The sequence below is a fragment of the Ochotona curzoniae genome, unplaced genomic scaffold (genome assembly GCF_017591425.1).
Source record: "Ochotona curzoniae isolate NIBS_2020 unplaced genomic scaffold, NIBS_Ocur_1.0 scaffold_274, whole genome shotgun sequence".
In the NCBI taxonomy this organism is placed as follows: domain Eukaryota; kingdom Metazoa; phylum Chordata; class Mammalia; order Lagomorpha; family Ochotonidae; genus Ochotona; species Ochotona curzoniae.
Window position 1 is genome coordinate 7,218,131 of NW_024467101.1, and position 69,418 is coordinate 7,287,548.

General features: G+C 53.0%; 2 protein-coding genes across 5 annotated transcripts; one reads left to right on the top strand and one right to left on the bottom strand.

Annotated features, from left to right (window-relative positions):
- Positions 1-852: 852 nt before the first annotated feature.
- On the top strand, positions 853-3,312 carry SELENOM (selenoprotein M). Its single transcript, XM_041003777.1, has 5 exons — positions 853-1,065; positions 2,217-2,252; positions 2,438-2,472; positions 2,783-2,861; positions 2,950-3,312. Exons 1-5 carry the CDS (start codon positions 913-915, stop codon positions 3,118-3,120), a joined length of 474 nt encoding a protein of 157 aa, XP_040859711.1. The 5' UTR covers positions 853-912; the 3' UTR covers positions 3,121-3,312.
- Positions 3,313-3,396: 84 nt separating this feature from the next.
- Positions 3,397-24,242, bottom strand: SMTN (smoothelin). 4 transcript variants are annotated; one of them, XM_041003775.1, is made up of 21 exons: positions 24,108-24,242; positions 22,363-22,492; positions 18,421-18,569; positions 17,627-17,720; positions 17,440-17,518; positions 17,256-17,353; positions 16,254-16,574; positions 16,082-16,154; positions 15,433-15,504; positions 14,815-15,330; positions 14,446-14,621; positions 12,461-12,553; positions 11,363-11,515; positions 11,181-11,256; positions 9,990-10,154; positions 9,817-9,879; positions 9,553-9,625; positions 8,446-8,619; positions 8,152-8,269; positions 7,650-7,801; positions 3,397-3,727 (listed from the first exon to the last, which is right to left on the bottom strand). In XM_041003775.1, the coding sequence occupies exons 2-21, from the start codon at positions 22,411-22,413 to the stop codon at positions 3,577-3,579; spliced, it is 2,847 nt and encodes a 948-aa protein (XP_040859709.1). In that variant the 5' UTR covers positions 22,414-22,492; positions 24,108-24,242; the 3' UTR covers positions 3,397-3,576. The 4 variants fall into 4 exon arrangements, with proteins under 4 accessions (XP_040859709.1, XP_040859707.1, XP_040859708.1 ...); XM_041003776.1 differs by lacking the exon at positions 12,461-12,553 and adding an exon at positions 6,394-6,558 and having other exon boundaries at positions 3,639-3,727; XM_041003773.1 differs by lacking the exons at positions 12,461-12,553; positions 24,108-24,242 and adding an exon at positions 6,490-6,558 and having other exon boundaries at positions 22,363-22,488.
- Positions 24,243-69,418: the final 45,176 nt, after the last annotated feature.

The following is a 69,418-nucleotide window of genomic DNA, read 5'->3' on the forward strand; positions in this document are numbered from 1 at the left end:
GGGGAGTGAATCATCGGACGGAAGATCTTCCTCTCTGTCTCTCCTCCTCTGTGAATATCTGACTGTCCAATAAAAATAAAATAAAATAAAAAAAACTTCTCAATTTTGTGAGGAAGAGCTCATTGGTTGCATCTTTTTTGGGTGCAGGTGAGGAATGGACTCCAGGATACTCCACCCCCACCATGCTCGAGTCCCTTCATATAAAGCGACATCATATTTGCACAGAACATGTGCCCATCCTCTTGTACACTTTAAACGATCTCTGGCGGCTTCACCCGGCGCATCACAAGGCCTGCGCCTTTCTGAATGTTTTGCATCCAAGGTTGGTGGAATTGACAGATGGGGTCTGCTGATGAAGTGACATCCTGCTGCGGTCATCTCTGGTCTGGAGAAATGGGATGGCTCAGGGTCCGAGTCCTCCCTTTTGCATGTCTGAGTCTGCACAGTGGAGTCCACCGGGGCCTTGATGAGCAAGTGGCTGCCGAGGAGGGCCGACCCGGCACCAGGTACTGTTCTCCAGAGCGTGAACCCAGTCCTCACGGTGTGCGTAAAGCGTCCATCCCCGAGAAGGCGCGCGTCCCGCCAGCACCCTCTGGCGGCCTGACATCCGGCTGCATCCTGCGGGAGCGTCCCCGCTTTCTCGCTGGGCAGAAGAAAGTGTGGACACTCTGTGCCCAGAGGGCATCCAAGGCCCGAGGACCACACAGCAGCCAGGAGGACCCCCTCCAAGGGTGATCGCGCCAGGCCCGAGGCTGTGACCCGGTGCCCGGTTGAGGGGGGCGATCGGAGGCGTGGTCTCCGGCCGGGCGGGGTCCCCAGCGGAGGCGGGGCCAGCCTGCGGGTCCAGACGTGGCGCAGCGGCTGGGTGGTGGTGCGCTTCCAGCTTGTGGAGCAGCTTCCGCCGGGTCCCCGATGCACCCCCGGCCTTCTCTGCCCCCGCCGCCGCCGCCGCTGCCGCTGCTGCTGCTGCTGCTGCTTGCAGCGCTGGTGGCCCCGGCCACCACCACCAGGACCTACTGGCCGAATTGGGACCGTTTGCGTGGCCTGGCCCGGGCGCGGGTAGAGGTGAGTGCGCCGACGCCAGCTCCAAGCATCACGGCGGCGTGGCCTCCGGGAGAGCCGCCCGCCTGCTGCCGCCCCAAGATCACGCACCCAGCCCTTCTCCCCCCAGGCCCGGCCCCCTCCCTCCTCTCCCTGTGGCTTTCCACGTCCCCAGCCCCAGGAGCCCCTAGTGCAAAGCCTGGATACCCAGCCTTGCGGCCTGGAACTCTAGCCTGCTCTAGCTCCCTATCCAGCCCAGACACGTCAGCCCCTTTTCCGGGACTAGGACGCTCCGCTATCGCTCCCACTTTCACCAGGGAATTTCTACCCTTGCCCTCACCCCAGCCCCAGGCCCACTCCAGGACTTGGGGATCCCGACAGGCTCTCTCTTTACCCTAAGAGAGAAAAGAATTTCTGGGAGCCCCCTACCAGCACCCCACACAGGAGCCATGGAAGAAAGCTGAGAACTAGGGGTACCAACGCTCCACCCCCCAAACCGTCGCATTTCAGGAAATTCACTTACAGAGTGCCTTGAGGGTCCCTTGGCTTTGAGCCATCACTGCCTTCCTGAGAGCCTGAGGTGTTATTTGGGGGGGGGGGGCGCGACTAAAGTGGGTTGGTCAGCCAAGGAAGTCTGGACTGGGTATTTCCGCGGTCTGGCCTTCTCGAAGGGAATATGCATGGAAGGGGTGGGGCCTTCCATTCTCCCACGTCAAGGAAGTAACCATCTGGTCAGTGGAGCTGGGCTGCAGGTGGCTGGCAGGGCCAACAATGCATGGAGTGGGGTGGGGTAGGGTGGGGCGGGGTGGGGCGGCGCGGGGACCAGATGGCCTCGGGTGGAGGCCCCACGGCTGTTCAGAGCTACTTCTGTCTGTCTTCAGCTAGAAGTTCTACAGGCCAAAGGTCAGGCCCAGGACTGGACTGCACAGCAGAAGTTGGGTGACCCCATCTCCTGTGCATGGGGCGGGGATGGGGGGGGGGTTGCAGGCAAGACCCCAGCCACTTCCCTCTGGCCTGAATCCTCCCAACCTGCCCTGAGTTCACCCTTCTGCACACGAGGACCCTTCATCCATCCCCCCCCCGCCCCCACTTTGAGACCATGCACACGGCTGGCCTCTATTGTGCCTGGGCGGGGGGAGGGAGACATACAGCCTTTCTCATGTTGCACTCTGCAGACCTGTGGAGGATGACAGCTGAACCGCCTCAAGGAGGTGAGTTGGAAGGAGGGCGCCCCTTGCCCCTACCCCCTTTGTCCCTCCTAGCCCCTTGGGGGAGCAGGCACCACTCCTGCAAGCACTTGGGGGTTGGTGGGAGGGAGAAGCCCTGGGCTTCAGCTTTCCCACCTGTCCCTGGAGGTGAGGGGCTTGTCCCCTGACGCTCTGGCTTCCTCCTCCAGGTGAAGGCCTTCGTCTACCAGGACATCCCATACTAGTATCCTTGTCCATTTTCAGGGATGGGCAAGTGGGGGGGGGGGCTCCTGGGAGACCCCCCCTTCCCCTCTGTATCACAGGGAGGCTGATGGGTAGGATTCTGAGGTTTCCAACCTGGGTTGGTAGCAGAGACTGAGGGAAGAGTGACACTGGCTGGAGGAAAGGCATACACCTTGCAAACCCTAATTTCCACGCCCCAAGCCGGGCCCCACCTCCTGCTGGGCAAGCGCCCAGCAAAAGAGGCAGCCAGACCCTGGCGCCCCCTCCCCACTGCTATGTCCCCCGTTCTCCTGCCTGAACACGCTGTGCAGTCACAACCTGGTGATGAAGCACCTCCCCGGGGCCGACCCCGAGCTCGTGCTGCTGAGCCATCGCTACCGAGAACTGGAGGTGAGGCCTCGGCGGGGAGGGAGGGGGCTGGGGGACGGGAGGCGTGACCAGGCGCGCTGACCTCGCCCCGTCGGCCGCCCCCTCCCAGCGCATCCCGCTCAGTGAGATGACCCGCGAGGAGATCAACGCGCTGCTGCAGGAGCTCGGCTTCTACCGCAAGGAAGAGCCCGACGCACAGGTGCCCGACGAGTACCTGTGGGCACCTGCTAAGGCCCCCGAGGCACCGCCAAGGGCTCCAAGAGACCGCGCTGACCTCTAGAGGGCCGCCCTGCCTGGACCCCGGTGACACAATGAAGCGCTCAGCATCCCGGGAGCCCCCCTCCCTTGCTGAGGGCCGACACCCTGTCCCCGGACCGGCAGGAATGGAGTTAGGGGATTCGTCCCCTCTGTTCCACTAAACCTTTGTTTTTGACCGCGTTTCAAGACTCTTTCCTTGCAGCGGCCGGTGAGGTGGTGAGCTGGGGCTCACCGAGCTGCCCGATGTTCAAACCCTGCCCGACTCCTCCCCCCAAGAGAGTCGAGAGAAACGTCGGGCTCGTTGAAAACCAATAATTTATCAAAACGCTGCTGCGTGTGTTTGCGGGGGAGGGTGTCGCGACAGACAGGGCAGCGGTGGGCGAAGCTGGCGGAGGGCGGGGACGGTGCCAGGAGGGTGGGGGCGGCAGCTGGCCCCGAACACGCGTCAGGGGGTGTGGGGGAACCGAACCGGGCCGGTCTAGACATTCTTGCCGCGCATGCGCAGCTCGTGGCGCCGCAGGTGGTTGTAGAGCGACTGCACGTAGGTGAAGACGCACTTGGGGTCGGGCTTCTTGCCCATGATCATCATGTCCTCCACCTCCACCAGGGGCACGCAGTCCACCAGCATCCTGCGGGAGGGGCGCGGGCACGCGGCTATCAGCGCCCGCGCGGTCGCTCGCAGCGCCCCTCTGCCCCGGGATCTTTTTTTTTAAGATGTCGCAGCCTCTCTCTTCAGTCAATGGGGGAAAAGCCTTGGAGGCGGAGGGGGGGGGGGGAGGCCAGAAACTCTAGTCCTCACCCCACCCCCACCGAGCCCGCCCGGTGGTGGGGAGGCAGCTTTGTAGGGAGCCAGGCTAGGCAGGGTGGCCTTGCAGCCAGCTATGCCCTATGCCTGGCAGGCTGACAGGCGGGCAGCTTCCAAATCTGTCTCTCCTTTGCGGAGACCTTGGCTCCAAACCCACGGTTTCCCTAGAGGGCCTCCTCCTGCCTAGTGACACCCGGGCATGCTGCAGGGCAGGGCAGCTCAGCTGGGGGCTTCATCATTGCCAAATCTTTTCTCCCCTGATGCTATCTGCCAGTTCCGGGCCCCAGAGAACACCCCCTACTGCTGGGGATGGAAGCCAGGGGGTGTGTGTGTGTGTGTGTGTGTTGGGGGGGGGGAATGGATCTTTTAACCCTTACCAGTACCTGGCTGGGGCAGAGAGCATAGTGGGAGCCAGATGAGGGTCCCAGTGTACCAGACTAGCTCCCCTGTGCCACGCTCAGTTTCCAGATAGGGAAACTGAGTCAAAGAGCAGAATAGTCAATTGTTTCAGGAGGTGTAGGGCTGGGGCCTAAAAAGCCCAGCTTTGGAACCCCCCTCTGCATGTTGGGATAAGTGGGAAGTGGCTAACAAACTGTTGCCAGCCCCAGTGCTGGCTCCATCTCCCCTTCTCCCATGGAACCAAATCTCTCTTGGGGTTCTCTCCCACCTGCTGTGCCAGGCACAGAGGGTGCACACCTTCCCCTCCTCAGCATTGCCAAATGTTTTCTTTGACAGGAAACTGCTCCTGTCCCAACCTCCCCCGCTGCCCCAACCCCCACCCTGGAGATCACATCCCATCTTGCACTGTGCCAGAGGCCAGGACCGCTCCCAGATCCGGGGGGTGGGAGGATCTTCTTGCCTTTAAGGAAGAAGCCTGGGCCTCCGTGAAGCTGTTGTAGTTCGGGCTGTAAACCCTGAACAGCTGTGGATGGGAAGCCCGCAGCCTGTGCTATGTGAGTCAGTTTGTTTCTCTTTACAACAGCGGTATCATCCTGTGCTTTATGACCCTGGAGCCACTCAGGATGAGTGAGAGGTTCCTGGCTCTGTTGCTGCTGTGTGCTGGGTCCCCTCGGGGTCACCCCTGCCCTGGAATGGGCCCGTTGCCCCGGCTGACCACAGAGCAGAGGCATCTCTTTCTGAAGCCTCTTCCCACTGTGGCTATCTTCCCGGGAATCCCGGCCTCCCTCCCCTCCCCCGGACCTGGTACTCCCTCCCCATCCCAGCTGCGTACCTTCCCTGGAGACCTTATAAAGCCATTGTTTACACTGGGGCTCACGGCTCAGGGCTTAGGGCTCAGGCTGCCCCAGTGACAGGCCAAACACCGGGCAACTCAGGGGTTGAGTCACACTTTCCAGAGAGATGGGAGCTTGGGCCCCCTCTTCCCACAGGCCAGCCTGCTCAGGCAAGCAGCTCCTAAGTCCATATATGACCTGCAGAGAGTACCCAGCCCATTCTACTCTCACCTGCACCACTTTTCTGGGTCTATGGGTATACATGACGGGTGTTATCTGCCTTGCAATGGCTCCAGGCCCCGAGGGACATCTACGTTATACCCCTCCTTACTAGTTCTGTCACCCCACTGTCTTGACTCTCTGTGCTCCCCTCTGGACCTTCATTTTTAATGCCTTTGGTGATAAGGGAGGGGGAAAGAGATGAAGCAAGGAAAAGAGCCATGGGGCTCATGTAGTCATGGGGGCACGTGTAGTCCTAGGGTCTGGCTCCAGCTCTGACCCAACCCGCCCACGTTGCTGTGTGTCCAGAAGCAGCTCAGGGTCTACATGCTCCACCCTGGTCCTGAGATGAGTGGATCACAGAGGAGATGCCATAGGCAGCCTGGGGATCCAGGACCACTCCATCTTCCCCCCAGCCAGAAGAAATGTCTTCCAGTTGCAGTGACTCCGCTCCTGAGCTCCCCATTTGGGACAGTGGGCATCAACAACTCCCAGTACCTGAGCTGGAAATTTGGGGTGGCATCTCCAGCCTCCCCCTCTCTTTGTCCAAAATCATGTTTGTCAGGAAGCCTGTCCTTGAACCTCTTAAACTGCTGCAACTGCCCATGTTGTCCTAGGTCTCATCCAAGGAATATTCTAGAATGTTCACCTGACCTATCCCTCCCATTAGGAAAACAGAAGGAGGAACTGAAATTCCTGACAGGGACCCCTTCTTGTATACTCAACATTCAGGCTGCAGTCTTTTCCTGCCTGGTTGGCCACAGACTCCATCTTGTGTGCTTAATTTGGTCTTGCACTTTTTTTTTTTAAAGTAGCCTGGTTCCCACAGCTTCTGACATGTCCCTCCGTGGTGGTCCTGCTCACCTGGGTCATCCCTGCCTGTTTGGGGGAGGGAGACCTCACCTCCCTGGCACCACTGGCTTCTCTAAGGCTCTCCACCTTCTACTCCCAACTGCTGCCCAGGTCCGCTGTCTAAACCCTGCTCAGCAGATTCTGGGTGAAATGGGGGTGGGGGAAGGCAAGCGGGGGCATTCCTCACCGTGGGGTCCCAGCAGGGGGTTAGGACTTTTTGGTTTTTACCAGCCCTTTCTGGACCAGACAGCGGTAGAACTCCTGGATGTACGTGTACACGCACTTCCAGTCGGGCTCTCGCAGCCGCACCATGTCCTCCGTGTCCAGGAGCTGCGGGCAGTCCGCATGGGTCCTGGGGAGGGGTGGGGGGACCGGGAGGGAAGGGGCAAGAGGGGGGCAGGGCCCAGTTGGGGTAGGGGGAAGAGGGGAAAAAAGGCAGAGAAGAGAGTGGGGAAAAGGAGGAGGAGGAGAGAGAGAGACACACACACACACACGCACACACACACACACAGACATAAGTTCAGTTACATTCCAGTGCTGCAGTCTGCCAGTCCCCCGCATGCCCCGCCCCGCCCCCACCCACCCTCCCACAGACGTGCCGCTCACTACCCATCACTAATGGTGTGCAATGCAGACAGGGGTGGGGGCCAAACCAGTCGCAGGTGCAGAGAACTCTTGGGGCAAGCGGGGTCGCGGGGTGGGGGCGGCCATGGCGTTGGCGCCAAGGTTGGAGGGAAGGGCTGTGCCCCGGGGAGGAGGGGGTAGGGATGGGTGAGGGAGGCGTGAGAGGAGGTGGGGGAGGAAGGGAAGGAGGAAGAGGAGGAGGAAGAGAGCTGGTAAAGTCGGGGAGAAAAACCAGAGAAAGGCAGTAGGGACAGATGGAGAAGGGTGCTGAGGGTGAGGTGAGCAGACGGGGCAACGATTCCAAAGTGGAGGGCTTGCGGATGTCCTATATAAGCCTCTAGTGGTGCCTATATAGGCTGGGCGGGCCCGGAGCCCGGGCCAGGAGCCTCCTTTTGGAATCTCCAGCCGGGATCCCGTGGGAGCAGGAAGCTCTGGTGGTGATCATGGTGGTGGGAGAAGAGTAGAAGGAGAGAGAGAGAGAGAGAGAGAGAGAGATGGGGGTGGGGCTAGGAAGATGGTGGGGATATGGACAGGGCCACCTGGTGGGCCTCGGCTGGTAGGCAGGCCCGCGGCTCCTTGGTTCCGGCGGGCACCTGGCACACTCCGCGGCGAGTGGGTAGGGGCGGAAGAGGACTCAGGGGCTCACTGGGGGGTAGGGGGGCCTCTCAGCTGCTGACTGACAGTGCGGCTGGCCAGCTCCAGGGTTGGGTCTTGGGGCAGCGAGAGGTGCCTGGCCCACGCGCCCAGCCAACACCCACCCCATCACCAGCACCATCCCACTCCCCTGCCGGCAGCAGGCCTGGGGTGGACGGCACTTACTCAGCGGACGAAAAGGCCACCTCGAAGTTCTGGCGTCGGTTCTGGGGGCTGAGCTGAGCATAGTCGAAGGCTTCGGGAAAGAAGTTGTGCACCAAGGCACAGAAGGCCATGCCGTCGCTCCAGCTCGAAGAGAAATTCTGGATGTCCACGTGCTGCGGAGGAGGCAGGAGAAGGGCTGGTAGGGGCCCTGGAGGGCAGCAGGGCTCCGAAGGAGGCCTTGGCGCAGGGGTGGGGGCAGTGCGGCACAGTGCAGGTGCACAGTGGGAACGTGCCGCCTGCAACTCCACTGCAGAGATCCAAGCCCAGCACTACCCAAGCCCGAGATCTAGAAATATATACATCACCTCCTCCTCCTCCCCTACCCCCACATAGCAACTGGCCTGGGGCTGTACCCACCACCCAATGCCACGTGTCCCCTGGAGCATTCCAGATACAAGCTTTCCACAATCCCAGCCAGGAGCTCAGCCGAAAGGGAGGCACCGGGCTGGGGCTCAGGACTCACCTCGTAGCCGCGGGTTTTGGCTCTGCACCAGTCCAGCAGCATCTGCTTGATGCTGTTGGCGTTGGGGACTCCGAAGCTGGTGGAGCGCTGCACGGCTGCACGGGGTGTGCCAGGGCTGCTGTGTGGGGCACGGGGGACGGGACTGGTCACAGGACCGCAGCAGTGGGTGTCCACCCAGCCGAAGCCTGTGGGACCCCTGTTTTTGCCAGGGCTCCGGAGGGCGCTCCTCCCCACCCTACCCCACCTCTGGCCCCGCTCCCTCCGCCTTTGGCTCCGCCTCCACGCGCCGCTCACCCGGTGCCGCCCTCCTTCTCCAGCTTCTCAATCATGGCCTTGCGCGCCTGGGATGCCGAGGTCTTGGGCAGACTCTGAGCCTTCATCAGCTCTTTTTTCTTCTCTGCCTGGCGTTTCTCCAGCGCTGCAAGGCTGCCAGGCCGCGGGCTGGCTTGGTCCTCGCGATCGAAGATGCTGCAAGGACGGGGGCGATTTGTGAGGCTGGTGGTGGTGATGGGGAAGGGGCTGCTCTCTGGCCTGGGCCACTGCTCAATAGGGAAGGGGCCTCGTAGTGTGCCAGACCCCTCCTCCCTTACCCTTCCGGGTCTCCATGACCCAGTCACTCAAGACATCGAAGGAGGCAGTCTTCATTATGCCCATTTTATACAAGGGTACATGGAGGCTCAAACGCTAGGACGCTGAGCCAAACTTGGCTTCCCCTGCCCCCAGAGTTGTTTCTTTGTATTGTTAAGTCACAGCTGAGCTCATTTAATGCATTATCACCAAGAAAATGACAACCAACATAACAACTAAGGCGAATAATAATAATGACAGCTCCTGTCTGTTGAGCCTGGGTCTTATTTTAAACTCCGTAAGAGGAGGCAGACAGAGACCATTATCCTATCCAGTAAAACTGAGCAAACAGAAGCCCGCCTGGGCAATGACTTGTCTAAGCTCTCGAGGACCGTGGAGAGAAGAGGCAGGCCTCTGGCTCGGGGGCCCAGGACTCTCTGCTTCCCATCCTGCATCCCGATTTCACCCCGACCCTCTGCCACTCCTGGCATCCTTTGTAACATGAACCTGTCCCTCATGGGTGTGAAGATGCTGTGCGACTGGACCCATGGTTTGCTGACACTGACGTGGCAGTAATGCCACCAGCAGTCACAGCCACCTCTGAGAGCCACGAGACCCTGAGCGGGTGAGTCTCCAGCCTCCCTGTGCATCCACTTCCCTGTGGTTTGGCTGAGAATTGGGTGAAGTCACGGAGCCAGCACAGCAGCCTGAGTTGCCCCGCACCCCTCCCTGGCCCTCAGTCAACCCCTCTGCAGAATGGGTATGCATGCAGTGAGGGTCCCCTGTGGCACAGACACAGGTGTGACATCTGGCTGCAACTGTCTGCGTGCTCACCTGCCCATCTTCTTGGAGGAGGAGGAGGAGGAAGAGAAGGTCTTGGTTTGCACCATAGTGCTGCCACTGCCATCTGCGTGAGAGGGGAAAGGTAATAGGGTGAGGGTCCCACCTGGGCATCAGAAGATGGTGGTATGGTGACAGCCACAGGGAGAGAAGAGAAAGTGACACTGGTGCAGCTGCAGACACCCAGAGAGAGAGCTTGAAGAAGACCCGAGGAGGTGAGTGAGTAGGCACAGACAGGGCCATGCCAGGCAGCCTTACTCTCCGAGCGCCGTACAAAACTTGACTCCACCGTGGTGGTGCGGGCCGTCCGGGTGCCGTCGTCTGCAGGAGTCAGGGTGGTGGGGGAAAGAAGGGGATAGGAAGGAGGGTGTGAGAGGCACAGAGCTCTGGGGTGGGGAGCACACAGCCCCACCCTATGCCCCATGCCTTACTGGAGTGGACGAGCCGCTCGGTCTTGGTCACGGTGCTTACGGCTGAGCCATCGGCTGCCTGCTGGCTGTGCCGCATGGTGGTCTCAGTGGCTGTGTTGCCTCGGCCTTCCCCTGGCCGGGCCCGGGCCTCCTGCAGCCGCTGTTCCCGTTCCTTGTCCCTCTGGTCTGGGCCAGGGTGGTGGTGGTAGGGAGATGCCCCGTGCATGCCCAGGAGGGCCACCCAATGCCCCACACAGCATACACACACAGACACACGGGCACACAGGACAGGGTGGGACAGCTTGTTAGAAACGACATCCAGTGACAAGGCCTCCTTTTTCTAGGAACTGTTAGGGGGCCGGAGGATCTGCCCCACTCCAACCCTGAGAACTTGGCGAGGCATGGCAAGGACGTGAGGGTCTTGGGCAAAAACTTGGGAACATGAATGGCTGACATGATGGGGCTAATTGGGATCTAAGAAGGCAGCATCTATTGGAATGGGCAGCTGGGTCATGAGGGAGTATCTAGGACTAAGGCAGGAGTAGCTATGTGTAGGGGAGAAGCTGGGTCAGGTGGGCCATCCAGTGGGCCTTGGGCAAAAGAAAGGAAAAAATCTAGATCCAGGGCAGAAGCAAGTGGAGGGAATTTGATCCAGAGAAAGTGGTTGGGAGAGAAGCTGGGAGCAGGATTAAGTAAAGCAGAAGTGGGTGGGTAGGGACAGGAAGAGGTGTGGCCATCAGCGGCGTGCCGGAGGCGGCAGCTACATTCAGAGAGGGAGCAAAGAAGAATATCTAGAAAAGCAAATGAAACTACAGTCTAAGAGAAAAGAATCTCCGTGTGCAGGGCAGGGCAACTTGGTGGGGAGACCATTGCTGGCCTTGGGGTGGGGCGGGGAGAGAGAGAGAGAGAAGCAGCAGGGAAAAGCAGTATCTGGATCCAGGCAGAAGTAACTGGGGAAGGAGGAAGGGGGTCCAGGAAGCAAACGAGAAGCTGGCTGGGGCAGTCACCTCAGGTGGTCAGCATGGGGAGAAGCAATAAGGTAGGGAATCACTGAATGCAAGAGGGGAAGGAGGCCGGGGAGCAGCTGCGGGTAGGGGAAAAGCTGGATGGGGCAGCCACTGAGCTGGGATGTCCACACAGGGTCCCTGGAGTGAGGGAGGCAGCAGGGGGGACAGCAGGGGCCGGCTCTGGGTAGGGCCCATGGCTCTCTACCTCTTTTTCTCTGTCGGAGTTCCCGCAGCGCCGCCCGGATGAGCTTCCGTTCTTCATAGTCCATGGTCTGATCCAGCTGCAGACAGAGCCACGGTCACTTGTCCACCCCGGGGGGCTGAGGGAGAGTGGGAGTGGGCTGCTGGTCCCCGCCCACTGGCCCTCCCCCACCCCTGGGGCCACACCATCTTGTCCAGGACAGCTTCATCCTCGATAGCCGCCAGCTCCTTGGCACTCAGGGGGGTCCGCCCCTCCGCTGCTTTATCCACGCGGGTCTGCTCTGCACCATTGGCTGCTTCCACGGCCACCGAGGGAGGCTCAGCTGGCGCTGGCTCCATCTGGGGGATGGGACAGGAGAGGGCCCACACTTTAAAGCAGGGGTGGTGGGACAGATCCCGGGGGACCAAGGATGGTGGTGTTGGCATGCGGTCAGGTTGTCAAGCGCCCAGCATCGCATGAGCACAATTGTCAGGAGCAGGAAGTCGGACCTGCGTTCCACAGGAGGCACCGCGTGCATACTAGGGCTGGTTTCCAGCTATCCCCATGGAACAGAAGGACCAATGGAGGCTCATGACAGCTCAGTTTCCCCTCTGTAAGCGTGATGTAACCTTTGGTGGGTGGGTGGGCGGGAGGTTTGCCAGCAACTCAGTCCTGCCAGTTCACTAGACCTGGGTTCCTTTGGACCAGTGCCCGGTCCAGAAGGATACATGCCACCCTCTCTTGCCAAGCAGGCTGGACCAGAGCCTGTAGGCTCCTGACTAGGTGTCTGCCTAGGACAACCCTAAGCCAAGACCTCTCCCAAGCTCAGTCTCTGCCCAGCTGGGAACCAGCCTGAGGATGGGGTTGGGGCTCTAGCCCGAAGCTAGCATCCACCCCACAAAATCCCCTCATCATCGCAGACTAGAGCTCAAGACAGCTAGCACAGCCCCTCCCCTCCCAGCAGGGCCTCCGTGTTGGCCCGGAGGGTAAGCTAGAGTCGAAGCTGCAGCTGTCTTAGGAGGCACTTCCGGGGCTGGGGTGGGACAGGGGTGAGGAGGTGTGGCTGGGGGCTGGGTCACGCCAGGGGCTGCCAGGGACAGCTGCCACGCGTGCCTTGGGGCTGGGACCTGGTACTCTCTCATCCCAGCCTTGGAGCATTAGTGCTGCAGTACTGTGTACAAAGAGGCTAAACTGAGGCCCAGAGAAGGTAACGGAACATCTAAGGTCACACAGCAAAGGCAAAAAAGAAAACCCCCAAACACCGCCCCCCCCACACTCTTCCACTGGCTCTCCGAGTGACTTACGAGGCTGCTGCTGCGGGAGGGGCCGCTGGAGGAGCGGCGGCGGGTGCTGAAGGCAGGTGGGTGGGCCACGGGGGTCCCGGCATCCTCAGCCGCCTCGAAGAGGGCCTCCGGGTCGGCTGCAGCCAGGAACAGCTCGCTGGGCTCCAGGTCCGGTTCCAGATCAGCCACCAGCGGGACCCCCAGGTGCAGGCTCAGCACCTCCACCTGCCTGCCCAGCGCGTCCAGCCGCCGGCTCAGCGCCGCCGTCTCTGCCCGCAGCTCTTCGGCAGCCCGGGCCACTGGCTCCACGGTGGTCACAGCCACCTGAGCGGCCTGGGTCACTGCTGCCCGCCCAGCCTCGGCCACTGCCTGCAGCTCCTCCAACGCCCGGCTCAACCGCTCTTCCAGGGCTGTGGCCAGCTCAGGCCCAGGCCCTGGGACCCCTGGCATGGTGCTAGTAGGGGGTTCTAACTGGGGCGGGAAAGTGGCAGGGGCTACTGTGCCTCTAGCTGGCAGTGACAGTAGCCTCCTCTGCAGCTGGTCCGAGGGCGAAGGCAAGGGCAGCAGGCCTGCCCCGCCCCGCCCCTGCAGGCCGCCCAGCCCACCACCCAGCCAGCTGGAACTGCAGCCCAAATAGAAATCTATTCTGGGCTCCTCTGTGGAGGGAGCAGCAGCAGTGGGGAGGGGTGGCCCGTCCAGGAGGCAGGCGGATCGCCAAAAGCCTGGCCCTGGCCCTGCATGGATCACAGACCTGCTGCAGAGCAAAGCTGCTTGGGTTCTGCAGGATTCCACGCCCCACAGGCAGGCAGGCTGAGGCAGGGAGCAGGGAACGAGCCTAGTCTGGGCTCCCCCAAGGAGACTAGCTGTGAGGATGCAGTGTGCCAGGCTCCCCCTGGCTTCATGCTATCCACAGATAGGGGACTTGGCGGCTCGGAGCCAGTGGCTGTGATGCTGCCGTAACCAGCATCTTGGTCCCAAGAGAAACGTGCTCTAGCCTGCCATTCCCCCATCACCACCACTCCCCAGGGGCTCGGATCTAAGCAGAGACTCGGAGTGAGTGCAGTACAGGCAACTCACCTTGTTTAAAGCCAAGGGGTAGTGTCAGACCCAGGTCTCACTTACCACCCCTAGGGTCTCTGCTGCTCTCTCACCCCATACCCTTCCTGAGCCCCACACCCACCCAGCAGAGAACAGCAGGGCCCTACTCTGTGCCAGCTATGGTGCTTTCTGAACCCCCAACACCACCTTTTGCTAGACACCCTGAGAAGGCCCAAAGTTGGCTCCAGCCATCTCACCTCTGCCACAGTTCCCTCCATTCCCCAGGAGCACCGCACAGACATCATTATCGGAGCAGCCAGGGACAGGCCAGCCAATAGGGGGCTTCTCTCTCCCTAGCCAAGCTCCCAGCCAGTCGATCCCAGGCTTGGGAATGAATAATGGAAGGATGCAAGGTATTCAATTCCCCGCCTGGCACCTGCTAGCCTGCAGCCTCTTCTGATCGGCACCCCCACCTCATCAGAGCTGTGGCCCAGCCCCTGCCCCCCATTCGGAGGTTGACGCAGATGCTATACTGCTAATCCACAATCCTCTGATGGGGGCTGATCAGGGATTGAGGGGATTACCTCTGATATACCTCGGGGCTGGTGTTCTGGGGCCAAACCCGCCTGGGGCCAAATGCCTACCACCCCCCTGGGCACCTCAGTTTTCCCCATCTGCTCATTCGGGATGCATCAAATAGGATCAGCTTCTCACAGGAAGGTCAAGGTTCTGGCATGCCTGGTTGGCTGACACATTAGAGCCCACCCCACCCCCCAGCTGTGGGCCAGGGGCAGCCCCCTTCCTCTCCTCTCTGAGCCTCCATTTCTCTGCAGGTACGGCAGAAAAACTCCTGGTCCCTTCCCCCACACCCTGAGCTGCTAAGTGGTCTCTGTGAGATTGTCAGATGGTGAGGCTGATGTTGGGGGGCACAAGGATGGAGGGTTGTAGCGTGGGACAGGGGCTCTCACCTTGATGCTGCAGCCTCCTCGGTTACCAGGGGAGGCATGGCTGAGGCTGGTGACATGAGTGACACTGCCCAGCCGGGTCAGGGTGGCCGCAGGGCCGCTGATGTGGGTGATGGTGTTCTTGCCTCCACTGCTGGTGCTGAGCAGGGTGGGGGGCGCCCGCAGCCCCAGTGTCAGTTCTGGGTGGGCAGAAGAACTGCTGTGAGGATCGGGCAGGGCCAGAGTGGTGCCAGGCAAGGTCGGTTAATCAAGGGCACCTCTTCCTGCCTTCTGCTCCCAACACATCCTTGGGAGAGACAGCCTTGCAGTACCTTGTCCTACATGCCCACCTGGATGGTTGCGATCAGTGAAAAGCAACAGGGGAAGGCCTACCTGCCCTCTGGTTGCCCGTGGGCAGCAGGACCCGGCCCGTGGAAGCCTGGCCACGGCCATCCTTGATCTCGATGGTAAACGTGGTCTTCATGCTGCCCCCCGGCTCAGTGGTGCCGACAGCCACAGGCAGCGGGGCACTGGGCTCTTCTGGGGAGGCCACGGGCCCCCCTGCTCTGTTTTCAAGGGACCTGGCGGCCAAGCCCCGCCCCTGCGGGCCCTCCTCTCGGGGGCAGCTTTGAAGCTGGGCCAGGGGCCGGGCTATTCCTCCTTGCTCCTTGCTGAATCGGGAGGTGGAAGAGGAGGAGGAGGAGGAGCGGTTGGAGGAGGAGGCAGGGGTGGTGCTGATGAGGGAGGGGCCCAGGAGTTTTGCAGGGGTCTGGGGCCCAAGGGCAGCCCGGGGTGGGCCGTCCTGGAGTCTGGCAGCTGTGGGAGAATCGGAGGTGAACTTGCGGACGCGGTCCCGCACTGAGCCAGCCCGCTGGAACGGAGAAGTTCCGGGGGTGAGGAGGGTGGGCTCTGGAAGGGACAGGAGCACTGTCAGTGGCTGGGTAGGTGGGACAAGGACTGCCCCAAGCCTGGAGGGTGATGGGGGAGGGGCGGGTGAGGACAGGCGGTTACCTCGGTTCTGGGTTGGCTGGCGGGGGCTGAGTACGGACAGGGAGCGTTGGCAGGGTCGGGGTGCAGCCAGGTCTAGTGCAGGGGAGGGAAGAGAAGAAGGAGAGTGGGTATGGGTGGGAGAGGGAGACCTTCCTACTTCTGTAGCTCCCATGGTTCTGGCCTTTTATTCGGCTGCATCTGTGCTCGCAGCCCCACCTACCTCTCCGGCACTGACCCCAACATGACTTGGACACTCCCGGGGGCGAGGGCTAGGTTTGAACTAGAGAAGGGGTGCAGGATGCTTCCTGCCGATTGAGGATGGGGGCCAACTCTCCCCAACCCCCCCAACCCTGGCCAGTGCTGCCCACAGCTCCAGCATGGAGATGGATGCACTCCCTTATTGGGCAGAAGAATGTGTCTGCGGCCTGTTGCCTTGAAAGGCTGCGGGGAGGCCTCTGGCCACAGTGGCAGCGGGGGGTAGGCTTGGTCAGGGGCGGGGACACCCCAGAGGCAGTGTGTATGTGTGTATATGGGGGGTGGGTGTGTGTGGGGGGGGGCATTAGGGACTGCCCCTGGCAGGCTGGACCTGCCAAGTATAAGAGCCCACTGTGCAGGCAGGGGAGGGGAGGCTGGGGGCAGGCACCTGTGCTGTCTCTGCTGGGACCCTCACCTGCTCTCTTGGTGTTGGAGGGGCCTCTGGGGGAGTCCTGGGCTGCAGGGGGTTCTGCAAGGCCTGGCAGGAGCTGCAGGAAAGAGGAGGGAAAGACACAGCATGATTGGAGCCTGACACCTACACCCAGGACCTCATTTATGGGGCATCCCTGCCCCTCAGCCAGACTCACCTGGTTGACCACCTGTCTCTCTGTGCCGGGAGGGACTGGTGACTTCCGGGGTTCAGGGCTGGCGGTGGTCCTGGGGGGACTGGCAGGTGGCTTGGGGCTGCTGGGAGCCTCAGCAGGGGAACCCTGGGCTCCAGCAGGCTCTGGTGGAGGCTCGGGAGAGACAGGGGTGGGGGAGCTATCCGGTGAGGCAGGTGAGCTGGGGCTGCCCCCACCAGGGGCCCTCAGCAGGAGTGTTACTGTGGTCACATCCTGGTTGCTGACCTCTGGGGTTGGGGTTGGCTCGAGGACCTCTGCTGTCTGCTGTTCCTCTTGCTCTGGCACCTGCGGGGGACCCATGAAGGATCTGATCAAGTCTGCCCAGACTGCCAAGGCTGCCCTTACCTTTTGTGGAGCAGGCAGGCAGGTGCCCAGGGCAGGGCATGCAAAACACAAGGGCTGGGCACGGCTTCCTGGGGACACACCTGCACGGGCACCAGCACCCTAGGGACAGCCTCTAAGCTGCTCCCCAGTCCAAGGTGGTTTACATGGGACCCAGTGCTGGGGGTTGTGGTGAGGGAGGTAGCAGGAGACCTTTCCCAGGGATTTAACGGATCCCTGGATGTCCTGCTTCAGCCCCATTAGTCAAGGAGTCAAGGGTGAGGGCCTGCTAAGACTAGGGAGGCAGCGGCCTCTGCTGGCCACGTAGGGAACCTGCATGGCCTGACAGCACTCCCGATCTCCTCAGAGAGGACCCAGGGAAGGGTGCCCCACGAAGCAGCTTGGGCCCTGATGTACAGGCCTTCGTAAGTCAAGGTAAGGATGGAGAGGGTGGTGTCTGGAGGGTGAGGGGCAAGGGGTTAAGGTGGGAGCTCCTGGGGGATGGGAACAGGAAGGCACGTGGGAGGTATCTACATGGCTAAAGGGACCAGTCAGAGGCCAGCTTGGCAAGGACACCACAGACATGCTCTGTGCTGGTGGTATCCAAGAGAGAACCTGGTCCAGCGGCCCAACCATGCTCCCTACCTCCCGCCGCTCCAGCCTGCGTGCCGCCCGGCCCTCACTGTCTTCTCGTGCGCCCTTGTTGAGACGCCCGCTGCACAACCTCCCAGCCACGGTGGCAGCTGGAAGTCAAGGAGAAAATAGCAGGTGAGTGGCCTCCAGGAGGTAGCAGGGGGTGGGCAAAGGGGAAAGGCCAGGCCACACACACCCTCTATCTCCTGAGCCCGGACGCGGCGGATGGCGGCTCGGATCAGCTTGCGTTCTTCGTATTCGGCAGCACTGCGCAGCTGTCGGGGGAGACAAGGTGAGATGTGGGGCTGTGGCATCCCAGACCTCTCCCCTACTCTCACACACATCCCTCCCTCCCCGGCTGCTGCCCCTGCCCGCAGCCTCACCAGCGTGGTCAGCTCCTCCACGTCATTCATGGACTCCAGCTGTCCTGCCAGCCGTGCCAGGGTAGCCCGCTGCTCAGCTTCCCGCTGTTGAGAGCTGCAGAGACATCACGACTATGACCCCCACCCTGGGACCAGGGCGCAGGAGATGTGGGCTCAGGGTAAGGGCCAAGATGCAGTACCCAGGCCCCACAGCCGGGGTGGGGGGCAGGGCGCAGAGCAGTGCGCATATGCCAATGAACGTGGGCACGGATGCCGCCTGCACTGGCATGGCCAGGGTAATTATGATCGGCCCAAAGTCTTTACCCAGAAATACTCCAAAAGTATGCGCACAGGAGGGTAATTTTTCAGATTTGTGGGAAATGGAATTGAAAGAGAAGTTTAGGTGCCAAAATTTTGGAAATCCACAGATCTTAGGTTCTTTAAAAAATTCAGAGAAAGATATCTCTCATGGAAAAATAAAAAAACTATGCAGAGATTTTTTTTTTTTTTGCACCAAAGTAAATTTGAAGTCCATGTTTCCATGAGCTCTTAAAAAAATACTTTTTTTTTCCCATTTAATTTGACACAGAAATAGAGAGGGCAATCTGCTGGTTCACTCTCCACAGGGCTGTGAATGGTGAAGAGCCAGGAATTCGGGCTGGGTGTCTCATGCAGGAGGAAGGGACTCAAGGACTTGAGCCATCATCTGCTCTGCCTCCCAGAGTGCGTATCTGCTCTTCCAGCCAGCACAGGTACCCACACCTGCTGAGTGTTCCCCCTTCCCTCCTCTGCACGCCCAACTCTCCACCACTCACTGCAACCAGTTCTCCTTGTTGTCCTGCCGCTCAGCCCGGAAACGCTTGGATGCCAGGGCTTCCTCCTCGCGCTCCAGCTCCTGCCGCTGCAGCTCTCGGATAGCTGATCGAATCCGCCGCCGCTCGGCCAGATCTGCTGTGACCTCCAGCTGAAGGGCGGTGGGCAGGCGGGGGCGAGGGGCAGGTCATTTTTGGCTGCCAGGGGCAGAGGGCTGGCACCGGCCACCCACGGCTCTCCCTGGGGCACAATGAATGGCCTGTCTCAATTCCCTTCTGCCCCCACAAGCCCTTCACGTGCCTGCTCGCCTACTCTGGGGTCTCCGAGGTGTGGGAGGGGGGATACAACTCAATGTAGCAGGGTTTCTGCGGTGTCCACTGTGCATGGGAGTTCACAGAGCACTTGCTTTCCGCAGGCAGCCAGCAAATGGACTCACAGCCTGTCCTTAATTCCCAGGAAGCCACATGTGGGGAAACTGAGGCAGGAGCCTAGGAATTCTAGCTCCCTGTTTGGCTGGAGCTATTGTCTTCCTCTCTGGGCACCAGGAAAGGAGCCAGGGCTCAGACTGGGAGACCAATCCCTTGGATAACTGGTACCAGGGGCTTATCCAAAGTACTAGAGAGGGTGTCCCCAGCAGGGAGGTTCCCAGTGGCTGTTGGTCCAACCACACACAGCTCCGGGTACCACTTTCCCTGGGATGAGTCAGCCCATCCTGGTGCTGTGCACACCTCTCCCTGATACAGCCCTGCTCCCCACCCCTCCTGGAGCCTCTGTCCTCTAGAAGATGGATGGGCCCAGGGACCCTGAGGTTGGGGGCAGACATAACCCTGTAGTGTGGGGTGGCTACCATTAAAGGTTGGGTTACTCCCTCCAAAAGCAGCCAGGTGGAAGGGCTGAGGAACCTTCTATTCCTTTCTGGTTGGCCTCCCCTCCCCCCCAACATTCCTTCCTGCTTAGCAGGACAGCCAGGTGGCAGGGGTGGGGGGAGTCAGAGACAGAGCTTTCACAGAAACTGGACCCCACCCTGTCCTGGCGTGGGAGATTTGCGTGGCGGTGAGAGGAGGGGGTTAGACCTGGGTGGGGAGAACAGAGTCCTCTCCCAAGCTCCACATTCCTCAGGACCTAGGGGAGGACCCTCCCACCCCTACAGCTCAGGCTAGAACCCCCAGCTGGTGGCTGAACCTGAGCCTGTCTGGGTCTTGGTTTTCTCAAGGCAGGTGTGACAATGGCGTCTGCTTCAGGGCAGTGAATAGGGACAGCAGTAGGGACTTTGGGGGGGGGGTCCTGCAGTGACATCATCCTGCACTGACATCATCAGTTTACCCCTGCCCCCAAACAAGCCCCTATTTCCTGCTTGCTGCTAACCCAGGAGAGGGCATCGGTCAGGTGTATGGAGACTGTGTGTGTCAGACCTGGATCAGGGCCCATCTGACCCGGGAGGATGCAGTTGCTCCTGCCCCAAACTCCTTGAGTTAGAATTTGAACCGGGTCTCTCTAAGAACCGCGCCCTAGACTGAAGACAGATCTGCACTGGGTTCTGTGTGTATGGGTGTGTGGGACGGCTGGTCCAGCCCATGCAGAGGGCAGAGGCCCTGAGGGTCCTCAATGCCAATGCTCTGGGCTCCTGACCACCCTGTTTAGAAAATGGGAGCCTCCCTCTGATGTCTGCCCCCCTCCCAAAGTTGGGGGGCGCGGTCAGAAAGCGGGCTGGGGACACCACCCACGTCATTCCACTCATCCCTCCCCTGCCAAGACCCTCCCCTTTTGGGCACTCCCTGTGTCCTGCTGTTCCCCACTCGCTCAGGCGCTGCCAATCTGTATGTGCGTGTGCGCACGTGTGTGTGCGTGTGCGTGTGTGTGTGTGTGTGTGTAGGTGGAGGGGAATGCTGTGGAGGGAGGGAAGGAAGTACAAAGGGCCATTGTCCACCAGGGTGGAAGGGGAAGGGGATGGGGCCCGTTTCCGAAACGGCCCAGGGAAACTCTCCCGGGAGGAAAGAGGGTGCTTCCTCATCCCTAGGGGGCTGGGTCTCAGGGCGTTTCTGCCCCATCAGCAGCACATCAGAGGGTCCCTAGGTCCCAGTTTCCAAGTCCCCATCCCCAAATCTCCTCTGGGGGAGCCCCCGGCAGTGCAACGAAGACTCGCTAGGGGGCACTGAAGGTCCGCAGGCTCCGGAACCGCCCGCACCCGGTCGGCCCGGCTCTAGGCGCCGAGGAGGGAGGCGACAGGAAGCACCCCCGACACACACACACACACACACACACACACCCCGCCTCCGCCTGCTCGGTGTGCCGAGAGGAAGCCGCGGTCCACAGGGCTGCAGCTTCTTTCTCCGGCCAGCAAGGGTCGGAGCCCGATTTTGCACCCGGACCCAGGCGGAGGGGGCCTGTTTGCACCTGGCGCAGAGGCCTTGCCGGGGCGCGCACGTCCCCCGATGCCCTCGGGGGCCGTGGCCGGGGGTCCCCGAGAACCAGCCCGACGCTGGGATGCAGGACGGCCGCCGCGGGTCCAGCTTTGCCTTATAAGGCCCGTCCCCGCGGGGAGGAGCCCGGTTTGCGACGTTCCCCGTTCCTGCCACGAGGCCGGCGGGGCGGGACCCTCAGCTGCGCTCAGGCGCAGTCACGGCGGGCTGCGGGCGGTGGGAGCTGCGGGGCCGCGGGGTGGGAAGGACCGCAGGGTGGGAAGCGCCTGGGGTGGCCCCGCAGTCCCGAGGCAGAGGGGAGGCGTGCTCTCGCGTGCGTCCTTTCCCAGGGAAGAGTTAGAGATACTGGAGAGTTGGGGTGCGGGGGGGGGGGGGGAACACTTGTAGCCACCTCTGCAACTTCTTCGCTGAAATCCCCACCTCGGTGCCCAGACGGGCATGAGAGGGAAGGAAGCAGAGGCTGGAGAACCCCGAGCCTAAGTGTGGACAGCCCTTATACACATCGCGGAGGGACAGCCAGCCTGGCTTTGAGGGTTGTGGCTCTCTCCCGCGTTTCTAACTTGCAGCGAGCCCTTTGCAAGTGGTTAGGCTGGACTGGAAATAGGGTGCAGGGCGGAGAGGGAGGTTACTTGCCCTCTGCTAAGGAAAAGTAAATCTTTAATTCAATCCCTCCTTTCTGCCTTTCCAAGGAGCAAGGATCAGGGGCTGGGAGGCAGCCTGGAGCTCTTCCCCCAAGTCAGCAGGGTACCTCTCTCTGTATGCATGGATGTGTGTGTGGGTGTCATGAGTGTGGAAGAAGCTGATGGGAAAGGATCGAGTTCAGGGCCTACCCACCAACTCCAGGACCTGGTGACTGTTTTTGCATCCCCCGTATCCCTATGTCACAGATGATAAAGACACCAACACCCAGGGTGAGACAACAGACATGACTCCGAATCACAGAACCCACAAGGACCTTATGAAGTCTGTCTCTCGTGCCTACTCCCAGCCTGGCCTTGTCAGGATTCTTGGTTCCCCCTCCAGCCCCTCCCTGCACTGGCCCTCCCCACTTGGTTCTCCATAGAGCCCTGGGGCAGCTGATCCCACCTCTCTGGGTTGTGGTTTCACAGCTCTCAGAGCCGTGGAGCACGAGCTGGTGTGTCCAGCCTACCTTTGTCACCCACTGGCGTGATTAATCATCCCGCCACCATTACCGCCTGGCCAGCTGCCAGGCCTGAGCGCGCTGCCCAATCTGCTGCTTGGGAGAAACAGAGCCAGCCACCCCACACCTGTGGCTGCACATGGGCGTATCCCCACCGCAGTTACTGTTTAAACAGGTGGTGCCAGTGTCAGGGGGATGGGGGGAGCCACTGGGCATCGGCACCTGACCTGGACAGCACATGCCATGGGGGCCTGGGCATCGGCCACACGGAACAGGCCTGGCCCTGTTCCCGGTTCCCTCTGCCAGTGCAGAGTTAGCCTGGATGGGCCGGCCCCTGTATTGGGATAGCCCTTACCCGCAAACCTGCCAACGGGGGTGCTTACCAGCTTCCGGAGGGCTCCCTCATCCAATCCGGCTAAGGCTTCGTCCGCCATCTCACTGGCCCCTTTGCTCTGTCCGTCTCCTCCTGAGAAGATCCTGTGGCACCTGATCCCAGCTCCGGGGGACGGGACCCTGCAGGAGACAGGCATGAAGCCAGGCACCCGGACTTCCTTCTCTGACCCATCAGCATGTATCGTTGTCTCAAATTTGCTCTCCTAGCCTGGCTGGGAGGTGGCCACTAGCTCGGGATGGTTGGATGCAAAACCGAATTGAGTTCCTGATGCCTAGCTTGCCAGCTGGAGTTTGCTATGTGGTCTAGCCCTTCAATCCTGTTCAAGGGCTGGGACCTGGATTGACAACCTCCAGGGAGGGGTCCAGCCAGGGCCACCCACCGTGCTCACCACCAGGGGGTGCACACCAGTCTCCAGAGTTTCCTGCCCCACCCACCCATCCATCCCAGGGCCTGCCCTGCCCCCACCCACTGCGCAAAGCGAAAAGCCTCTGGCTGCCAGCTGAGCTCCTACCAAAGTCCTTACTGCCACTTTTACCACTCAGCTATTGGAGGGACATGGCATCTTCCAGGTCTTAGAGTCAGCCCTTGTTTCCTTCCTCCCCCACCTGCCCCCCCCCCCAAACTTCCCTTCCTTGCCTGCTCCCGGATACCAACTGTCCTGACCCCAAGAAGCCAGGTGTCCCAGACACCCAGGGTCTCCTGTCATCCCAACAGCCATTCAGTGACTCCATAGCCGGAAGGCGCAGTGGAAGTCGACCCTGGACTTGAAGCCAACTGAGAGGATCAGGGATTTGTTCCCAGGTGGTGCTCCCAGAGACTCAGAGGGCGGGAACTGCCTTAAAGCCTAAATCTTGGTTACCTCCAATTTCTGAAGCTGTCCTCACCTCCCAAGTTCCAGGAGAGCCTGGGACACTTCCCTCGCTCCCCTCCAACTGGAGCCCTAACTGTTGACCGAGCCGCCCAGCACTGCTGTCTCCTTCCTTCCTTCTTCCTCTCTCCGCTGGCCGTTGAGGGCACATGCTAAGCGTCTCCTGGATGTGCGGTGACTGAGGTAGCTCCAGGGTTTCCCCTCTTCTGTCTTCCTCCTATCCCGTTGATTCATTCCTCAGGCATCCCTTACCCCTTACAGTCACCTGGCTGGAGGGTTACCCCATCCAGAGAATGGATCCCTGGAGTCGGAGGTGGGTTCCTAGCCACATAATTGGGGTTTGTCTGACCTAGCCAGGTCAAGTCATTACTTGCTTGTCCCATCCTGGTAGGATCAGTCAGGTGCCCACCTCCCCTATGACCCCGTGTGGTTTGGGTCCTTGTTCCCATTCCTACCTAACCTGCCTGGAATGGCCCCCTTCTCTCCAGGAGTGTCACTCAGTGGGCACCCCCATCCTGTTCTCTCTGAGCTAGGGTCTCTCCTGGGAAGCAGGGCATCTGTGTGCCCATTCTCTTCTCGGAGATTCCACCACACCCCCCTCCAGCCCCAAGGCTCCCTGTCAACTGGGTCTGACGTCGCTGGAGGTTACGGGTGGTCTCAGGAGTCTCCTCTTGGGATATTTGTCCTCCATCACCCCCTACACCGGCGGCTTCCGAGGAGGCCGGTAGGCGTTCTCGCACACGGCCCTTCTCGGCTATGAGCTGCCGACAAGGGCGGGAGCTTCCAGCGGTAAGCGTTCTAGAACCCGGGATAGAGATATCGGGGTTCTACCCACGGGACCCGCGCCCCGGGGTCCGCACACTCACCTCTCCGTCCGTCCCGCCCGTCCCGCGCGGCTTCGGGTGAGTTCCCTCCGGACAAGCCAGATGCGGGTTAATGAGACCCGGTCGGGCGGGAGGCGGGCGCCACGACCCGGAGCCCGGCCCCGCTCAGCAACCGTCCCCTCGCGCTGTGCGAGGACTGCCCGGCCAGTCTCGCCAGCCAGGCCCGTGAGCTCCGCCCCGCTCCGCAGCCGCCGCCAATTCTCGCCCGAGTCCCGCCCATCCTCGGTCCTCATTGGGGAAATTCAATTTAATGGCCACTCCCACGCAAGAGGGGGAAGGGCCTGACCACTCCCACGCAAGAGGGGGAAGGGCCCGCCCCTCCTAGGACCCAGGGACCGTGTAGGGGCTTGGGAGTCTGTCGGGGGCGCTGCGGCGGTCTGGGGAGGGTCGTGTGGACGCGGACCCTGAGGTAAAGTCCGAGGGGGCGCCCCGCGCCGAGGTAAGTGGCCTGGGGTCGCACGAGACCCGGAGCCTCGGGACGGCCCCTCCCCGCCCTCCTCTTTGTTCCTCAGACCACGTCCCCTCCCTCGGCTCCACCTCCTCCCGTCAGTCGCCGCCTCCAGGCTGCTTTCGGGGTACCTGGGCTGAGTCACCTCAGAGGTCGGAGCTGAGTGAGCCGCGGCACCTGCGTCGGCGCCGGACAGTCTCAGGTGGAGCGGCGCGAGGGGTGGACACGGAGACCTCAAGACGGTCCATGTGCCCTCAGACTAAATTAAGAGTCCACTAGGGGACCCCTTGGGGAAAGCCACCCTCCGCCCGCCTCCATCTCCCATACTGGTGGTCCTGGAACAAAAAGGTTTGTGGGAACTGGAATTAGAAGTTTATTTTGCTATAAAAAAGACCCCTGAGCGCCCAGCACGGTAGTCAAGCTGCTAAAGTCCTTGCCTTGCACGCGTTGGGATCCCATAGGGGCACAGGTTCTAATCCCGGCAGCCCCGCTTCGCATCCAGCTCCCTGCTTGTGGCCTGGGAAAGCAGTCAAGGATGGCCCAAAGCCTTGGGACCCTGCACCACACATGAGAGACCCTGAAGAAGCTCCGGATCGGCTGAGCTCTGGCCGTTGTGGTCACTTTGGGAGTGAACCAGCAGACGGAGGTCTCTGGTTTCTGTCTCTCCTTCTCTTTGTAAAACCTGCCTTTCCAATAAAAATATATAAATCTTTTAAAAAATAATAATAAATAAAAAAGACCCTTGAAATCCGGGGCCAGCGCTGCAGGTACAGTGCTGGAGTTCCTACCAGTTAGAACCCTGGCTGTTCCTTTCCCTGCTGGGAAAGCAGCAGAGTATGACCCAAGTCCTTGGACCCTGTGGGAGACCTGGAAAGAAGCTCGTAGCTTCGGAATAGCCGAGTTCTGGCTGTTGTGGCCATCTGGAGAGTAAACCAGCACATGAAAGACCTCTCTCTAACTCTGCCTTTCCTATAAATAAATACGTCGTGGAATATGTGTATGATTAAAAAAAAAAAAAAACCTTGCCTATGAATTTAAAAAAATGTGTGGATCCCAATGCACTTATTTTTTAAAAAAGATTTATTTATTTTTATTGGAGAGTCAGATATATATAGAGGAGGAGAGACAGAGTGGAAGATCTGCCGTCTGACGATTCACTCCACAAGTGACCACAATGGCCAGAGCTGTGTTGATTCAAAGCCAGGAGCTCTTCTGGATCTCCCACGTGGGTACAAGGTCCCAAGGCCTTGGGCCATTCTCAACTGTTTTCCCAGGCCACAAGCAGGGAGCTGGATGGGAAGTGGAGCTGTTGGGATTAGAACTGGTGACCGTATGGGATCCCGGACTTGTTCAAGGTGAGGGCTTTAGCTGCTAGGCCACCGCATGGGGCCCCCAAGGCATTTATTTTTAAGTTTCATTTTCCAAGATCTTGTTGAAGCCCTCTCCATAGTCCCATAGCATCCTTATTAACTAGTTGGCTCGTCATTCCCATTTTGGCCACTGTCATGTGGGATTATGGGTAGGTGCTGTGAGCTCGTTGCCCTTCACCCCTGCCCCAAAACCCCTGTTGGCCAGACTCTCTGTGTACCCTTCACCTCCCCCCCCCCAACCTAGGGAGAAACCTGGGGTCTCCTCTGAGACTTTTTCCCTTACATCATCTCTTTTCATGCCCATTTCCCATGTTTGCACCAGGAAAAACCCAGCAGGTTGCCAAAGTCACATGGGAGGAAGCAAGCAGTTTGGAGGATATGATTCCCCTCTACTTGGCCCCAGTACAACCTTGTTCTGTGGGCGCATGAATGCCCTCCAGTAGTGCCCCAGTATGTCCGGCTCCCCATTTCCCGCGGGCTTTTTTTGGGCACGCCCCCTTTGAGCAGGAAGGCAGGGAGGCCTTCTGGGATTCTCAGAGCCTGCCTGAGTGACAGCTACAGCTACCAATGAATGCTCTGCTCCGTGCTGACACACCTCTGTAGCATATCCCCCTGACTCTTCCCTCGGACAAGGCTCTGGGCTTAACTGTCTGCCTTTTTCTCTTCCTCCTTAGGGGAGGTGATTGATGGGAATCAAAGGGCAACTCAGAACCCTGCTGGGGGGACTTTTACAGCCACAGAGATGAGTGCTGGGTGAGTGTTGACTAAGTGCGCCTGCTGCATTGCCGGCCTGTTGCCCGTTGATGAGTAGGCAAGGTAGATTGAAACTCTGTAAGGCTAGGGCACCCCGCCGGGGCTGAGCATCCCGCTGGCGGGTGCCTCTGTCCTCCCCCCGGCTGCTTGAGACAGAGGAAGGCTCCTCTGGGCAGGTGTTGGATCAACTGCTCCTTGAAGGTGAATGCTAAGAAAATGACCCCCCCCACACACCCCACCCCAGAGAAGAGGAGGACGGATGGAAGAGCCCCTTGTGGCACAAGAGTGTGAGAAAAAGCTGGAAGGCTTGTGATTGGGGAAAGAAGGAGCTGGAGGTATGAGTAGAGCAAGAAATGAGAGTGGTTCCATCTGTGAAGAAGAGTGGAGTGAATGTATCTTGTGGGAGATAGTTTGGCTCATAAGAACTGGACTAGGAAGGGTCTAGATTCTTCCAGAACCATCTCTGGATTGGCAGGGTGGAGAGGGCCCGGAGTAGCTATCTGGGAGCAAGGCTAATGGTTTACTTTGAAACCCAAGTCCCAGAATACATATTTGACCAAACTGGTGGCTTTGTCCCTGAATTACCTGCCCATCCTCCCTGCATGTCCCTGCGAGTCCAGGTCCCAGTATTCAGAAGTGAGAAGGGTGATGGGGTAGCCCTGGGCCCCCTGCCCACCCCAGGGAAGACCACTAGCTCTGGCAACCTTTGTTTTCTTACCTGTGCTATGGAAGGCATTGTGTATGGAGCTCTCTAAGTGCCCCCTCACTCCCCAGCAAGGACAACAAAATTCCAAAAATTCTATACTGAGACACCCCCTACCTCATCCAACGCCCCCATTTTTTTGGAGCTGTGCCCACTGTAGTCATGAAGTTAGGGTCTTGGGGTCATGCGAGGAACTCAGGGGCTGCTGGACCATGGCGGGATGGGGGAGCTAGAGGGACTTGGAGGAGGGTGGGCCGAGGGGGCGGTGACGTGGGAGAGGACCACGCCAGCCAGGGGCTGGAAGTATTGCTGTGAGGAAAGATCTCTTCCTGGGAGAGCCAGATGGGTGAAGGCAGAGTTCAGGGTACTGGGAGGAGAAGAACCAGTTCCTGATCCAGACCCTGTGACTCTTTTCCTCTGTGGGCAGAATTAGAGGGCCCCCAAGGTCACAGCCAGCAGCCCCGGGAGTGGGACTCCCCAGAAACTGCTTGGCAAACCAGTTTGGCAAGGTCATCACCTCTGTGATGTCATCCAATGGCTGTGTGCTCTTGTGGGCAGCCATGCCAGGACAACTTCCGGGCTTGAAGCAGGAGGAGCCTGGCGCCTGAGACATCTCCTTCTGGGCGGTGATGCCTTCTAGCAGGAGACAAGGGGGAAGGTTCAAGATGGGTCAGTGATGACTTCCCCCTGGAGCCTGGGGGTGCTCTAGACTAAGGGTGGTGGGTGGTGAGTAATGGTCATCTGATGGGCAGGACCCTGGTTCCTGATAACACCTGTGGCAACTTTGTCATCACTGTGACCCTCACAGTTTGTGTTAGCTTGTGGCCACAAACTCAAGATTCCAGACACAATAAGCGAGCCACATGAGAGGTCTTTATTTCGGCGGGGGGAGGTAGCCGTGGGTCAGGGAGTAAGCGGGAGCTGAGAGAGGCAGAGAAGACAGAAGAGAGACAGAGAGCATGAGAAGAGAACAAAGGGCAGAGGCATTTTTGCAGCCCCGAGGTGCGTATGTGGAGCGTGGTGAGGGACTGGCAGATGAAGCTGTAGGTGGACACACCAGGGATAGGCGCCTCGGGATTGGTGAGCGCACGGTTTGAACCTGAGGGTCACTGAGCTTATTTAGGCAAGTGGGCCTTAAGGTGGCCGAGACCTAGGAGATTTACGGCAGTGCTGGGTAAGCGGGTATTCAGGGGGCCCGAGACCTAGGGGATTTACGGTAGTCCTGGGTAAGCGGGTATTCAAGGTGGCCACTGGGTCCAGGATGGCTGTGTCAGTCTTGGAGTCTCTGTTTTGAGTCACTGCTTACAGCTTGAGTCCTGTGATGTGGGAATACCATTATCTGGATGAGACAGTGTCCATGAGGAAAAATCCCAACAGCACTCGCCCACCCACCTAATTCAAACACAGGCTGTGTGTGTGTGTGTGTGTGTGTGTGTGTGTGTGTGTGTGTGTGTGTGTGTGTGTGTGTGTGTGTGTGTGTGTGTGTGTGTGTGTGTGTGTGTGTGTGTGTGTGTGTGTGTGTGTACACACCCACACCAGTTAGGGCTGGACCCAGGCAAAAACAGGAAATCAGGAACTTGATCGGGGTCTCTCAAATGAGTGGCATTAGTTAGTTAAAGATCTATTTTAATTAAAAAGTCAGATATGCAAAGAGGAGGAGAGACAGAGAGGAAGATCTTCCATCTGCTGATTCACTCCCCAAGCAACTGCAATGGCTGGAGCTGAGCCAATCCAAAGCCAGGAGCCAAGAACTTCTTCTGGGTCTCCCACACGGGTGCAGGGTCCCAAGGCTTTGGGCTGTCCTCAACTGCTTTCCCAGGCCACAAGCAGGGAGCTGGATGGGAAGTGGGGCCGCCGGGATTAGAACTGGCGCCCATATGAGATCCCAGCGCGTGCAAGGCGAGGACTTTAGCCGCTAAGCCACACTGCCGGGCCCCCAGAGTTTTTAAATGAACCTTTTCTCTCCTTTTGAGTCCAGCAGTTGAATCCAAACATCATAGAGACCTAGAGCCCGCTTCATGGTCCAAGGGGTAAAAATTCTCTGAGTCCCAGGGGGACAAGGCAAAGATCATAGGTCACAGAACAAGTCAGGGAGACATTGCTGCCCAGCATCTCACACCCTCAGCAAACCCCACTTGTTTCTTAAGGCCTGCTGCACCCGCGCAACTGGCACACACCCGAGGACCTACTATGCACCGTCCACTGATGTCACCACCTGCAAAGCAGGTGCCATGCTTTTGTCCATTTCCCAGAGAAAGCAACTGAGGCTCAGAGAGGGGAAGTTACTTGTGCAAGCTGACACAGCGCAGGGGTGGCAGGGCTGGGACAGAAACCTGGGAATGTGAATTCTTCAGGAGGGGTCCTTCCCCGGAGGCATGATGACCTCACGGATGGCAGGGCAGGTGGTCCGTCCCTTGGCAATCCCGTTCAGTGTCCCTGCACGCTTGGCTCCTCTGGTTGGGCGGGCAGAGAAGTGCTGAGGCTGCAGGATCCTTTTGAACCTTCTCAGAGGAGGCGGCCACGGCGGGAGGGAGGGCGCAGCCCCAAGCGCAGAGCCAAGTGTAGACGTGGCTGCTGGACCCGCTGCCGGCGAGGGAGGGAGGACAGGCGGGGTGGAGCCGGAGCCCAAACCTAAAGCCAGCCTCCCAGCCGAGTTCCCAGCCATCAGGCTGCCTCGCCGGTCCTTCTTGCTCCCCATATGGGATTTGAGATGAGGATGAGGTGCCTAACAATAGCTAAATGGTAGCAGAGGCTGTGCTTGGAGCTCCAGGCAGTGGTGGGGCGGAGAGAAGGGGGGGCACCTGTCAGGCACCCCCAGCTTCTCACAATGGCCTAAAGCAGCCTTTGGGATTAAAAAATAATAATAGCGGGTGCTTGCTCAAGTTCATGCGCCGCAGCAGGCACTTTGCCAGAGGTTTGCCACAGTAAGTCATTTATTCCTCAGCGCCAGTCCCGTGGGAGAAAACGATCATTAGCTCCTTGGGTGAACGGAGGCAAAGGAAGTTAAATTTCCCTCGATAATGGGAATTTGTCAGCCTCCAACCCTGAGCAGGCACATTTGTCCTGACTCAGCTCTGGGCAAAGCACTTTCCATGTTTTGTTTCTTTTCCCGTTGATTTTCCAGCATGATTATGAGGCAGATCCTAATTGATTTAAATAAGGGAAACAATGAGGCTTGAGACAGCAGGGACTAACCCAGGGCCACACGGGCATAAAGGACAGAATTGAGGCTCAAACATAGGACTCTGTAACTTTAGCGGGATTAAGATTTTAGTGTTTGGAAGGTACAGTGGTGAAGTCAAGGCTTGGTGCACCCACTTCTCTTATTGGGGTGCCAGATTTGAGTTCCTCTGCTGTGGATCCTAAGAGGCAGCAGTTTCATAGCTTAACTACTTGGGTCCTTGCCACCCATGGGGGAGACCTCCTTGTTGGAGTTTTGGGCGTGGCTCAGCTCTGGCTGTTGTGGAAATTTGGAGGATGTAACAGTGGGATAGAAGATTACTCTTCAGCTGTCTCTGTCTTTAAAATAAACAACAGCAGCAACAACAATAGCAACAAAAACACCTTTAGCTCCTGAAATCAGACAAACTAGAGTGATGGTATCACTGCTCCTTAGAACATCGTGTCCTTGGCAACTCATGCTATTTGCTCGAGCCTGTTTGCTATAGATAATGGGGCTTTGGTTGAGATTATATGAATACCACTTGCCAGGTATGAAGCCCACTTGAGTGTAGTAGGTAATTTTGATGGTGCATTCCCTTGTTCATTTGTCATAACCATTCCCAAGACGAGAGAGGACTCCTCACTTCTTTGTAAAAATGTGAGAGGGAGGCACTGTGGTGTAGTGGGTCAAGTCAGTACATGCAGTGCTAGCATCCCATATGGGTGCTGATTCAAGTCCTGGCTGCTCCACTTCCCATCCAGTTCCCTGCTTTATGGCCTGGGAAAGCAGTTGAGGACGGCCCAAGTGCTTGGGCCCCTGCATCCATGCGGGAGACCCAGAAGCTCCTGGCAATCAACCTTGCATCAGCCTAGCTCTGAATGTTGTGGCTGTTTGAGGAGTGAACCAGTGGTTGGAAGCTTGCTCCCTAAATCTCTCCATCTCTGCCTTTCAAACACATACATACATACAATTTTGAAAATGTGAGGCTTAGAGAAAGAAAAGGAATTGCCTAGAAGGGTCAGCCTAGGAGTCAGGATAAGTTCTTATCTCTGTGTATTTTGCATCTGATACTGTAGCCCAGAGGGGATTTGAGGGATAGGTCCCTGGGGAGAACAGATGTTCCCTAAAGGCTCACTTGCTCATGGTTTGATCCCAAGATCTCTTGTTAATGAGATGAAGGATGCATCCCAAAGATGGGACCTTGGGGGAGGTGCTTCAGTTGGGTTAGGCTGCTGAGATGGAGCCCCAGGAATGTGTCCCCATGGCTTGGCCAGGGCACAGCACACAGATGAGCACTACCCTGTCTCTCCCTTCTTCCTGGTTGGCAGTGAGAGTGCCACTTGGCATGTGTTCCACTGTTGCTGGACTCCAAGATCCTCAGTCCCCAGATACATGCCACCACTGGGTCCTGGACAGAGAACATCTAAAACCAAGGGCTGGAATAAGTCCTTCTTCCTTCTTGCGGGTAATTTCAGGGGTGGTGACACAAAGCTGTTTGATACAGTCTCGGTAGCCTTCAGCCATACAGAGACCAGAAGGGAAGGAGGGCTGGGCCTCCCCCTGCCCACCCACGCCACCACGCCCCAGGTCGCTTTGGTCATGTCAAGGCCTTCCCTGGCCTCACAAATGAATGAGTAAGCCCAAGTGATACCAGAAGAACCTTAAGCTGAGCCCAGCACAATCTATCAAATCTGCAAGATTATTTAAAATGGTTTGGGGGGGGGCAGAGGGAGGGGATTGGTGCAATAGCTCAGTGGCTAAATCCTTGCCTCGCATGCACCAGGATCCCATATAGGCGTCAGTTTGTGCGCCAGCTGCTCCACTTCCTATCCAGCTCCCTGCTTGTGGTCTGGGAAGGCAGTTGAGAACTGTCCAAAGCCTTAGGACTCTGCTTGTGCCTGCTTGGGAGACCCGGAAGAGGCCTCTGGATCCTGGCTTCAGATCAGCTCAGCCGTGGCGGCCACTTGGGGAGTGAGCCAGTAGATGAAAGATCTTTCTGCATCTCCTTCTCTCTGTAAATCTGCCTTTCCAATAAAAATAAATACATTGAAAAATAAAAATAAAATGGTTTAGGGGTGGTTTGGTAGACAGTGTTAGTGTGGCTGTGGAGAATTGATACACACTTTTTATTTTATTTTATTATTATTTATTTATTTTTTTATTGGAAAGGTGGATATACAGAGAGGAGAGACAGAGAGGAAGATTTTCCGTCTGATGATTCACTCCTCAGGCGGCCGCAGTAGCTGGAGCTGAGCCAGTCCGAAGGCAGGAACTTTTTCTGGGTCTCCCACACGGGTCCCAAAGCTTTGGGCCTTCCTCGACTGCTTTCCCAGGCCACAGACAGGGAGCTGGAAGGGAAGTGGGGCTGCCGGGATAGAACCGGCGCCCATATGAGATCCCGGGTGTGCAAGGCGAGGACCTTAACCACTGCACCATCGCACCGGGCCCAGATACACACTTTTTAAACGTGACTTTTTAAAAAGATTTATTTATTATTTATTTTTATTTCAAAGTCAGATATATATAGAGAGGAGGAGAGATAGAAAGGAATATCTTCCATCCGATGATTCACTCCCCAAGCGGCCACAATGGCTGGAGCTGCGCCGATCTGAAGCCAGAAGCCTGGAGCCTTTTCCTGGTCTTCCATGCGGGTGCAGGGTCCCAAGGCTTTGGATCTCCTCAACTGCTTTCCCAGGCCACAAGCAGGAAGCTGGATGAGAAGTGGGGCTGCTGGGGTTAGAACTGGCGCTCCTATGGGATCCCTGTGCATGCAAGGCAAGAACTTTAGCTGCTAGCCTACTGCACTGGGCCCTTTAATGTGATTCCATGTGATTAATGTAAATGGCTGCAACAGGACTGACCTTTCAGTGCTCCTTTCTCACTCCTGCAAAGTCTTATATAGGTTGGGACACTCTCAGGAGTCACTCCCCTAGATCCCTTTCTTTTTTACTTTATCTTTTGTTTTTAAATGTCTAGTTAATGTATTTGAATGGCGGAGTTACGGAGGGCAATGGGGGGAATGGCCACAATGGTTAGGGTTGTGCCAGACCAGAGCCAGGAGCCAAGAGCTTCTTCTGGATCTCCCACATGGGTACAGGGACCCAAACCCTTTAAGCCGTTTCCTGCTGCTTTCCTAGGCACCTTAACAGGGAGCATCTGGGACTTAAGCCAGTGCCCCTATGGGACGCCGGTGTTGCAGGTGGTGGCTTTACCTGCCGTGTCACATGCCTGATTCAAATCCAGGGCAGCTACATCTCTAGCAGGTAGCAAAAGACTCCAACACAGCTATGTCACAACACGGGCACCTAGACTCCCTCTCTGCATCGTTTGCATGTGGACAGAGTCTGAAAAGCAAAGGAGGCACACTCATTCCTTAACAGTGTTGGCTTAGAGGTGTCAAGTGCATTGTCAGGAAGGCTACTATTGTCGCAAGGCTATTAGCTGCAGGGAGCAGGGAAACCTGTCCTTGCTTTGTCCCCTGGAGGTTGATGAACACAAACCTGGGCTTCTGCCAGGTTGCCCTCCTCCCGGGGGCCGTTTTGTAAGCAGGTGTCTTCTCTGTGGACTCAACTGCAGCATCCAGCATGAAGTCGATTGTAGAAGAGCCATTTTACAAAGGAAATACAAAGTTCAGAGAGGTTGGGGACCTTTTCCTACATGGTAAAGCAATCAGGCTGTTCTTTGGAAGTAGTGAAGGGCTTCAATGGATCTGGAGTTGGAAACCTTTGACTGAAAAATTCAACGCTGGCCCCTCCTTGTTGTGTGCCACATGGCAAGTTACTCAGTATACTTGGGCCTTGGTCTTCATCTGTCATGGAATTGGGAGAGGAATATTTCCAACCATGTTGGGCTTAAAAAATATTTTATTTGAAAGTCAAGGGTAGGGTCGAATCTTCCCTCTGTTGATTCGCTCCCCAAGTGCCTGCAACTGGCCAAAGGCAGGAACTCTCATCCAGTATGACCAGAGTCCAGACTGAGGGAGGAGTGGGACTTGACTGCGAAGGGAGAGGGAAGCAGGGGCCAGTCAAATGGTCCCTGTGGGCGGGACTGGTGACGGGATTTGTAGGGCTTGATGAAACTAAAACCTGGATGGAGTCCACTGCATTGACACAGGTCCAACACCTGTGCCTGTGGAGCCGGCTTTGCCCACATGCTGTAAGAGGAAGGATGGCTCAATGAGCTAATCTTCCCCTTGCAAGTGCCAGGATCCCCTATGGGCACTGGGCTGTTGCCTGGGAAAGCAGCAGAGCATGGCCCTAGTCTTCGGGACTGTGCATCCACGTGGAAGACAGAGGAAGTTCCTGGTTTCAGGTTGACTCAGCTGCAGTCATTACGGCCATTTGGGGAGTGAACCAGTGGATGGAGGATCTTTGTCTCTTCTCTCTGTAAATCTGCTTTCCAATGAAAATAGAAATAAAACCTAAACAAATGAAATGCAAAGAAGGATACCTTCAACAGGTGGGTAGGGCTGGGTCAAGCTGTAACCAGGAGCCCTAGAACTTCATCTGCGTTTCCCGTGAGGGTGTCAGGGACCCAAATTTGTGAGCCATCACTTGCTACCTCCCAGGATGCATTAACAGGGTCGGAAGTAGTGAGAACTCCAACCAGCCTTGTGATACGAGATGTGACTATGCCAAAATGCTTGCTCCCGTGGAAGGTTTTGGAGGTAGAAATAGCTAGATCTGGTCTGCAGTAGCCCTGGTTGCTCTGCCTACTGGCTCACATCAGGATGGCATGTGGCCACATGGCTTGATGGAGTGTGCCTCTCCACACAGGTGGTCTGTTTTACTTTCCAAGTCAGCTGTCACTCCTCTGCTGTTGCATCTACAATGGCTCCTGGAACCCATCAGACCCATCCCACACTCCAAAGCCTGATATTCCCAAGTCCTTTTTCATTGTCTCTCACTACAGCCAGTTAACCCAATGTCAACATAGGCTGAATCCCAGCGAGATGATAACTAATCCAGGACACAAAGCAATTCCAGCAGGGCAAGTCAGGGCTAGAACCCATGCCTCCCGAGGCTGACCCACCCAGTCCTGAAGGAGCCAAGGTATTGTCCCACAGTGTGCTTTTGCATGCTCCAAACCAGCCCGGAGTTGTGCATCCAGTAGGTGTTCAATATGTGCCGGTAAGATCCTCCTGCCACATCCCTGCCTCCAAGGGGTGCCCATTCTCTGCCAAGGCAGAATCTATGATGCAATTAGCATCCTTCCTGACTCCTCTTCTTCACCCCCACCTGTAGGCATCCACAAGGCCCCACCGCACCCAGGCCGACGGGCCAGGTCCTGCTCTTAGACATGTTGTGTTTGGCCTGGGCCATGCCTCCAAGTTGGCTGAAGCCCTTCGTTAACATTTACAAGTCCGGATATTTCACATAGCAATCTGCATTTTTGTCTTCCTGCAATAGCAAGCCAGAGGAAGTTTTCTCCCAGGGCAGCAATTCCTGCCCCCTCCTTCCCCCAGGGCAGCAGTTAGGTCCTTCCATCACTGGCTCCGCCCTAGTCCCCAGCCTGGCGATTGAATTTGGCATGAAGAATAACAGCGCCCTGGTTACCACCGAGAACCAATCAGAATCTTGGAAGCTGACTAATCGGATTATAACTCCTCCTTCTGGGCGGGGCCCGGAGTAAGCCCACCTCTAGCCTCTGCCCCTGCTAGTCTTTGGTTTTAGAACCAATCCCCACCTATCGGCTGAGTCCCTTTAGGGGTTTTATAGCCTGACTGAGCTGCTTCCTTCCATATTATTATTATTATTATTATTTTATTTATTTATTTATTTTGGTGGCCCCTTTTCCTCCCCATCTTCACTCTGGCTGACTCCAGGTTTTCAGATTTTCCGGTGGTTCCTCCGTATATTCAGATTCTACATCTGTGGATCCAATTAACAGCGCTATTTTCAGGAGGAAAAAAAAATGCAACTGTGGTGGATATACACAGACTTTTTTTCTTGTCATTATTCCCTAAATAATAATAGTATCACAACTAGATATATAGTATTTGCATTGGATTTGGTATTGTAAGTAACAGAGGCAATTTAAAGTATTATGGAAGGTACAGGTAGATTAACATGCAAATGTTATATACTGTTTCTTTACTGCATTTCAAAGTCTGTAGATTTTGATACCTGCAGGGGTTTCTGGAAACAATACTCTAAGGACCCCAAGAGTCTTTCTCACTTGATAGGGGTCATTATCATAGCAGCCAGGTCAGCACAGTGTCCCCAGGGTCTAGGACAGGACCTGGCTTCAAAAAGGGACTCAACACACATTTGTGAAACAAAGGAACCATTGGATTCATAAAAAGAGTTTCCTCAAGGGGGTTGGCCTGCCCTGGGGGGGGGTGTGTGGCGTGGGGGGGGCCCAGCTTCAGACCCTGCTGCTCTGCTTCCTACCCAGCTCCCTGCTAAAGCACCTGGGAGGAAGATGGCCTCAAGGATGTGTGCCCCTGTCACCCACTTGGGAGACTCTGATGGTCCTAGGTTCCTGGCTTTGGCTTGGTTCAGCTCTAGCCATGGTGGTCATTTGGAGGGTGAAAAAGTGGGTGAAAGTTCTCTCTCTTACTCTCCCCCTATTATCTTAAAACAAAACAAAACAAAACCAACTTTCCCCTGGAGGATCCACCTGACCCAGAGTTAGAAAAGGTGTGGGCGGGAGCCAGTAATAGGGCAGCTTATTTGCAATTAGGGAGCAATTAGTCACTGGCTAATTGTGATGCCAAGACAGCTAAGGGGTGAGAAGATCGAGGCACCTCAGAAAGGAGCCTTGGGTCTCTTCTGGGGGAAATAATTGAGAGTGGGTATTGAGGAATCCCCATTTAGTTGATGAGAAATCCCACCCTCTGCCCTACCCCACCAAGAGACGTGGTCCCTTTAAGAAGCAGGTGCATCTGACCTGGCTTGTGATGGATGGAGTTGGAGGAATGGGACCCAAAGCTAAGAGGTATGGTGGAGGATGGGTCCCTCATCCCTATTTGGAAGGATAAAAATGCTTTTAGGGGGGCATGGGAGATGCTGGTAGGGAACTCCTGGTTCTGCTCCAATTCCAGCTTCTTGCTAATGGACAATCAGGGAGGTAGCAGGTACAAAGTAGGGGGCATGTCTCCACAACCCCTAACATAATAGACATGGGGAGCACTCCGGTTTCCTGGCCTCGGTGAGTATTTGGAGGCTAAATCTGGCAATGCAGGGGCTCTCTTTTAGTCTGTCTTTCAAATAAGCCAAATAGATTCATTCTTTCAAAAAATGCTTTTAGGTATTAAATAAATGTATTTTTAAATGTGTGTCATTAATGTAAATACCAGAATCCTCCTAGAATTGCCCAGTGCAGGCAAATACTAATGGAAAGCCATCATCAGAAGGGCTTTTAATATAACACTTTCTAAAGAAAAAGTGAGAATCCTTCAAATCTTAATTTTACTGTTTCATTCAAAGTTGTTTGCTGGGTGAGCAGCCCCTTTCGAGCTTTGGGTTTGAAGTGGATGCCTAAGAGCTTGCTTGAAATGCAGGGTCAGGCCTTACCCTCCAACCCCACCATCAAATCAGAATTTTTAAAGGTTGCACCTCCCACCCCCAATTTGTGCTTCTGCTTCCTGCGGATTTAGCTAAACCATGCCACGTAGCTGTAGCTAAACCAGGGTTTGAAAAGAGTCACTGGAAAACAGAGAAACAGTTTGTATTTTTTTAATAAAGATTTATTTATTTCTATTGGAAAGTCAGATATACAGAGAGGAGGAGAAACAGAGAGGAAGATCTTCCGTCTGATGGCTTACTTCCCAAGTGACTGCAATGGCTGGAGCTGAGCCAGTCCGAAGCCAGAAGCTCCTCCAGGTCTCCCAAGCGGGTGCAGTGTCCCAAGGCTTTGGGCCGTCCTCGACTGCTTTCCCAGGCCACAGGCAGGGAGCTGGATGGGAAGCAGGGCTGCTGGGGTTAGAACTGGCTGCCATATGGGATCCCAGCATGTGCAAGGCAAGGACTTTAACCAGTACACTATTGCACCGGGCCCAACAGTTTGTATGTTTTCAAATGCGTGCCATGTTGAGTAAGGGGAGGAAATCATATACTGTCTGTCCTGTCTTGTCCTGCCCGAGAATTTTTAAAAATATATATCAAAAGTTTGTAAAATTACAATTAAGAGGCTGGTGTTGTGGCGTAACATATTAAGCTGCTATTCGTAGCTCTGGCATCCTGTATAGCTGCCAGTTGAAGTTTCAGCTATTTCACTTTCAGTTTCCTGCCAAAGTTCCTTGGAAAGCAGCAGTGGTCAGCCTAAGTGCTGGGCCACCTGTACACATGTGGAAGATGAGACTAAGATTCTGGCTCTTGGTTTCAGACTGGCCCAGCCTTGGCTAATGCAGCCGTTTGTGGAGTAAACCAACAGATGGAAGATCTTTCTTTGTCTTTCCTGCTCTATAATTCTATCAGATAAATAAAACTTTTTACAAAAAGAACTATAACTGAGTGCCAGTAAAATTCAGTCTTGAATATAAATGCCAAACTGTAAGCAAGAAGTCCATCCAATCTGTGGGTCTAAAAATGGACTAACCTGATGGCCTCTCATAAAGAAATATCTGTCAATTTTACAAAGAAAAAAATTTAAAAATGAAAAAAAGAATTATCTCAATTTCTAGTGAGATTTAATGTGATTAACATGATTTTGAATAACAAGAATTTTAGGCCTCAGATACTAACACCTCTATTGTCAATAATATTTAATGAAACTTCCAGTTACATGTAATCCATCAAAAACATGCTGACATCTTCTGCAGTTTTCCCTGAGGTAGAGTGTGTGCTTCCTAACTCCTTCAATCTATGCTGACGTCATCCTTTTCTTCTATGCAGATATATGATAGAAATTGATGTGATGTAATGACTCAGAGTTAAGGTAGGTAAGAATTTTTGCAATATAACCCTGTCTCTTTAACTGTTGAGTCCCACCTTCCCAGGGTACAACTGTCACTTCTGGGAACAAAGTACAAATTACACCAGCAGGTGTATCCAATTGGGATAACACCTCCTCCCATATAAAAAAAGATGGCAGACAGAAAAGAACCCTCTTCCCACAGGGGACAGTCTCAGATGGATGTCTCCCCTGCCCAAGATTTGAATTGTGCCTTAGTCCAGTGAGTCCATGGTGTCATAGATAACAGCCCGTGAGTCACTTGGTAGCTGGCAGAGCTACTGTGTGGGCATAGCAGTGCTTGTGTTAAGTAACCCTGATTTTACTTAGTAACTGTCCCAAAGCACATGTGAAGATGGTACTGGTGTCTTGTTATAAACATTCTCATTTACTATTCGTTGCTAATGTCTCACTGTGACTGATTTATAATTGAAATTGTATCAACGGTGTACATAGAAAATAGCATCTATTTCTCTATCATTTGTAGGATTTGGTAGTCTGAGGTTTCAGGCACACACAGTGTGGTCTTGGGATGTATCCCCTGCTGTTAAGGGGAATTTATTTATTCTAATGAGATTTCCCAGGAGCTGTTGTGGTGGTGTAGCAGGATAATTCCTGTGACTCCAGCATCCCATATGGGATATTTGTGTCCCAGCTGCTCCACTTCTGACCCAGCTATCTGTTTATGGACTGGGGAAATAGGGAAAGTTGGCCCAAGTGCTTGGGACCCTTGCACCCATGTGGGAGACCAGGAAAAGGCTATTGGTTTATAGCTTTGGATCAGTTATTTGGGGAGTGAGCTGGCAATTTTGGGGAGTCAGGAGTTACCACCGAAATCACTCCATTGACTTGGGTCTCTTGTCTTCTGTGTCTTTAAAACAGTGTCTCCAGTGCAAAATGCTGGGACACCTTCAAGCACCCACATCCCATGTAGGTGCCGATTCCTGTTCCACTTTCAACTCCTTACTAATGGGACTGGGAAAGTAGCAGAGTGTTGGGTACCTGCCTCCATTTGGGAGGCCCTGAAGAAGCTCCTGAATCTTGGCTTCCAATTGGCTCAGCTCCGGCCATTGCAGCCATTTGGGGAGTGAATTTGCAGGTGGAAGATCTTTGTTCATCCTCTCTGTAAATCTGCCTTTCAAATAAAATAAATAAATTAAAAAAAAAAAGTAAAGTGCTGCAGTGTTAGGAGGCTGGTTGAGGGTGGGAAGTGAGTTTATCCTTTCGAGGGTGTCTGTGGGAGATCTCCTAGGAGGGCACGGGTGGATTCCTTCCTTGGGCTTCTTCAGCACTCACAGGGTTCAAGAACTTCTTTTTGAGGACCAAAGTTTTTATTGGAGGATGATACTTCCTGCTTCTCCCACTCGTTTCTGCCAGAGGAGGAGGAGCTTCCTGTCCACCTCACAGGCGTCCTGTAGCATCTCACCACAGATCCCATCTTTGCAGCTGGAGGAGAAGCTGGGAGATTATTGGTCTCTGAAACCTCTTAAGTGACCTCATGGCATGTGGGGCCAAGGTGGAGTGAAGTCAGGGAGGACAGAGAGGATGGAAATGGAGACCACAGAGAGGTCCGAGCTAGGCCAGAGATGAGGGCTGCAGAAGGAGAGAGGAGGAACTCAGAACATGGTCCTGAGCTCGAGTGCCCTTTGTCCTCAGCAGCTCTGAGTGGTAAGCTATCATTATGCCCATTTTATAGGCAAGGATCCCAAGGCCTGACAAGAATCATGGAACTGAGTCACACATCAGAAACCAGTGTTCTTTCTGCTGTATCCCTCAGGGCTTGGAGCAGTCTGGATGAATTGTTGACAGTAATTGAGTGAAAGTAGAAGGTATGCATTTGATAGTCCTTGAAAAAATATTAATTTCCAGGGTCAGCACCATGGTATAGTGGGTTAAGCCTATGGTACCAGCATGCCCTGTGAGCACCAGTTCAGGTCCCAGCTGCTCAACTTCTGATCCACCTCCTTGCTTATAGCCTGGGACAGCAGTGGAGGCTCACTCAAGTCCTTGGGGTCCTACCACCCATGTGGGAGATCCAGAAGAAGCTCCAAGCTTCTGGCTTCAGCTCAGCTCAGCTCTGGTTGTTGTGGCCATTTCGTGAATCAACCAGCAGATGGAAGATATCTTTTTCTTTCTCTCATTCTCTCTGTAACTCTACCTTTCACATAAAAAATAAAATAAATATTTAAAAAATACTCAGGGCTGGGCCCGGCACAGTAGCCTAGCGGCTAAAGTCCTTGCCTGACACACACTGGGATCCCATATGGGAGCCTGGAGGTCCCTACTTCCCATCCAGCTCCCTGTTTGTGGCCTGGGGAAGCAGTCAAGGACAGCCCAAAGCCTTGGGACCCTGCACCTGCATGGGAGACCCGGAAGAGGCTCCAGGGTCATGGCTTCAGATCGGCTCAGCTTCTGTTGTTTTAGCTACTTGGGGACTGAATCAATGGACGGAAGATCTTCCTCTCTGCATATCTGCCTTTCCAATAGAAATAAATAAATCTTTAAAAAAATATATACTCAGGGTTGACCTCTATCCAAGACTCCTAAAAGGGTGGCAGGGACACAAGTACTTGAGCCATCAGCTGCTGTCATCCCAAGATGCACACTGGCAGGAAGCTGGTTTGGAAGTGGAGCCAAGACCTGTACCAGGCAGGTACTTTAACATAGGTGTTAGGTGTCTCAAGTAGCATCTTAACTACTGCACTGAATACCCACTGCTAATAACACGAAAACAAAATTAAAAGAACCTGTAAATGCTAAGAAATGTACACGTCACATGGTCTTAAATCTTTCCCAGTGAGATACTTATGAGCTACCAAGAAAGGACCCAGCAGACTCCTGATTAAGCACGTGATCAATGTTAGCATGGCAGCGCTAAATCATGTTGACAGAACACAGCCCGTGATATGAGGCACTTGGAAGGGCCTAGCATCACTTGTGCGATGTTCATGCCAGAAAAGCACATAACCTCAGCTTAATCATGAGAGAAGGCTTCAGATGTTCAAGTGGAGAGATGTTCTGTAAAGCACCCGAGCAGTTCTCTTCAGAATCAAGGTCATAAGGAGGGGGGCAGAGGCACTGGCCCAGCCTGGGGAAGAAGGCTGAGAGGACTTGAGAACTAAATGCAATGTGGGATTCAGGCTTGGATCACAAGGGGAAGGGAGCAAAAAGTCAACTAACATTGGTTTGTAGTCATGCTCGTGTTCATTTCCTAGTTCCCATCACTGTACTAAAGTTAGATAACATGTTACTATTAGAGGAGGCTAGGTCAAAGGATAAAGAGTGAAGAGTTTAAGTGAATTCTCTGAACTTTTTTTTTTTTTTGGACAACTTTTCTGTTAGATTAAAATTATTTCAGAGTTGTGGTGCCACAGCCTGCAATGCTGTGAGTGGAGGTTGAGGCCTGGGTGCCCCATTTCCCATCCAGCACTTTGGTAATGTGGCTGGGGGAAGTGGTGGAAGATGGTGCTTGGGTTCTTGCTACCCATGTGGGAGACCCAAATGGAGTTTCAGGATCCTGGCGTTTTGGCCTGGCTCAGTCCTGACATAGCAGTTATTTGGGGGAGTGAACTAGCAGATGGAAGATTTCACTGTGTGTGATTCTTTCTCGGTAACTCTGCCTTCTAAATAAATAAATCTTAATAATAAAAATAATGATTTTTAAAAATGTCTTCTTCTGAAGTATTTTTTTTTAATTGAAAAGTCAGATATACAGAGAGGCGGAGAGACAGAGAGGAAGATCTTCTGTCAGATGATTCATTCCCCAAGTGGCTGCAACCGCTGGTACTGAGCCAATCTGAAGCTGGGAGCCTCCTCCAGGTCTCCCATGTGGTGCAGGGTCCCAAGGCTTTGGGCTGTCCTCGACTGCTTTCCCAGGCCACAGGCAGGGAGCTGAATGGGAAGCAGGGTCACTGGGACATGAACCGGTGCCCATATGGGATTCCAATGCATTCAAGGCGAGGACTTTAGCCACTAGACTACCATGCCGGTCCCGTTAACTTAAAACTTTTATTATTGTTTGCTTTTTCTCCTCACACTGTAACAGAGAATGGCTGAATGGCTTGAGCCATCTCGGGTGTCTGAGATATCTGACTCAGATATGACACCGTGTTCTCTGCCACATGGAGTAAGCCTGGCTGCAGCTCAAGTGAGAAGGCAGCTTATACAGAATGCAAAGCAGAGACAGGGCACACACAGACACACACACACACACACACATACACACATGATTCCTTTTGTCCTTGATGTTTCCTATCCTTGCCAGAATAGCTGGTTGGTTGAATCTTGTGTCTAACACATCACCCAGCATCCCATTTAGAGGTGGGTTTGAGTCCCTGCTTCTCCACTTCTGATCCAGTGGAGGATGGCCAGAGTCTTGGGCTCCTGTGCCCACATGAGAGATCTGGAAGAAGCTCCTGGTTTGGATCGGCACAGCTTTAGCTGTTGTGACCATTTGGGGAGTGAACCAGTGAATGAAAAACTTCTGTCTCCATCTCTCCTTCTCTCTATAAATTTGCCTCTTAGATAAAAATAAATCTTAGGGGAAAGAAAGCTTCCTTCCAATAAATCTTTAAAAAAATTTTTTTATCTTGTTAAAGTAGCCCAAAGAGTTTTATATGGCTCTCAATCCTGAGACATTTAATGAATAGCACTACCTGGAATTGTTTACGTAAAATGTCTTATAAAATGTCTAAGACTTGCCAAGCACCCATCTCAGGCCTAATTCTCCCCAGCCCCCAGAGGCTATTGAGATAATTAGAACAATGTAGTAATTTTCTAAGACGAGTAAGACGAGTAGCTGTTGTATTTTTTTTTTTTAATTGCTAAATCTTGCCATGAGTCCTGGTTATTGAGTTTTATGAAACTGGTGGTAGCTCTGGAAAGCAATGGGTTGTTTTCCCTTCTCTTTCCTGCGTCCCATTTAAGGAGGAAACTTCTGGGCCTGGAGATCTCAGTCTGGGCTGTGCTGGCCAGGCTGTTGATTCCCCTGGGGCAGGGCTCCTGCAGGCACCCAGGGCGCGGGCTGCCTGGCACACGGTGGACAGGAGGTGCCTTTGCCAGGGGCAAGATGAGCTAATAGGGCATGAGAACTGCCTGGGCTCCTGCCTGGCATGCAGAGTTGATCAGAGTGGAATGATGTGCTCGCTCGTTCACCTGACACTGTTATGGTTTTTGGAGGAGGCCCAATTCCTTTGCTTGTCAACAAAAGTGACTTCCCAGGCTGGCCTGCCCTTCCCTTTCAAGGAAGTCTCAGCCCTGCTCCTGTGAGGGAGACCCGGCAGAAGCTCCTGACTCCTGGCTCCTGGCTTCAGATTGGCTGAGCTCCAGCCATTGTGGCTACCTGGGAAGTGAACCAGCACATGGAAGATCTTTCTCTCTGTCTCTCCTTCTCTCTGTAAATTTACCTTTCCAATAAAAATAAATAAACCTTTTTAAAAAACCACGAGGTCCCAGAAGAATGTTTTAGATTCTTTTCATCTGCTGGGGAGCAGGGAAGAGGAGGAGGGGTGGGAGCTTGCCTCTGAGATTATGGGGATCAGCTGATGGTGGCAGGATGGGAGCCAGACAGCATCGCAGCTCCATCTGTGGTTTCTCCAAGGTCTCACGCCATCCACAGCATTGCTCCAAGTCTCAGTTTTCCCACCTGTGAATTGGGAATGATCCCAGTTTGGAACCTGCAAGGGGAGGTAACAAGTGCCGGGTGTTGTTTTCCAGAAACAGATAAGGAAAATATAAGCTGAGGCCGAGGGTGGTAGAGTTGGGGATGGTGGTACTTAACAACAGAAGTGGGAATGTAAGTGAAAGAAAGCAAGACGTAACTACTACTGGCTGTTTTCAGCTTAATTTTTTTTTTTGTTTAAAGATTTATTTATTTTTGTTTAAGAGGCAGTATTTACAGAGAGAAGGGGAGACACAGAGAGATCTTCTAATCACTGGTTCATTATTCAACTGACTGTAACAGTCAGAGCTGTGCCCATCTGAAGCCAGGAGTGTCTCCTGTGCTACTGTGTGGGTGCAGGTGCCTAAGGCTTTCAGGCCATAATCAAAGAACTGGATGGGAAGTGGAGAAGTGCGATCACAAATCGGCATCCATATGGGATGCTGGTGCATCAAGTTGGAGGATTAGCCTGTTGAGCCACCGTGCTGGCCTCAGCTTTAGAAACTTTAAAAAATACATGTATTTATTTATTAGAAATGTAGAGTTAGTTACAAGGAAGAGAGATCTTCCATCTGCTTGTTCATTCCTCAAATGACCAGGGCTGGAGCAGATCATAGGCAGCAGCCTGAAACTCCATCTGAGTCTCTCACATGGATAGCAGGAGCCCAAGCACTTCTGCTGCTCTCCTAGGTACATTAGCAGGGTGCTGAGTTGGAAGTGGAGCAGCTGGGACTTGATCCAGTGCCCATGTGGGATACCAGGGTTACAGGTAGTGGCTTAACTTGCTGTATGGTAATGCGAGCCCCAGCCTTTCCAGCTCTGTCTCTTATTTGCTTATGACTTCAACATTCAGTTCCTCCATTTTCTCATGTAGAAGTAACTCTCTGGGCACTTCATGCTGGGTGATACTGAGGCACTCCTGGTGGACATGAGAACTGGGAATCACTGTGGCATAGATGAGAAATGCTGAGATACTATTGTCTACATCTTCTTTCATGTAGACAATAGTACTTCCTCTTGATGGTGTGAAACTAGCCAGGGAATTCAAGTAGGGTGCCTAGCACTAGTTGGCATTTGGCAGTCCCTGATAGTCTGTCTTTGCTGCTCTTGTTTTGTTTCATAAACAAAAGAAGAACTTTTAAAAAAAGATTTATTTATTTTTACTGGAAAGGCAGACATGATTTATGGAGAGAAGGAGAGACAGAGAGAAAGGTCATCTATCCATTGGTTCACTCCCCAAGTGGCTTCAATGGCTGGAGCTGAGCTGATTTGAAGCCAGGAGTCAGGACCCACTTCCGGGTCTCCCATGCAAGTGCAGGGTCCTAAGGCTTTGAGCTGTCCTCTACTGATTTCCCAGGCCACAAGCATAGCAGGGAGCTGAGTGGAAAGTAGAGCAGCAGGAACACGAACCAGAGCACTGGGCTCCCTAAAACAGAGCTTCTAAGGGGTGATATGCTGTCATAGGAGTTGGCAAGATTTGAACTTGACCCTAAAGGCCAGGCTCTGCGGTTCTGTGTTCTCATCACTCCATTCTGGGGCCTCTGCTCCTGACCCTAGCTGCCTCCCTGACTCAGCGACTGTGGGTGGCCTTGGTTCTGGATGTGTGTGTGGGCAGCACAGCAGGCAGGAGGCTTCCCAGTTCCTTGCAGACCAAATATGGCCAGGTCAGGCCTGGCCCTCGGAGGCCCGACCCTTGGGCTGGGCCTGCTCCTGCCTGTTCCTCTGGACCAGGAGGCCTTGGTCCACACGCGGCCTCCTGGCACTGCTCCAGCGGACTCTAGGAGAATTTTCTTCAAGTTGCTCTCCTCAGGATCTTGCAGAGTGAGTCACTGAAAGAGAACACAAGACCAGTGTCTCCATCTGTGCTGTGGTAATTATAAGGCCAAGCCTTTACCTATGCTGTCCCATCTACCTGGAGTCCTCCCCAATCCCTACCCTTACTTACACAACCTTCAACGCCCAGTGAGAGGTGTCAGGAGGAGATTCTTTATGACTATGTGATGAGGGATAAGTCATTCATCCCATTCATCCCATCCAACTACCCATCCATGTATCCATCCATCCATCCATCCATCCATCCATCCGCTCATCCATCTATCCATCCATCCATTTAGTGGGAACCCATATCTGGACCAGGCATTTTACATACAGACTCTTTGAGGACTGATGTCCAGGTGGCAAAAGAAATTACTCAACCAATATCCATGGGTGCTCTAATCTGTATGCATTCCCCTCAGATTTCTGTGTTGTGACAAAACTAAGAGGTGGAGCTTTTGGGTGGGAAGAAGCCTTGAGCACTGCACCCTCAGGAGTTGGATCAATGGATTTTACCCTTCCACCAGGGGAAGGCACCTGGAGGGCACCATCACTAGGCACCAGGCCCTTGTCAGACACCACATCTGCGGGCGCCTTGGTCTTGGGGTTTCCAGCCTCTGGAACCAGGAGCGATTCATTTTGGTTGTTCAGGAATTCTTCAGGCTAACGCATTCTGTGATCTCACCCTCTCCCCATTCTACTGTTGGAAAGCCTGATATTAAGGTAGGGAACTCTGCAAGACACAGTCAGAGATGAATGGAGCTGAGAACTGAGGCCAAGTTCTTAATGTCCAGAGGAGGGAGGCACCACGCTCAGGGCTAGACCTTGTGGGCAGGTCAGGGAAGGTTTCTGACTAGTATCCTGAACCCAGAACCTTTCCAGGTTTCTTTGAAAAATTGTTTTTTTTTTTTCTGTTATTTGAAAGACTGAGATGGACCTTCCAAACCCACTGGTTTACTCTTCCAAATGATCCCAACAGCTAGGACTGGACTGGGCCAGGCTGAAGCCAGGAGCCCAAATTTCCAACCAGGTCTCCTGCATGGGTGGCAAGGACTCAAATCCTTTATTTTTTTTAACTTTTAATTAATTAATTTTTTTTTGTTTTAATTTGAGAGCAGAGTTTAGAGAGAGAGAGTGGGGAGAGACAGATTTTCCATCTATTGGTTCACTCCCCAGATGGCCAAAATGGCCAGCACTGGACTAGGCCAGAGCTAACAACCAGGAGCTTCATCTGGGTCCCCTATGTTGTTGGCAGGAACCCAAGCACTTGAACTATCTTTCACTATATTTCCCAGGCACATTAGCAGGGAGCTGGATCAGAAGTGGAGTAGCCATGATTCGAACTGGTGCCCATTTGGGATGCTAGCATTCCAGGAGGCATTCCATGATGCTGGCCCTGGATTCAAGTATTTTAGTTATCACTGCGGTTTCCTAGTATGCCCATGAGAAGGGTGTTGGAAGTGGAACTGGCATTCCAATATGAGATGCGGGGGCCCTAAGTGGTATCCTAGCCACTGTGCCAAGTGGCCATCCTCTTCCCCCGCCACTCACTTGTCACTTTGTCACCAGATCTGATCCTATATTGACCCAGAGTATGGGGAGGATCAGTTCTCTTATTCTCCCTTGATCAAGACTTTGAAGTTGCCTGTCCCAGCTCAGAGTGTATGGAAGTCCTTTTCCCACAGTTCAGGACAGAGGGGGAATTGAGACCTTGGTCTTGCCTAAGGACACCCAGCTAGGCCTGGAATCTCTTGTTTCCAGGAATTGAACAAGGACTCGGCCATTAAAGCTTTCTTAACGTGCTCAGAGTGTGGCCCATCTCAGCTCTGCCTCTGACTGGCTGTGTAGCCTTGGGGAAGTCACTTCACCACTCCAATTCCACCTCTGACAAACAGGGCCAACACCGATGTGTACTTAGGAGAAGCAGGGGGCAGGGGAGGTCATAAAGCTGGAAACAGAAGGCCCTGTGATTACCCCTCAGTGTCGGGCAAAGAACATGAGCTCTGGGGCAGCCTCCCACCCGCCAGGTCTGGGGCACTGTGCCGTAACATGTCTTTATCCCCACTGAGTCCCAGGCACATGCATTCATGGACAGCTCTATACCTTCGTCCCATTTTACAGCTGTGGTCATTGATGGCTCAGAGAGAGAAAGGGATTTACCCTAGTTTCCCTGCTCAGCAAGGGCAAGAACTTGGGACTTAAAGTTGAGCCAGTACCCGTGAGCTCAGCTCTGCTCCTCTGGGCTGGGTTCTCCAACATCATCACGCACGCTGAGGCCTAGAGTGGAAAAGAGAGTTTTTTGGAGACCCCACAGCAGTAAGGGGTAGGTCAGAGCACATCAGGAAGGCCTTTTCTTTCCTAAGCTCCACATGGCTCTGGATAATTCTCTTGCTTTAGACTGAAGACAGGCCTTAATGGACACATTCAAGTTCATAGAAGTGTCTGGGTCTCCTGCTCAGGCTGGCCAGCAGGTCCTGTCTTCTCCATACACCCCTAGCCCCTACCCTACTCAGCATGATCACTTCCCTACCCCCAGCTTCAAGTCCTGGGCCCCCCTCTCTTCTCCCCCTCTTTTTTTAATACATCAACTTAATCTGCTGCCAAAGAAAACTCATCGGTGCCCGCAAACCAGCCAGCCAGGGAGGAGGCCTCCCTGGAATGTTGCAGGGGGGTCACCATGCTGTGTGCGAGCAGCCAGCAGAGAAATGTGAGTGGCCACCTTTTTTGGGGAAAAATCAGAATTGCTGTCAGTGATTAGACCTCAGTTTCCCATAATCACCAGCATATGGTATTTATGGGGCAGGTGTAGCTTTAGCTGCCCCCATGGCACTCAGCTGGCTGCTGGGGACACAGCAGGGATGTACTGAAGCCCTGTCCCTCGGGGCCCATGTTCTAGAAGAAGGCTTAGCCCCACAGGATAGAGGCAGGTGCTTCCAGGTTCCCAAGCCTTGGCCAGCAGTGTTAGGGCTGGATGGGTTTCATAGTCTTTCTTTCTTTCTTTCTTTCTTTCTTTCTTTCTTTCTTTCTTTCTTTCTTTCTTTCTTTCTTTCTTTCTTTCTTTCTTTCTTTCTTTCTTTCTTTCTTCCTTCCTTCCTTCCTTCCTTTCTTTCTTTCTTTCTTTCTTTCTTTCTTTCTTTCTTTCTTTCTTTCTTTCTTTCTTTCTCTTTCTTTCTTTCTTTCTCTCTTTCTTTCTCTCTTTTCTTTTCCTTCTTTTCAGATATATTTATTTGCAAGGCAGAGTTATAGAGAGAAAGAGAGAGGGAGGGAGATCTTGTATCCACTGACACAATCCCCAAATGCATGTGAAGGCTGGGACTGGGCCAGGCTGAAGCTAGGAGCTCAAAATTCCATCTAGGGTCTCCTATGTGGTGGCAGGAGCCCATGCACTTCACCTTCTGCTGCTTTTCCAGGTGTGTTATCAGGGAGCTGGATTGGAAGTGGAACAGCTGGGACTCAAACCAGTTGCCATATGGGATTGCTGACATCATAGTTGGCTGCTTAGCCTATTGGCCATGACCCTATCCCTCTTATATGGAGGGGTTAAAGATATGCTTGTATACTCAAAAGGCGGTTACAAGGAGAGAGAGAGGGAGAGGAAGAGATCTTCCACCTGCTGTTCACTCCCCAGATGGCTGCAACAACAGGGACAGGGCCACATCAAAGTCAGGGGCCCAGAGTTTGCTCTGGGTCTTTCCACATGGTTGGCAAAGACCTGAGCACTTAGACTATACCCTGCTGCCTTCCCAGGCACATTAGCAGGGTGCTGGTTGGAAGTGGAGGAGCTGGGACTTGAACTCATACCCATATGGGATGCAGGTGTTGCAAGTGGTGGCTTTACTTGCTATGCCGTGACACTGGCCCCTTGGGGTAGGCTGAGGGAGATTTTTGAAAATGATTAGATGAGGTATTTCTGATCAGACATTTTTGTAGCTGGAACTAGGAGTCTTGTCCCTACATGAGATAAAATAAAGACTTAAGCTTGTGACAAGCTTAAGCCCAGGTTGGACAAATTTTGACCCAAATAATTTTTCTCCGTGGGTGTCTAGATTTTCTTTTTAAAAAAGATTTGTTTGTTTTTACTGGAAAGTCAGATGTACAGAGAATAGGAGGGACAGAGAGGAGGATCTATTGATTCACTCCCCAGGTGGCCACAATGACTGGAGCTGAGCTGATCCAAAGCCAGGAGTCAGGACCTTCTTCCGGGTATCCCACGCAGGTGCAGGGTTCCAAGGGTTTGGGCCGTCCTCGACTGCTTTCCACAAGCAGGGAGCTGGATGGGAAGCAGGCTGCTGGGACATGAACCGGCGCCCATATGGGATCCCAGTGCATGCAAGCTAAGGATTTTAGTTACTAGGCCACTGTCTAGATTTTCATGATTGTGCAGCTACAGGTAAAGAAACAAGCACTGCATTCTGCCCATTGTACAGATGAGAAAACAGAGGCCCTGGGCCAGAAGTCAAGTTGCAGTGTGGAGTGGGAAATGTACTTCTTGGGAGACTTCCAATGCAGGGCTTGTCACTACCAGGGAGCTTGCCTGGCAGAGAGAACCAGGCATGGAGTAGAGACTCCTCTCCAGCAATTCTCCGAGGTCCTTCAGGCAGTCTGGCCAGGAAGGAGTTAAGCGGGAGCTGGGCCCCTGGCCAGGCCTCTGCACTGAGCTAGCCCGGCTCCTCCACAGGGCCTGCCTGTCTCCGGCCTGTTTACCAGGCTGTGCTTGCATCACCGGGCTCCGTTGCGCGCAGTGAAAACACACTCACATTCTTGGGTCATGAGAAATGCACAATCGTGGTGACATCATGCCCAGCCAGGAGGCTCTCGCCGGCTCCCTCCTGGCCCCAAGTCCAACTCGTTTAATTAGGGGGCCCTTCACTGGAACTCTGGCTTCTTGTAAAAACCCAGTGGAGAAACTTACGCCATGAGGGCAAAGGAGCGTGCGTGTGTGCGTGCTTTAAGGGATAAAAATAGCACATCTGAGACTCCTTTTGGGGTCTTTGTGAGTATTAATGCACCACTGTTTATATAAAACCTATGTCACAGAGGACATTTTTGGCTGTTAGGTTTGGAGATGGGATGAGTGAAATCAGCCACGTCTGTGGTTCCCTCCAGGCTTTCTTTCTTTCTCTTTGGGAGGAAAACATGTAAACCAACGACCTGGGCTGCAGGAGCCCTCTGAGACAGTTTAGAACAAGATCTCCCTAGATCCAGGGAAGGCAGGCTCGGGGGGTGGGGGGCTTGCCTGAGGTCATACAGCGATTCCCCACACCCTGTGCCAGGCCTTGTGCAGCGCTACCCTCAGCAGGTCTCCCCACCCCCAATTCCTGCTTCAGCTTGGTGAGTTTGCTTTCAGGGGGCTCTGGTGAAGAACTTCCTGGCTCTGTGTGTGTATGTGTGTTTTAAAATTTAATTACTTATTTTTATTGGAAAGACAGACTTAGAAAGAGAAAGAGAGACACAGAGAGAAAAATGTCCCATGTTCTGGTTTACTCCCCAAAAGGCCTCAATGGCTGGACTGAGTCAATCGCAAGCCAGGAGCTAGGAGCCTCCTCCAGGTCTCCTAGGCAGGGTGTAGGATGCTCAGGCTTTGGGACGTCCTTGACTGCTTTCCCAGGCCATAAAGCAGGGAGCTGGATGGGAAGTGGAGCAGCCAAGACACGAATCAGCACCCATATGGGATGCTGACACTGGCAGGTGGAGGATTAAACAATTGAGTCATTGCACTCCCCTTTTCTCTCACCCCTGATTGCGTTTTGAGATTCAGGTGGCCATGACAGTGCAGGGATGCTGATGGCGGTGGTGGCAGTGGGTGTGGAGTCAGGCTGGCAGCAGGGACCCTAGGGGAATAACCCTCTCCCCGCTTCACACGCACACGTACACACTTTGCTGCCCTCTGATCCAAGGTTCATCCCCTTGCTTCAAAACACAAGCTTTGCCCAGGCTGCCATTTGCTTCCCCATCCGGTCCCTGACTTCCAACTATGGTCATTGCAGGCTGGTCTCCCACTCCCCTCAGCCAAAGAAATCTGACTTGAGGTAAGCAACAAATTTTGCATGGGCACATCCCACAGGATGTTGGAGCATGGCCAGCTGGCAGCCCTGTTCCCTTTTGCCTTTGCCTCCTCACCATCTTCTTCACCTCTCCTTCCTTCCTTGCAAAGTCCTGATTTTTGTCTTGGTTGGCACTGCGTTCCAGGGGATGAGTTCTTGTCGCTGCAAGCTGCTTGGGACAGGTGTGTCTAATCCATGATAGAGCGACACCAGTTGGATGGCATCATCCCCTACTAGAGGGCCTGGGTTCAATTCCCATCCCTGCTTCTGATGCTAGCTTCCTGCAGATGCACACCCGGGCAGACAGCGGGTAATGGTGTGTCTGCCAGCACAGGGGAGACCTGAAGTGAGTTCACTGCTCCTATCGTGGGCATTTAGGGGAGTGAACTTGCCTAAGGGTGCTCTAACTCTTTTGTATTTATTTATTTTAAAAGAAAGATTGATTCATTTAAAAGGCAGAGTTACAGAGCAAGAGACCTTCCACGTCTCAAATGGCTGTCATAGTTTGGGATTGGGCTAGGCTGCAGTCAGGAGCCTGGGAATCCAGGTCTGCCATGTGGGTGGCAGGGGTCCAAGCATTTGAATCATTCTCTGCTGCTTTCCTGGGCCACGTTAACAGGGGGACGGATTGGAAATACAGCAGCTGAGACTCGAACTGATGCTTGTATGGGATGCCGGAATCACAGGTGGTGGCTTAACATGCTATGTCACAATGTTGGCTTTTTCTTCCCTCTCTTACAGAAATAAAAACATATATATTCTTTAAAAAAAAAAAAAGTTCATCTTCACAGTCTTGTTCTCATTTGCTTTCCCAGACGCCCTGGAACCAGAGATGAGCTTGGTGGTTTCAAAATGTATCTGCAAGTTCTGTGACATCTTTTCTTCCAAGAACGACTTCCAAGCTTAGGTCATAAAATCCACTGTTGCATGGGCCAACACTGTGGTGTAGTGGGTTAAGCCACAGCCTGCAATGCCACCATCCCATCTGGGCACCGGTTCAAGTCTTGGATGCTCCACTTCTAATCCAGCTCCACTGGGAAAAAGATACATTATTTCAGAGAGAAATATCTTCCATCTGCTGATTCACTCCCCAAGTGGCCGCAATGGCTGAAACTGAGCCAATCCAAAACCAGGAGCCCAGAGCCTCTTTCCAGGTCTCCCATATGGGTAGCAGGGTCCTAAAGCTTTGGACCATGCTCGACTGTCTTCCCAGGCCACAAGCAGGGAGCTGAATAGGAAGTGGGACCATCGGGATAAGAACTGGCACCTATATGGGATCCTGGCACATGTGAGTTGAGGACATTAACCGCTAGGCTACTGCACCGGGCCTGTGCCTTACTCTCTTAAATTCCTCATTCAGGAAAGCTGTGTTCTAAGGGTGCCCAATCGCCCTGTGGGTAGGTCCAGGTGGAGAGTGACTAAATCCACCCACTCACAGCCAGCTCCAGCTTACTTGGCTGTGTATGGGCTCCTTGGAGGCGGTCCTGGCCCCAGGCCAAGCCTGTGTGTGCCTGAAATGGGCCATACAATACAAGACAGCCATATGCTTATAGTTATTATGTATATATTATAAGTATTCCATAGTTTTGGATGTTTTTGACATTTTTTTGGAGGGAAGAGGAGGCTTATTAGCTAGGGAGAGATTGCCCCTCTTGGTCTACCTCATTTATCTTAAAAGAATTGTTAATTAATTTATGTATTTGGGAGGCAACCCCCCCATACAAACAAACAAACAAAAAACCCAGAGAAACAGCGCAGAGAGATTGCTCATTTGCTGGCTCATTCTCAGCCCACGAAGCTAGCACTGAGCTAGCCAGAAGCCCAGGGTCTGGGAGCGCCCTGTGGACAGGCCATGTGCTTGGGCTGTCACCTGCTGCCTCCTAGGATGCACATTAGCAACCAGTGGAGCCGAGCCTGGACCAAGGCTCTCTGATACGGGTGCTGCTTCAAGTCCCGGCTGCTCTGCTTTTGATTCAGCTCCCTGCTGAGGCACCTTGGGAAAGCAGCAGTGGGTGGCTCAAGTCCTTGCACCCTGCACTCAACTGGAAGACCTGGAAGAAGCTCCCTCCTCCTTGCTTCAGGGTGGCCCAGCTTTGGCTTTTGCAGCCACCTGGGGAGTGAATCAGCAGATGGAAGATCTCTTTCCCTTTCTATCTCTCTCATTCTATCTCTGCTTCTCAAATTCATTTTATTGGAAAGGCAGATTTACAGAGGAGAACCCCTGAGTATTTCTTCTCTCTTTTCTGATCCTCTTTTCAGAAAAATTTCCTAAAGGTATATAGCTCATTTTTCCTTATATCTTATTAGCCAAAACTAAGTCACCTGACTGTCCATCCTAGTTACCTATGGCTACAAAACACATTCCCCCAAATCAAATGGCGATGGCAGTGAGGATCATTTACACTCTCTCAAACTGTCATTCAATGATTTGTTTTTATGTGAAAGACAGCTTTACAGAGAGGAGAGACAGAATTGTCTATCTGCTGATTCATTCCCCACATGCCACACTAACCAAAATTGAGCTGATCCAAGGCCAGGAGCCAGGAGCTGCTTCTGGGTCTCCCAGGTGGGTGCAGTGTCTCAAGGACTTGGGCCACACTTCACTACCTTCCCATACAGCGAAGCTGGACCTGAAGAGGAATAGCTAGGACTCAAACCAGCGACCTTAGAGGATGCTGGCCTGCAGGTGGAGGCTTAGCCGAATGCGCCATGGTGCCAATCTCTCAAAGTTTCGTTCTTTCAGATATCCAAGAAGGTTTAGTCAGGGAGCCTTGGCTCGGGATCTCGAAGGAGATTTGAGACTTTTCAGGTCTCCCTTGTGGGCAATAGGAGTCCAGAAACTTGGGTCATCTCCCGCTGAAGTGGAGCAGCCGGGACTCGAACCAGTGTGCTCCACATTGGGCTGCTAGCTAGCATCATCGGCACTGCACAACAATGCCGGCCCCTCTCTGACTTCTTACTAGTTGTTAATATAGTTGTGTTTGTTTTGGCTTCCTGGACCTTTTCAAAGTGTTCACACGTGACAAGGTGGGCCAGGCATGGATGTGGGTCCAGACAAGAACCCACATTTCCCTCCCCCGCTGCCCGAGTCACTCCACTTGTTTGATGTGGGAGTCAGAAGCCAGAGGGTAGAAGGGATAGCCCTGTATGATGCAGTCAAGCAGTCAGTCAGCAGGCCGAGCTGAGACTGGATTCTAGACTTTCTCTTTCTGCTGCGTGTGAGGAAGGCACAGTCCCCCGCCCCCAACATCCTCACACTTGCTTGCAGGAGGGGGTGATTTCTGACCCAGAGCTGCTGTGACCCCCGCCTCCTCTTCCACCCTAGGAAGTTTTGCCGCCTGCCCAGGATTTCCTGTGTGTGGGAAAGAAACCGGATGAACAGATAAATCCTCCATAGGTTGTTTTTTTTTTTTTTCCCTTTCCCAAGTGGAAGAGGCCCTCTCCTTCGGAAGCCTGTAGCTGTCATGGCCAAGATGAGCAACCTCGGGACATGTGTCTTGTGGGTTTCCAGTTATCTCTTGACACACACACAGTACACCAAGAACCGGGTCAGTGTCTCTGTCCCTGGGGTGCTATCTCAACTTGAGTGTTCCCAGGAATAAAGCCCAAGACAAATATTTAAATGCAAATAATCTATCTGGGAGGTTATACTCAGGGAATCCCTGCTGGGGGGTGAGAAGGTGAGATGGGGAGGGAAAACAAGGCAATAGAGTAAGGGTTGTCTCGCTGGTTACCCTGGTGGGTGACGTCAGAGACCACTCCCACCAGGAAAGCCTTCCCTCCCCTCAAAGATTCATTTAGTTATCTGAAAGACAGTTACAGAGAGGGAGATGGGGAAGAAATAGGGTCTGTCCACAGTTTCACTTTAATGGTTGGGGCTGGGCCAGGCTCAGGCTTGGAACCAGGAGCCAGGAGCTTCATCTGGGTCTCCCATGTGGGTGGCAGGGGCCTACGGACTTGAGCCATCTTCTGTTGCTCTCCCTGGTGCATTCGCAGGCAGTCAGACTCGAAGCAGAACAGCTAGGACTTGAACTGGTGGCACTCATATAGGATGCTAGTGCCACAGGCAGAGGCTTAGCCTACTACACTGCAGCACCAGTCCTAGAAAAGCCTTACAGAGCAGAGCACATCTCAGTCATTTCAACAACAGAGCTAGGGAGTTGGGGGTATGTAGTTCCCAATTCCTTCTGAAACTTCTCTGTATTTCCTGCTTATCCGAGGACATGCCCACGGGTGCTCCTGAGGACAGAACATCATGGTTTGTAGCAGGCAGCCTTTGGGGGGGAGAAGGAGAGGTGATTGTTAGGGGGGATGAGGGTGCTGCCTATTTCAGGGGCTGACCACTAATTGATTCTACAGCACAGGAAAAGGCAGACATGGATCAAGACATACCCTCCTCCACCCTGGGTGGGGTTGAGGCAGCCAGATGCGATACACACGCTTTTGTTTTTGCTTTTCTTTGGCCTCTCCAGGCCCTCATTACTCTTGTCTTACCATCTGTTTCTTCCCACTTCAACCCTGGAGTCCATTTCCCAGGCTCCCTTGCATTTGGAAGGGGCATGTGACTGCCTCCAACAAATAAGGCGCAAGCAGAGTGCAGCTATATAAGCTGCTTCCCATGAGACCTGGCCACACCCATTCTTTCCTTCCTTCCCCTTTCTAAGCAGTACCCTGGAAGCCACATTTTCACCAGTTGTCAGGGGTAGGTACTGTGCAGGGAGATGACATGGGTCACCCCATAAATCACGGGTTGAGTGAGTGCCGGAAGGAATAGGGCCGATCCAGGCAAAATGATAATGATGACAGAGAGACCCGAGAACAAGCCATGAGAGTGGAGGGGGTTCAGAAGGGGGGCTGATGTGAGAGGAAGGGGCCCCTGTGACCTGAGTCCAGAGTGGTGGGTTCATGTGAAGAGTTTGGTGGGAGTGGGCTCATCAGTGCCCTGGTGCCTTCTTTCTTAGCTCTGGTCTGTGGTTGGCACATCTGTACCTCATTCTTAGCTCATATATTTTGAATTGGGTTGCTTTTTTTTTTAAAAAGATTTATTTTATTTTTTATTGGAAAGTCAGATATACAGAGAGGAAGATCTTCCGTCCGTTGTTGATTCACTCCCTAAGTGGCCTCAATAGCCGGAGCTGTGCCAATCTGAAGCTAAGAGCCCAGAGCCTCTTCCAGGTCTCCCATGCAGGGTCCCAAGGCTTTGGGCCATCCTTGACTGCTTTCTCAGGCCACAAGCAGGGAACTGGATGGGAAGCAGGGATGCTGGGATTAGAACCGGAGACCATATAGGATTCCAGTATATGCAAGGCAAGGACTTTAGCCACTAGGCTACAGTGCTGGACCCAGGACGAATTTCGAAACCGTTTGGTGCAAACCCTCTGGTGGGCCTGCAGGAGCCTCTGTCCTGGACTAGGGTTATCCTATATTGAGCACAGTAGGCTTTCATGGGCTAGCCCGTGAACCCTGCCCCTCTGTGGTGTTAAAACTTGGAGTAACTGAACTGTGAGCTGGGGAGGGTTGGAGAGCTGCATCTCTCCTGCCGCTCCTTCCTCTCCTAAGAGTGGCTGTGTCTTCTAGGGAAATGCAGCCTAGCCAGCTGCATCCGTGGGAAGTCCTGTCCTACTCTACACCCCCTCCAGCCTCCCCCTCCCGGCCCTGCAGGGCCACAGGAAATGCTCCCCCCACCCCCCGCCCAGCAGCCACGAGCTATTGCGAGCCAGAGGACAATGACAGAGGGACGGAAGCTCGCTGTCCCCAGCTCCCTTGGGTGTACGCCAACTGCTGGAGCCACAAAAGTGAAGATTCAGTGGGAAAACAGTTTTTTTTTTTTTAAAGTAAACAATCCTGTGGGCTTTAGCCAAACTTGTGAGGCTCCAAGGGGCTTTATTTTCTTTCTGTGTGTGTGTGCTTAAAACATAGATAAGGTGCAGAGGATCAAAGAGCTGAGGGCTGAGCAGGTCAGGAGTCCCACCCAAGCAGCAGGCCTGGCTGTGGTGTCTCTTGTGCACTTCCCAGCTGGGTCTCGTGGGGTGGGTTGTCGGTCACATGTGACTTTGGCCCCCGGGCGTTGCCCCTAGCACACTCACTGCCCAGGGGGGCTCTTCTGAAATGCCAGTCAAGTCATCATCTCTTGCAGGGCCACCGTGGACGGGCTGTGTCCTATGGTTTTAGGTGTGTGTTTGGATGTAGCCTGCTTCTGCAGTCCTCTATGCCCCTGGAACAATCTGATTTCTTTCCACATGGCAAGTCCGAAGTGGGTACTTGTAGTTAGTGGCATCGCAGGTTAAACAGCTGTTTGTCACACCACATCATCTATGGGAGTGCCGGTTCATGGGTCCTGGTTTCTCTGCTTCCTAACCAGCTCCCTACTAATGCACCTGGGATGGCAGTGGAAAATGGCTCAGGTGCTTGGGGCCCCTGACACCCATGTGGGAGACCCAGGTGGAGTTCCTGGATCCTGGCTTCAGCCTGACCCAGCCTTAGCTGTTGTGGCCATCTGGGGAGTGAATCAACAGCAGGAAGATCTGTGTCTGTCCACCTTGTGTTCCTCTGACTGTTAAACAAAGAAATACTGCCAGTGGATTCAGATGTAAATTGACTCAGAAAATCCTGATTTTATTGTAGTTGAGCAGATATTTTTGACAAACACACAGGAGTGCCAGAGCCAGGAGGTCATTAATTCACATTCATCCATCCATCCATCCTTTCATTCATTCATTCAGAGACTAGAGCTTGGAGTAAAAAACACGATGACAGGCCGGAATCGGTGGCCTAGTGGCTAAAGTTGTTGCCTTGAACGTGCCAGGATCCCATATGGGCGCCGGTTCTAATCTTGGCAGCCCTGCTTCCCATCCAGCTCTCTGCTTGTGGCCTGGGGAAATAATTGAGGACGGCCCAAAGCCTTGTGACCCTGCACCTGCGTAGGAGATCCGGGGGAAGCTCCAGACTCCTGGCTTCGGTGGTTCAGCTCCGGCCGTTGCGGTTACTTAAGGAGTCAATCAGCGGACAGAGGATCATCTTCTCTGTCTTTCCTCTTCTCTGTATATCTAACTTTGCAATAAAAATAAATAAATCTTAAAACAAAACAAAAACAAAAATCATGATGACGTCTGGGAGTGCAGAGATCTAGGAGAGCTTTGTGGAGGAGGAGCTGGGTGCTGATTCCAGGCCTAGGAAAGCCAAACGTGCATGTGTGGATGCATTGTGTCTGGACCGGGAAAAAGCTACTTGGGGTCTAGAATTGAGCTGATTGCCACTCGGAGGAAGGGCAGAGACCTGATTCTGTCTGGGACTCCCAGAGTCCTCCTCTCACCTGTGTTGTCCAAAACGCTGTGTGTGTGCATGTGTATGTGGGTGGGGGTGACGGGCTGGGGATGAGGAGCAAGTTGCCCAAGAGATTGCTGTGGAGGCCGTGCACACACTGCAGGGAATCCCACCTGCAGACGATAGTCTGGTAGCAATAACAATCAAGGAGGAAAGCCTGTTTGAAGGGCATGGATGCTACTGGCTCTCAAACTTTAGTTTCTCTCTGGTTGCATGGAATCAATCCTGGATGCTTCCAGAAAATTCTAGAAGTGTCTGGTTCACTGCACATCAGAAGTGGGCCTGGAGCTCTGCATTTCCACAAGCTTCCCACATGTTCTCATCACTGGCTAGACTGGATGGCTGCTGAGCCTCAGAGTCTTTTGGTTTTAGAGGGGTCCCTGTATCCTCGTTGGTCTGAGCTTCCACATCTCCCCACCCCTGGGCTTGCTGGTCTCTCTGGTTTTACTTTATTTATTTATTTATTTGTGTTGTTGGGATGTAGGAATCTGGGCCATGTCTCGAGCCTGCCCGCTCTCTTCTCCCTTCCCCTCCCCAGCCTCAAAGGTCAGGTACGTCCCAGCCTCTCTCAGTCATGTCCATTTATGGCTCTGTTGTTCCAAAATGTGGCCAAATTTATAAACTCCCCTTTCCTGGAGACGGAGAGCAGTTTGTACAGCGTGCAGTGTGGGGGCAGAGCTGGGAGCTGAGGCTGCCTGGACCTCAGCCCGGGGCCCTGTGTCCCAAGGAGCTTTGGCACGAGCGCTGGCAGTGGTGGAGGTGGGGTGGGGTGAAAGTGGGGAACAGCCTTCCCTGCCCCCTCCCATCCCAATCTCAGTTTCCCTCCGCACAATTCTAAGGAACTGGACATGAAATCATTCCTGAAGTTCTGCTTGATTCTAGACATAGAATCAAGTTTACTGCTTGCACATGCCAAGCCCTGAATTCCTGGGGCCAATAATTTATAAAAGAAGGTGCTGGAATGGATAGCGGCTTGCAGTCTTCAGTCACGATCTTATGCTTCTTTTTCTTTCCTGGCTTGAGTTTCGTTCTTGTTTTTGAAAAGATTTATTTGTTTGAAAGCAGAGTGATGAAGAGAGACAGAGACAACGAGACTGCTGCTGCTTCACTCCACGAGTGCCTGCAACAGCTGAGGTTGGGCAGGTCGAAAGTAAGAACCAGGAACTGCATCTGTGTCTGCCACATGTGTGACAGGAGCCCAAGCACATGGGCCATCTTTGGCTGGCACAAGAGCAGGAGCTGGGCTGAGGCAGAATAGCCAAGCCTCAAATGAGGCGCTCTGATGAGATGGAGGTGTCTTAGCAGTGGTTTAATATGTTGCACCACAATGCCCTTCTCTCTCTCTGTTTTTTCAAATTTATTTTCATTTATTTGAAAGGTGGAGTGAGAGAGATCTTCATCTACTGGTTTATTCCCCACATGGCCACAGTAACTAGGCCAGGAGCCAGGAGTTTCCTCTGAGTCTCCTGCATGGGTGCTAGAGCCCAAGCACTTAGGCCATCTTTCCCTGCTTTCTCGGATGGTACATCAGCAAGAAGCTGGATTGGAAGTGGAGCAACTGGGCCTGGAACTAATGCCCATGTGGGATGCTGGCATCGCTGGCTCCATCCTTCTTTTTAGTTAAAAGAAAAATTTACTCAGGAAATTAACTTGCCTTGCCAAGTGAAAGTTCTCTCCCTAACCAGTCATTCCTCCCCTTTACAAAGGTGCTGTCGAAGTGTACGTGGAGATTTTTCTTTTTCTGTAAAAGTTTATACATTTATTTGAAAGGCAAAGTTTGAGAGAGAGATCTTTCATCTGTTGTTTCTCTCCTCGAATGGCTGCAATAGCTGGAGCTGTGTCAGGCTGCAGCTAGGAGCCTGGAGCTCCATCAGCGCCTCCCTTGTGGGTGGCAGGGATCCAAAAAGTGGGCTATCCTCTACCACCTTTCCCAGAAGCATTAGCAGGAAGCTGGAGTGGATGTTGAGCTGGTATGCATATGGGAGTCTGATGTGGCCTGTAGAGGCTTAACCCACTTTGCCATAATGCCAACCCCGGAGTGGAGTTTTCAAAACATGCATCTTGCATTGAATTGTGTATATATTTGTATGCCTATAGGGGTTTGTATTTCATTTATTTTATGTTTAAAGATTTGTTTTATTTTTTATTTGAAGGGCAGAGTAATAGAGAGAAGGTGATAGAGAGAGATCCTCTCTCTGGGGTCCACACCCCAAATGACCACAACAGCTGGAACTGAACCAGTCTGAAGGTAGGTGCCAGGGGCCTCCTCCAGGTCTCCTGCATGGGTGCAGGGTGTTAAGGACTTGAGTTATTATCGGCTGCCTTCCTAGGTCAGTAAGCAGGGAGCTGGATGAGAAACGGAGCAGCTGGGCCTGGATCAGAAGTTGGGCAGCTGGGCCCTGAACTGGCGCCCATGAGGGATGCCAGTGCCAAAGGCAGAAACTTACCCTACTATGCTATCGCACCAACTCCTCATTTATTTTTTATATAAAAGACAATTACAGTGTATTGTATGTGGCATCTTTTTAAAAATACATTTTTATTTAAAAGGCAGATTTACAGAGAGCAGAGAGAAGGAGTGATAGACAAAGAAGGACTTCTGTCTGTTGGTTCACTCCCCACACGGTTGTGGTGAACGGAGCTGAGCTGATCCAGAACCAGGAGCCTGAAGCCAGGAGCCTTGAGCCTCTTCTGGGTCTTCTATGTGGGTGCAAGGTCCCAAAGACTTGAGCCATCTTCTGCTGCTTTCCTAGGCCACAGCAGGGGAAGTAGAACAGCAGGGACACAAACTGGCACCCATATAGGATGATGGTTCCATAGGATGGAGGATTAGTCTGTAGAGCCATTGCACCAGCCCCTGGCATCTTTTTAAATGTAATACTTTATCCTTCCATCCCCCTATCAACCTCATTATAAGTTTTTTAAAATCTTTATTTAAAATTTTGAATTTTATAATATAATTCTGTATAGTTTGGAATTCCCCTCCCCTGAATTCCTGCCTCTCAACAAATTTTCTCCATATTGTCGCACAGTACATTCTTCCATAAGGAGGTAGAATTCCATCAGTCTGCTATTTAAGTGTTCCCTGACATTGCTGGTACAGACAATGTCAGATAGTCCATCATCCCGTTGTCTAGATATGTCCAACAGTTTCATTGCGAGTCCGTCTTTGATTTGGAAGTAGGGATGCATCTTGCATTGTGTCTTCATATCTGGATATGGTAGTCTCCATTACTCCATCACTATGCATTCTAATTTGCATGATGGTTTCCTTATATCAGACAGAACATAAGTTATTTGTCTTTTTGGGATTGACTTATTTCACTGAGCATAATGGTCTCTAGTTGGGTCCATCTAGTTGTAAATGGTATAATTTCATTATTTTTATTGGCTGAGTAATATTCCATGGAGTAGATGTGCCACAGTTTCTTTGATCACTCCTCTTTGGATGGGCATCTGACTTGTTTCCATGTCTTTGCTATTGTAGATTGTGCTGCAAATATAGGATTACAGATCTCCTTCTCATACGTAGTTTTCATTTCCTTTGGGTATATTCCTAGCAGCAGGATAACTGGGTCATATGACAGGCTTATTTGCAATTCTCCAAGCACTCTCCATACTGATTTCCATAGTGGTTGTATTAGCCTGCACTTCCATGAGCAGTGAAGGAGGGTACCTTTCTCCTCAGCAGGTGTTGTTAGTAGAGTTCTGAATGTAGGCCAGTCTCACTGGAATTAGATGGTATCTCAATGTGGTTTTCATTTGTACGTCTCTGATGGCTAGGGAGCCTGACCATCTTTTTATATGTCTGGTAGTCATTTGATTCTGTTCTTTGGAAAAATGTCTGTTCCTTTTTTCATAGTGCTTTTTTTTTTTTTTTTTCAAACTGTCCCTGGGCTTCTGAAGCTCTTTGTAAATCTTGGACATTAATCCCCTATCACTTGTGTAGTATGCAAAAATCTTCTCCCATTCTGTTGGTTGTTTCTTCACTTTTTGTTAATAATTTCCTTTGCTGTACAAAAGCTTTTTAGTTTTATGTAGTACCATTTCTTTATTTTATCTTTGACTGCCTATGCTTTTGGCATCTTTTCTAAGAAGTTTTTCCCCGTTCCTATTTCAGTATTTCCTATGTTTTTCTTTAATAGTTTGATGGTTTCTGGGTGTTGATTTGGGTCTTTGAACCATTTAGAGCTGATTTTTGTATAATGTGACAGGTGTGGTGGGTCTTGCTTCTTAATTCTGCAGGCTACTATCCAGTTGTTCCAACAGCATTTGTTGACTAGATCAGGCTTTCCCTTGGATTGTTTTCAATTTTCTTGTCAAAGATTAGTTGTCTATACATGTGTGGGCTCCCTTCTGGTATTTCTATTCTGTTCCATTGATCTTCTTCTGTGTTTCTGTACCAGTACCTGACTGTTTTGATGACCACTGCTCTGTAGTATGTCTTGACGTCTGGAATTGTGATTCCACCAGCTTGGTTTTTATTCTTTAAGATAGCTTTGGCTATTCTTGGTCTCTTGTGTTCCCAGAGGAACTTTTGTATCATCTTTTATATTTCTGAGAAGAATGTTGTTGGAATTTTGATTGGGATTGCATTGAATCTATATATTACTTTTGAGAATATGGACATTTTGATGATGTTGATCCTGCCAATCCAGGAAAATGGTACGTTTCTCCATTTTTCAATATCTTCTTCTATTTCCTTTTTTACTGTTTTATAGTTTTCATCATAGAGGTCTTCTACATATTTAGTTAGCTTAATTCCTAGATATTTAAGATTTCTCCACTATTTTAAAAGGGACTGTACTTTAAATTTCTTTCTCATCCATGGAATTATTTGTGTACACTAGTGCCATCGATTTGTGTTCATTAATTTTGTGTCCTGTTACCTTGCCAAAGTCTCTTATGAGTTCTAGTAATGTCTTGACTGAGTTTTTTTTGGTTCTCCTATGTAGAGAATAGTGTCATCTGTAAATATAGATAATTTCAGTTCCTCATTTCCAATTTGGATTCGTTTAATTCCCTTTTCTTACCTAATAGCTCTGGCAAGGACAGCCAATACTTATATTGAAGAGTAGTGGTGACAGTGGATATCCCTGTGTAGTTCCAGATTTTAGTGGAAAAGCTTCTAATATTTCCCCATTTAGTATCATGCTGGAATTTGTTTTTTTGTAAATTGCTTTATGTTGTAGACCGTTCCTTGTAGCCTATCTTGCTTACGGTTTTCAGTATGAAGTGGTGTCAAATGCCTTCTCTGCATCTATTGAGATGGATCATATGGTTTTTATTTTTCATTTTGTTGATGTGATGTGTTACATTTGTTGATTTGCGAATGTTGAACCATCCCTTCATGCCTGGGATGAACCCCACCTGGTCTGGATAAATGATCTGCCCGATGTACTGTTGGATTCTGTCTACTAATATTTTGTTAAGGATCTTTGCATCTATATTCATCAAGAATATCAGTCTGTAGTTCTCTTTTTCTGTTGTTTGCTTTGGCATCAGGAGATATTGGTTTCATAGAAAGAGTTTGGAAGAATTGCCTCTCTTTCTATTGTTTGGAAAAGCCTATGTAGGATTGGGGTAAGTTCCTCTTGAAATGTTTGGTAGAATTCAGCAGTGAAGCTGTCTGGTTTAGGACTTTTCTTGGTTGGGAGAGCTTTAATGACCCATTCAATCTCAGTTCATGTTATAGATCTTTTTTTTTTAAAGATTTATTTATTTATTGGAAAATCATATATACAGAGAGGAGGAGAGACAGAGAGGAAGATCTTCCGTCCGATGATTCACTCCCCAAGTGACAGCAACGGCCGATGCTATGCCGATCCGAAGCCAGGATCCAGGAACTTCTTCCGGGTATCCCACGTGGGTGCACGGTCCCAAAGCTTTGGGCTGTCCTCCACTGCTTTCCCAGGCTACAAGCAGGGAGCTGGATGGGAAGTGGAACTGCCGGGATTAGAACCGGTGCCCATATGGGATCCTGGCGCGTTCAAGGCAAGGACTTTAGCTGCTAGGCCACGCCGCTGGGCCTAATAGATCTAATTAGATAATTGTTTCTTGATTCAGTTTTGGTGGATTGTATGTGTCCAAAAATCTGTCCATCTCTTCTAGGTCTTCTGATTTGTTCACATACAGTTGCTTGTAATAGTTCCTTAATAATTCTCTGTGTGTCCGAGGTATCTATTGTTATATTTCCTTTCTCATCTCTGATGCTATTGATGTGTATCTTCTCCCTCCTTTTTTTGATTAGTTGGGCTAATGGGGAGTCTTTTTATTGATTTTCTCAAAGAACCAGCTCTTTGATTCATTGATCTTATGTACAGTTCTTTTGGTCTGTATTTTGTTTATTCCATCCTTTATTTTATTTCTTTTTTTCCTACTAAGTTTTGGTACGTTGTGTTGATGCCTCTCTCAAAAGGTCTGTCACAACTCAGATTTTGCTCTCTGTATTTTAAATAATTTTTTAAAAAAGATGTCACTTTTGCAGAGAGTTGGAGGGACTGCACCAGAGGAAATGCTACTTCTGGGAACAGTCCCCGGGGTGGAGGGCAGTCACAGGCTGGCCAAAGTCAGGGAAAAGAAGAAGGAGGCAAGGCAAAGGGACTAGCATGTTTCCTGATCTCCTCCTTGGCAGGCCTGTCAGGTAACGAGCTCTCCATTGCTAAAGGTATGCAAGCTATTTGGCTAGCTATTTTTAGCAGGGACTTGAGACTGAGGGGAGACTGTGCCCGTGGCTTCTGAGACAGGACTGTGATTGGGATGGGAGCTCAGTCGGTGGGGGCTTCTGGGGCTAATCCCAGCTCCACGATTTCCTAACTTGGTTCCTTCTCTCTGGATGTCAGCAATGATGTCATTAGGACCGAGGAGGCAGGAGGGGCTCAAATGCCCTGGGTCTGTCACCATGACTCCCTTCATTCTGGGGTCCTGGGATGTGCTGTTTGAGGACTCCAGGGAAGTGGGCCTGGGGAGTTTGCTCTGTAACCCTGCATGGCAAGAATGCCTTCTGTACCCCTCGTGATCTGGAATTCATGTCTAGGCTGTCTCTATTTCAGGCACCTCTTCCATACACCAGAGATAGTACCAGGCTGGTCATTCAGCCTAGTGGTTAAGGACATCTATGTTTACCCTCAGAGCAGCTGGCTTTGGGTCTTGCCTCCAGCTCCCTGCTGATCCAGTGTAGCAGTCAGAGACCCAGCCATCACATCTATATCTAAAGAAGAGTACGAAGGCAGAGGAGATAAGGAAGCAAAGAGTAGGAACCAGGCATTACTGGAGGGTTTCCCCCAGCCACCACTGACCAGTGCCCCTTCTATCTCATTGGCTTGAATTCCATGAAGAGGTGAGTTCACTGTGAAGGAAGGAAGGAAGAAACACAACGTTGGCGAACCTTTCTGACCCCTCGGTTGACCGCTCACGCGACTCCTGTCACCATAGATGTATCTTCCCAGTTCTAGAACTTGATGCAAATGCCATCACACAGAACATTCTCTTGTATCTGGCTTCTTTCCTCCATCATCATCATCATCATCCTAAGATTAGTTCAAGAGGACAAAAGACAGCCAAGATGGGGCTCGGCTGAAGCTGGGAGATGGGACCCCATTCGGTTCTCCCATATGGGTGGCAGGAACCCCCCAGGTACTTGAGCCACCATCCTTCCTGACCTCCAGGATCTACAATGATGGGAAGTTGGCACTGGGAGATGAGACTCAAGCCGAGGCAGTCCAATACACGGGTATCTTCTTGGGCATCAAATACCTGCCCCTACTTAACCATTATTATTTTTTTTTATCTCTCACCAATCTAGATAGAAGGAGACCTCGATCACCAGGGGACACATCCATGTTTGGCCTTTACATTCATTTCTTACATCCCTGAGTCACTTGTATGACCTGAGTCCTTGCCGTATGCTGGGAGCCGGCAGAACACAACCACCCATGTCCAAGACTGAGTCTCTTCGAAGATGTCCTCTGACCAAATCTCTGTCATCTCCAAAAAATGACCGGGAGGAGAGCTCCACTTGGAATAGTCCACGGCATCGGGTAGAATACTGGGAGAGGCTGTGTTTCTGGAGCTGGGGCTCTGGTGTGCTCAGGGAGGAGTGGCTGCAACTATTTCCTGGGCCTGGAAGGCAGGGACCATTTGAATCTCCATTTGAGTCGACAGGAAGGATGCTCAGAGAGGTAAGACAGATTGCCTGAGGCTGCACAGCTTGGGAAAGTTGTGGGATTCTGGGTTTTCCCACCTGTGCTCCCAAGAACAAGCTCATACCTCCTGGTCCTTCCTTGACACCTTGACTGCCCCCAGGATGTTCACAGACCAAAGAATGTACACTTGGCCACTTGGCTTTGCTGTGCTTTTTTTTTTTTTTTCCCCATTTTGTGTCAGCTGAAAATCAGACTCGTGGGGAAAACAGCTGAAAAATTACCAGCTGCCTTTGGCCATGTGCAGCCTGACCTCCTGGGCTCTGCAGAGTCTCATCTCCCTTGGCCCTCACTCCCTGGGGAACATCCATCCTGGGGGTGCCCTCCTGGACCCCCGCTTCCATGGAGTTTCTCTCCCGTGACCCTAAGTGGCAGTGTGTTTTATACAGTGAATTATGTCTCAGCAGTCAGCCTGAGATGACACATCTGGGCCAGCGGTTAGGGCCGTCCTGAGTCACTTTGCGAGTGAATGGGTCTTTCAGTCTAATTGCTGGTTTTAAAGGGCCCATGTCTTGGTTTTTCCAAACTTGTCAGCGTCTATCCAAGAAGGGGGGGGGGGGGAAATGTGGTTCAAAGAAAAAGTGAAGTTTGTTCCTTGGAAGAAAAAAAATCTTTCCAGGGAAGCAAGTATGTAAATTCTATGATATAACTGAGTGGCTTTCAAAAAATAGTTTTCAACAGAAGGAGTCTTTCACCAGAGGCAGTTACTTCAGTTGAAGTTCAAGGCAGAAAATGGTCAACTGCAGAGCTTGTGGGCCGGAAGGAGGAGGGGTGCCCCCACAACCCCCGTGTCACAGCTTCTCTCGCATCCCCTAACCATCTGTCCGGGTCTCTGAAACCTGCCACAGGTCTGGGGTCCAGTGAGAGGAACCCTAACAGAATTCTGAGCATGGTCCTCTACTTGCAAACCCTGGGTCTG

Coding starts and splice junctions, on each gene's coding strand:
- SMTN (XM_041003775.1), bottom strand. CDS start 22,413: ATGGCGGACGAAGCCTTAGCCGGATTGGATGAGGGAGCCCTCCGGAAG. Junction 15,505..16,081: donor CTCCAACACCAAGAGAGCAG/GTGAGGGTCCCA, acceptor CCCCTGCACTAG/ACCTGGCTGCACCCCGACCC. Junction 14,622..14,814: donor CACGGGCAACCAGAGGGCAG/GTAGGCCTTCCC, acceptor CTGCCCACCCAG/AACTGACACTGGGGCTGCGG.